This window comes from Ammospiza nelsoni, chromosome 15 (assembly GCF_027579445.1).
Source record: "Ammospiza nelsoni isolate bAmmNel1 chromosome 15, bAmmNel1.pri, whole genome shotgun sequence".
NCBI lineage: Eukaryota > Metazoa > Chordata > Aves > Passeriformes > Passerellidae > Ammospiza > Ammospiza nelsoni.
In genome coordinates this window covers 5,264-60,302 of record NC_080647.1, presented here as the reverse complement: position 1 = coordinate 60,302, position 55,039 = coordinate 5,264, and the positions used below count along the sequence as shown (strand labels likewise).

At 47.3% G+C, this 55,039-nt stretch overlaps 3 long non-coding RNA genes across 6 annotated transcripts; all 3 read left to right on the top strand.

Annotated features, from left to right (window-relative positions):
* The first annotated feature begins 3,340 nt into the window (after positions 1–3,340).
* Positions 3,341–7,261, top strand: LOC132080176 (uncharacterized). 2 transcript variants are annotated; one of them, XR_009419511.1, is made up of 5 exons: positions 3,341–3,886; positions 4,511–4,574; positions 5,272–5,347; positions 6,116–6,233; positions 6,828–7,261. It is a non-coding gene; the product is annotated as an uncharacterized LOC132080176 (long non-coding RNA). The 2 variants fall into 2 exon arrangements; XR_009419510.1 differs by having other exon boundaries at positions 3,353–3,886; positions 5,466–6,233.
* Positions 7,262–24,930: 17,669 nt separating this feature from the next.
* Positions 24,931–28,493, top strand: LOC132080166 (uncharacterized). 2 transcript variants are annotated; one of them, XR_009419508.1, is made up of 5 exons: positions 24,931–25,118; positions 25,743–25,806; positions 26,504–26,579; positions 27,348–27,465; positions 28,060–28,493. It is a non-coding gene; the product is annotated as an uncharacterized LOC132080166 (long non-coding RNA). The 2 variants fall into 2 exon arrangements; XR_009419507.1 differs by having other exon boundaries at positions 26,698–27,465.
* A 13,505-nt stretch (positions 28,494–41,998) lies between these two features.
* LOC132080111 (uncharacterized) lies at positions 41,999–42,988 on the top strand. Of its 2 annotated transcripts, none has more exons than XR_009419497.1 (2): positions 41,999–42,104; positions 42,701–42,988. It is a non-coding gene; the product is annotated as an uncharacterized LOC132080111 (long non-coding RNA). The 2 variants fall into 2 exon arrangements; XR_009419496.1 differs by lacking the exon at positions 41,999–42,104 and adding an exon at positions 42,267–42,503.
* The last annotated feature ends 12,051 nt before the right edge of the window (positions 42,989–55,039 follow it).

Here is a 55,039-nt window from a genome sequence, read left to right as displayed (position 1 = left end):
TAGGCTGCTGAGAGGTGGGTCTGACAGCTGCTCCTTGTGTGCATAAAGACACAGAAAGCACACAGTCCTGAGGAAGGGAAAGTTGGATGTTAATTGGCTCCGAGTGACTTCTGGTGCCAGGAATGCTCAGTATGGGATGATGCTGGGGATGTAAATGGCAGGAGAGAATTAATTGCATATTGTGAGTGAGGAAGGACTATGGTGCTCAGAAATGAGTTTAGCTTGTTTTGTTGGTTTTCTGGTAATTTTTCTAATTTGGGTTAATTTTGTGGTAGTGATTATGCCTAAATATTGTTCTAAGTCTGAAATTAGTACTGTGGTTATCTGTTGAAAAAGTTCTTAGTCTCTTATCAGGTTTTTTTTGTATATATATATTTGTATATATTTATTTAATTTAAATAAATATAAGTAAAAAAATATGATACAGAAAATATATATCTATTATTATATTAGAAGGTATTCTCTCTAATATATATAATATCTATGAATAAAATAAATAAAAATATCCATATAAATATCATTAAATTTTGAAAAATAAATTTACTTTCTAAATTTTAAATCTGGTTCAAATAAAGGGGTGTCCTTGGTTTTTATTTGGTTAGAGGCAGGAGTTTTATTTTAAATAATATAAGTAATATAGAAATGTGGATCTTAAGATAGAAATATATAATAAATATATAAAGAGAAATTGCTAAAGTATGAATATAAATTTATATATAAATATATGTAAGTAATAGGAAGAGTTGTAGTATAGAATATAAATAACATTATATGGGAATATAAATATAAAAATATGTAAATATAGTTTAAAAGAAAGGGAATGTTTTGGCTTTTATTTAAGTAGAGGCAGGGGTTTTATTTTGAATATTATAAGTGTTAGAGAAGTAAAAATCTTGACGCAGAAATATTTAATCAATGCATAAAAATATGTATAAAAATATATAAATATCTACTCGCATCAGATGTAAAATAGAATATAAATTTATTTATAACTTGACATTGGTAAAGATAAATGTATAAGTAAGCAATAGACATTAATATACATTATAAATACAAATATGAATATAAAAATCAGACATAAGGATAAAACATATTTAAATATTTTTTAAAAGAAAGGGTTGGGGTCTTTTTTATTATTGGGTTAGAGGCAGGGTTTTTATTTTAAATAATATGAATGTAGATATTATTGTTATATATTTCTAAATATTGAGATATAAAATCAAGATATAAATATATATATATAAACACAAAATTTAAGTAAATATAAATAATAGGAAGAGATGTAATGGAGAATACAAATAAGAGTATACATTAGTATACATTTTAAATGTAAAAGTGAATATGAACCTGAAAAACAGAATTTTAAAAAATATTTAAATACAGTTGAGAAGACTGAGGTTCTTTTTGCTTTAATGTGGGTAGAGGCAGGGGTTTTATTTTAAATAATGTAAGTGTTACAGATGTAAAAATCCTAACACAGAAAGATATAATAAATATATAAAGATATGAATAAAAGTATATAAAAATATAAGTAATAGGAACACATGTAACATAGAATATAAATTTATAAATAAATCGCTAAATATAAATGCAAAATTGATCATACATCAGTAAACATTTTAAATATAAATTTGAAAAATGTTTTTTTAAAAAAATTAAATACAGTTGAGATGAAAGGGGGTTTTATTTGCCATGTATGGGGTAGAGGCAGGGGTTTTATTTTGAGTACTGTGAGTGTTACAGAAGTAAAAATCCTAACAGAAATATATACTTACTATGTAAAAATATGTATAAACATATAAAAATAAATTGAAGTTTTAGGGATATATGCAATATGGAATAGAAATGTATTCATAAAAACAAATGTATAAATGGACAGTGTACATCAATATACATTGTAAATAGAAATGTGAATATTAATATGAAAAAAATATTTTTTTAAATATTTAATTTTTTTTTTAAAGAAATTGTTGAGGTTTTGTTTTGTTTTGTTCTATTAGATTAGAGGCAGAAGTTTTTTTTTTCCTCTTCCCGGTTGTTTTGGGGCATTTATTTCAGAGCAGTTTTCAGCGGGGGTCGCCCCTGTTCTTTTTTGCCGTCTTCGCTGCCCGCAGCCCCGAGGCGCGCTGCGCCCCCGGCTGGGGCGGGCGGCAGTGCTGCCGCCTTGTGGGCAGAGCGCGGTACTGCAGCCCTGCGCCGAGAGGCCGCCACCTTGGGAGTGGCGCGTCGCGGATGTCGCGGACTTTTGGTTGACCTTCTCAACAGGGCGGCGAAAAGGGCGGGGAAGTGGAGGACCGGGGTGGGTGACAGTGGACTGCCTGCATGGAATACCGACCCCGGCGCGGCCCCGGTGGTATTTTCTGTGACGTTTCAAGTGTACCCGACACATGCTGTGGTCTCAGCGGCGCCGCGGGCGGGCGTATTTCGGCGGGTTTGTGACAGGCATGTGGGGAAACGCCTCGCTGTGCCGGGGTCCTCTGACAGCCGCTTTCCCGCCCTGAGGGAGCCGAGCCGGGCCGAATTGTTCCGAAGAGCCGAAGAGCCGAGTGTGGGCGAAAACAGCCGAGTTTCCCCGAAGAGCCGAGTGTAGCCGAAAACAGCCGAGTTTCACCGAAGAGCCGAGTGTGACCGAAAATAGCCGAGTTTCACCGAAGAGCCGAGTGTGGCCGAACACAGCCGACTTGAGACGAAGAGCCGAGTGTGGCCGAACACAGCCGACTTGAGACGAAGAGCCGAGTGTAGCCGAACACAGCCGACTTGAGACGAAGAGCCGATGATAGCCGAGTGTAACCGATAGCCGACTGTAGCCGACATTGGCCGCATTTAGACAAAGAGCCGAATATGACCGACTTTAGCCCAACCGGGCCGAGTTCAGCCGAAGAGCCGGAAAAGCCGAATTTAGACGAAAAGCCGAACCGAAACGATTTTAGACCTAAGCCGAACCAAGCCTAATTTAGCCGAGTTTATTTAAACAGAACCGAACGACGCCGCAGCACTCTGCCTGCAGAGCGCCGGTGCAGACGGCAGGGGGCGGTGTATAAAGCGAGTATAAAATATCAACTGTATATAAGAAGGAATAAAAAGCTCTGTGTCATGTGCAGCAGTAGAAAATTTCAGGCTCCCAGGGAATAAATAGTTTTCTTTCAATCATTATAGTTTTGGGGTTTTTTTTACTCCCAGGTAGCCTGAAAGTTACTACTGCTGCTTTTTGATTCTAAAGCTAGGAAGGAAAACCAAGATTACAAATACAAGAAAAAGAAAGGGAAAGGGAAGGGGAAAAAAAGGAAAGGAAAGGAAAGAAAGCAGGAGAGCAGAAGGGAAGGGAAGGGAAGGGAAGGGAAAGGGGTGAAAAACAGCGTTAAAAAAAGAAAAAGAGTTGGAGGGGAAAAGAGAGGGCATTCGGGAGGAGCGGTCCTGCCTCAGGTCCTTCCCCGCCCTGGGGCGAAGGACCCGTTTGATGCCCGGGAGGGACTGCAGCTCCCGGTGGCGGGGGACGGAGCCGTGGCTGTCAGCCCGAGACTACAACTCCCGGCAGGCCCTGCTGCCGGCGCGGCGTGTGACGCAACGGCTATCGCGGCACATGAGTGGCTACCAGCCCGAGACTCCAACTCCCGGCAGGCCCTGCTGCCGGCGCGACGTGTGCCGCAACGGCCGACGCTGCCCGGGATTTTTCTCTAAATCGGCAGTAAATACAGCTGAGTAAAATTAGCTTGGTTTTCTTCCTTCTTTTTTAACTGAATTGTTTTTATTAAAAATACTATTTGAATATGTAGAAAAAGTGGGGATGTCCTGTAATATATCCTAGCTTTTCTTGTTTATAGGGTGCTCAGAAAACATGCGTCCCTTAGAGTCCCTCAGAAAGGTTCTCAGTGCGATCTCTACCAAGGTATGTATTTACTAATAAGTGATCCCTTTAGATATTTGCCTGTGTACCTTTTCCTGTAATTCAGAGCTTGCGTTCTGTGGGTTTTATGATAAACCTGTAAAATATGTAAGAATGCTTTTGCAAGTCTGAATCGTTGAAGGCAGCAGTAAGTGGATTTAGAGCCTGTTCTTGACCAGACAACGGGAAAAAGTGTGACTTTGATGCTGAACTTGTTTTTTTCATTTTTCATTTGACTTGTCTGGAATGATTTAGGAATAGAGAGAGCTAGAAAAAGAGAGAAATAGAATTGATTATGGAGCACTCCTCAAATGCTCACCACGATTCAGTGTAGAGCCGAAGTGAAGGGTGATGGAACAGAGCTCTGTGCTTTAGAAGGAAATAAATTTAAACCTGACCTCCGCACAGAGTCTCACTAACTTCTTTTGTTTTAAAATACAAAATATTATTAGGAAGTGTTGGAAGTTAGTGTTTTGGGAAAGAAACGGCAGTTCCACAGAACATTCCATTTAACAGAGGCTCTGGGAAGGATTCATGTTGTAACTGCTGTCACTGCAATCAGTTGGTGGTTCAGCCTTGAAATGTGCACTTGCCCTTCTATAAAGCACTGTTTTGTTTGCCTTTCAGTGCTATGAGTCTTGATAAATTGGAGAAGAGCCCAAGAGAAATTTTTCATCCCTTGATATAAAAGGTAGGAAGTGACTTTTTTTGGTTTGGTTCTTTTTCTTTATTATTTCCTGGAAATAAAAGTAATTAAGTATAGGTACTACTGGTTTGTTTCTTCCAGTAGCAGATGATAACAATAGCAGTAGTAATAGTAAAAATAATAATAGAAATAATAATAATAGCAATGTAATACTACTTAAACTGTCTTTATCCATTGAACTGGCCATTTCAAATCAAAACTTCTAAACACAAATCAAACCATCATCCTCGTAGAATCTTTCACAGCAGTGGGCTATAGATCCTGGTTTTGTTGACAGGATTTATTGGTTCTGGAATAGCAAGAGGGAAGTACAAGCCTAACTACTTCTAGCTCACAGACCCATCCAGTGAATACTGCTTTGTGTTTTGGTGGGCTTGTGATGACTTTGAAATCAATTGCTCATTCCAGTAAAAAAAATTAATGTTTTTTTGAACCTGACAGCAGAAATAACTTTAGGCACCAACTTAATAATAACAGATCACCAATTTAAGTTCATAATTTTATGCTGTACTATCAAAGTTTAAAGGTAAATTTTTACTTATTAGGAGATGGTATAAAGTGTATGTTCCAATGTGTTGGATGTATGCAAAGGTACATACGTACCCGAAAGTCCTTAGAGGAAACAAATTTTTACGTCTGCTGTTTGATTGTTTATCATACAATATTTGGTTTTATTTCCCAGGGATCGGTGAATTTTAACTTTGGAGTCCTCTGTGCTAAGGATGCTCAGCCTACAGATGATGAAATGTTCAGTAATGGTGAGTTTTTCACCTTCTCTTTAATTGCTATGCTGATCTGAATAAGAAAAAAAACAAAAGCAAGAGAAAAAAAAAGGATGGTTTATTATTTTTTACGCTGTTATGTTTGTTTCCTCAGTATTTGCTGCAGCTCTGCGAACCCAAGCTTTGGGTTCCTTCTGTCCCACTGGGAGTTGCCCAGTTTGGTTGCATCTGGTGAAATTCACCCTGAGACCTTACAGAGCTAGCTCAAACTACGTGAGAGCCATTTGCAGTTCTCTCCAGACACCTGGAGAATGGGTGATGTTTCTGAGGGTCTGGCAAGTATACTTCTATCAAAACTCAGTCTGTGAAATTTCTGGGGAAAACCCTTCTGTGTCCTGAAGGGTTCAAACTCTGGTGAGGATCCAGTTATCAGGTGCTCACCTGGATGGTTCCAGCTCTTAAAGTGAACACTTGTACTCTTACCCTGTAGTTTACATCTATTGTATTTTTGTTATTTTGCAAGATTTTACGGCTTTGCAAAATATTGTGCATTTCACTCTTTGGAACCTCTCAGATCGTTCTTTGGTGCAGCACCACCTCATGGGACACTTGGCTGCCGTCCTGAAGGGGTTGGTCGCTAGAATTGTAAATCCTGGAGAGTTTGTAAGTCTTCTGTCCCCAGGGAGGTACCATGCTTTGTTTACTTTTGTTCTGTTTGTTAGGCGCTGCTTCTCATTGGAAGTATGAATTTCAAACTACCCTGTTCTTATTTTAACTGTTTTCCTGGTTCTCTCCCTACGGCAGGGAAAGACTCTCGTATCCTTGTCGTCGGGCTCGGTGCTGTCCAAGAAGATGCAGAGACTAAAAAAATCATAAGAAGCAAAATATGACTGCAGGGAAAACAAGCTGGAGAGAACAAAAGGTGATATTGTTATCCTTACCCTGTATTAGAAACATCCGCTGTGCTTTGATGCTGGCAGCTGCCAGGGGCTTGTTAGCTCTTTGTAGGCAGGTGTAGGTGTTCACTTGTAGGTTTTTTCTCTGGACAAGTCAATTCAAACTTTGCTAAGCTTATATTTGCAAATTACTCTCTAGCACAGTCCAGCATGACATTTTTGAATGTTGTAAAAATACCATGTTACTTGGAAATTGCTAATGATGAGAAGCTTTAGGGAAAAATAAGATGTCAGGGTTGGGAGATGTGAGAAGAATTTTGAGGGGATGTTAGACTGAAATAAAGCACACTTGAAGCTGGACTGGCACGCTGGCAGATCCCCTATTAAACAGTAGCGCTGAGATTAGCCTGGGGGTTGCCCATTGTTTCTGTAGAAATAAATGTTTTCTGGTCTTCAGAGGTAAGCTGCTTTGAAAAGCTGGAAGGCACAGCATAGTGACAATCCGTGTGCTTCGCATTAAAAATAGATTTCAGAAGGGTCCTAGGCTTTTGTCTTTTCCTAGAAGTCGATGTAATCCTATTGAGGAGTTTTTAATTCTGTGCTGCCATGTCATCGATCAGGGCCCTGTCGTACTAATCATCATACAGATGCAAAACAAAAAATCAGACCCTGTCCCGACCACTTAGAGCCCAGAACACGATTTCCTCAGGCTGCCATTTGTGTGCCATCGGTACTCACCATGGAAGCGAGCTGGGGATTGTTGCACCCGTTGGGAACAAACCGCTTCTCGTCACACAGAAATGGAATTGGGACGACGCCTCAGCCAGCCTCTCTCTCCTGAATCTGCAGCAGAGCAGTTCCAGTCCATGCGGGCAATCCAGTTCCTGACGATCTGAGCGCACGGAGCAGCGCTCAGCTGCTGTGGGGGGCTCAGGGAGGGCAGAGTGTGCATTGTCATCTTCCTGAACCTACAGACGCGAATCAAAGTGAGAAGCCACAGGGTGGAAATCAGTCGCATATATGCTAAATAAAACTTGCAGGTTTTTTTTAAGAATTGTTTTTGCTTGTTCTTTGTTGTGCTTCTGTGCTTAGAAAACCTCCCTTTACAATCAGTTCAATTCATCAATTGAACCTTTGTTTGCAGACTCTCACTGAGCAGAATTTGTTGCAGACTCAGTGCACGCTGTGCAGGCCTCCCGGGAGTGTGAGGAGCTCACGTGTGCTACTTTTTGCTTTAGGACGCTCTGAGGTATTTATTCCTTTTGGGATACATGATGAGAATTCCCAAGAGAGGTAGTTATAAGGTATGACATCGGGAAAAAGCCTGTGTGGTTGGAATGTTGTTGCTGTCAAAAGTTAATTTTTTCTTAGCCAGTAGTTAGCTTTTTGCTTTATTTTTGTGGTATCAATATTTTATTGTTTAAAAAATTCCTTCAAAATAACTTCAGTGGTCGCCCACCAGTACCTTGTTCAGATTTGCCTATTTGCTTGTAGCTGAAATGTTCACATCTTGTTTATCATTCTATTTAAGAAACTGCTGCCCAGCCAACTAATAACTGAATATCCATCTGTCTAGGACACGGGGAGAGGATTTAGGTAATGTCTTTATTTCCAGAAAAAAGTTCCAGTGTAGTTTCTAAATAGAGGAGAAGGGGGTGAAGACTCGGGGCTCTGATGCCGTTGGGGCACCCCAAGGTCCCCAGGAGAGGGGGCCCCACTGCGGTGCAGGAGCAGGTGTGTTCTCATGTAATATTGAACAAATTATAAATATAAATATGAAAATTATAAACATGAAAATATTTTTAAAATACTTAAATAAAGCGGGTTTTCTTTATTGGTCAATAGGCAGGGTTTTGATTGTAAAAATTATAAATGCAAATAATATAAAGGTAGAAATCTAAGTTTAGAAATATATAATAAATACATACAGATAAATATAAAAATTTAAAATATCAGAAAAAATTAGTTGTAGCAGTAGATATTATACATAATTTAAATAATAATTTAAATCTATTTTAAAATTTTATATATATAATATATCATTATTAATGTAATACATCCAAAGAAACGATAAATTAAAATATGAATGTATAATTATACAAAGTATAAATAAAAAATATTTCAGTATCCTTTAAAAGAAGGGGTTTTTTATTTATTTGGTTAGAGACGGGGTTTTTATTTGGAATAATGGAAGTATTATAGAAGTATAAAATTAAATATAGAAATATACAGTCAATATAGAAAGATATTTGTAAAAACACGAGCGAACGACGCCTCCTTCGGCCGAACCAAGGCGAGACCGGCGGAACCTGACGGCCTCGAGCGAACCGAGGCCAGGCTTGCGAGGCTGCCTGAACGGAGCCGAGCTCAGCCGAACCGAGCCCGCTGCTCTCGTGCGCGCTAATTAGCGCGAGTGCGGTCACTGCCCAATGAGCTCCTGTGCCACGCCGCGCTCCCGATCGTGTCCGTGCGATGGCCGGGCGGCCCGCGGGACGCGGCAGCAGGAGAGCCCCGAGCCGGGCGAGTTTAACGTGAGGCGGCGCCGCTTGCCCGCCGTCAGGGAGCCGAGCCGAGGCGAGCTCAGCCGAACGCGGAGAGAGCGGCTCCGAGTTGGGCCGAAGCGAGCCGAGCCGCGCCGAGGGCAGAGAGCGGCTCCGAGTTCGGCCGAAGAGCGCCGAGGCGCGCCGAGCGCACTGATCGGCTCCGAGTTCGGCCGAGGCGAGCCGGGCCGCGCAGAGAGTGGCTCCGAGTTCGACCGAAGCGAGCCGAGGCGCGCCGAGCGCAGAGAGCGGCTCCGAGTTCGGCCGAAGCGAGCCGAGCCGCGCAGGGCGCACAGAGAGGCTCCGAGTTCGGCCGAAGCGAGCCGAGCCGCGCCGGGCGCACTGATCGGCTCCGAGTTCGGCCGAAGCGAGCCGAGCCGCGCCGAGCGCAGAGAGCGGCTCCGAGTTCGGCCGAAGCGAGCCGAGGCGCGCCGGGCGCACAGAGCGGCTCCGAGTTCGGCCGAAGAGCGCCGAGGCGCGCCGAGCGCAGAGAGCGGCTCCGAGTTCGGCCGAAGCGAGCCGAGGCGCGCCGAGCGCAGAGAGCGGCTCCGAGTTCGGCCGAAGCGAGCCGAGGCGCGCCGGGCGCACAGAGCGGCTCCGAGTTCGGCCGAAGAGCGCCGAGGCGCGCCGAGCGCAGAGAGCGGCTCCGAGTTCGGCCGAAGCGAGCCGAGCCGCGCCGGGCGCAGAGAGCGGCTCCGAGTTCGGCCGAAGCGAGCCGAGCCGCGCCGGGCGCAGAGAGCGGCTCCGAGTTCGGCCGAAGCGAGCCGAGCCGCGCCGGGCGCACTGATCGGCTCCGAGTTCGGCCGAAGCGAGCCGAGGCGCGCCGAGCGCAGAGAGCGGCTCCGAGTTCGGCCGAAGCGAGCCGAGCCGCGCCGGGCGCAGAGAGCGGCTCCGAGTTCGGCCGAAGCGAGCCGAGCCGCGCCGGGCGCACTGATCGGCTCCGAGTTCGGCCGAAGCGAGCCGAGGCGCGCCGAGCGCAGAGAGCGGCTCCGAGTTCGGCCGAAGCGAGCCGAGCCGCGCCGGGCGCACTGATCGGCTCCGAGTTCGGCCGAAGCGAGCCGAGCCGCGCCGGGCGCACTGATCGGCTCCGAGTTCGGCCGAAGCGAGCCGAGCCGCGCCGAGCGCACTGATCGGCTCCGAGTTCGGCCGAAGCGAGCCGAGGCGCGCCGAGCGCAGAGAGCGGCTCCGAGTTCGGCCGAAGCGAGCCGAGGCGCGCCGAGCGCAGAGAGCGGCTCCGAGTTCGGCCGAAGCGAGCCGAGCCGCGCCGGGCGCAGAGAGCGGCTCCGAGTTCGGCCGAAGAGAGCCGAGCCGCGCCGAGCGCAGAGAGAGGCTCCGAGTTCGGCCGAAGCGAGCCGAGGCGCGCCGGGCGCACAGAGCGGCTCCGAGTTCGGCCGAAGAGCGCCGAGGCGCACAGAGCGCAGAGAGCGGCTCCGAGTTCGGCCGAAGCGAGCCGAGCCGAGCCGGGCGCACTGATCGGCTCCGAGTTCGGCCGAAGCGAGCCGAGGCGCGCCGGGCGCAGAGAGCGGCTCCGAGTTCGGCCGAAGCGAGCCGAGGCGCGCCGAGCGCAGAGAGCGGCTCCGAGTTCGGCCGAAGCGAGGCGATCCGTGCCGAAGGGTCGAGTCCAGCCGAATGCAGATGACAATGGCCGAGTTTAGCCGATTAGAGCCGAGTTTAGCCGAGCAGCTGTGAGCCTTGCACGCTTGAGGTGAGCGTGCATCGTTGCCGGCCTGGGATTGAGTGAAATGCACTAAGGAAACCAGCTCTGGGGAGGGAGGCAGGGAAATCCTCTCTTAACGTTTACCAATTCGTCCGTCAAACTCATCACGGCAGGACAGAGTGAAGACTGAAAGTGTAAGAAGATGTGGAGGGAAACAGAGAATCTGGCAGGAGCATCGAACGCACAAGTGCACGAATTTTGCTTTTTGCTTGGATGTAAACTCAGAAGTTGTAAGGAATTTGGGAAGGAGAAGGGACATTTCAGAAGGAGAAGAAGTTGTTGTTGGAGTCCTGGCAAAAGCTTTAAAAAAAAAAAAAAAAAAAGTGGTTTCTTTTTTCTTCACTATTATATTCTTTGGTGGTATATGGTGTGCTGTTTTATTTCTTGGTGTTATTAGCTCTGTGTAAATTGTCTATTGAGTCAAGCTAACTTTGCTTGGGTTGTTTTGTATTTGAGGTAGGATCAATTTCAAGAGGTTTCTTTCACAGACTTCTGATAGGTATTACTGGGATTTTGGTTTTGTTTACTGTATGCATAAACATAGAGATTTGGTAGGGCCAGCTGGGCTGCTGGAGTTTTGGGTGTGAATTTATTAGATGGCTTTTGTTAAACACAGAATAATTATGTAAGGTAACAGCAAATTACCCAATTACCCAATTGATCTAGCTATGTAACCTTACCACAAAGTTTTATATCTTGCCAGTTTTCTGTTCTTCTGCTCCAAGTAGTTGTTGCAAAAAAAGAAAGCACTGTTACTTTTCTGAAAAGTTTTCTTCTATAACAAGCCCTTTACTGCCCTTGAATGTGAGTCAGAGGAGCCAAACAGCTGCAGCTGCTCTGAGGGCTTGGTGGGATTCGCCCCCTCCCTTTTCCTGGGTGGCATGGGAACGAGAGGCGGGCACAATCAGGGGTATATTAACCCCAGCCGTGGCTGAGGGGCTTCATTCCCTCTCTGGGATGTGCTGGGTTAAGAGCTCTCCTCATTTCAGTGAAGAGGCTTTTTCAGCCCGTCTCAGCATCTTTTCAGCAGGTGTTTCTGGGCATCTAAAGCACAGAGGCTTGGAAGATTCTGTGAAGAAAACAGCATGGAATACAGGGAGTATTTAGGTTTGTGATTTTGGGTTTTGTGTTTAGGAGTGGTAAGGTGCTTTTGTAATTTTTAGTTTTGCTCTGGTTGTTTTTTTGGTTGGATTTCTTTTGGTGGAATTTTTGGGTTTTTTTGGTTTTCATTTTGGGGTTTTTAGTTGGTTTTTGTGGGGGTTTTGGATTTTTTGATGTTTTCTGTGGTTTTTTTGTTTCTGTGGGGAGTTAGGTGTTTTGGGATTTATTGTTTGTGTGGGTTTTGTTTGTTTGGTTTTTTTTCTTTGCTTGTTTTTGGGATTGGTTTTGTTGGGTTTTTTTTTTGTTTTGTTTTTTTTTAATTGAGGAGTGCAACTCCCTGAAATTCCAAGCTGTGTCAAGCACAACATTTTATTCAGCAGATTGATCATGTCACAAGAGGGATCCGCCCAAGGTCCAAGATGATGTTTGAGATTGAGGCTTCAGGTGAGTTGAGGATTGTGATTGGGAGAGGGAGGGTGAGCAGTTAGGAGTTCTTGGGAGGGAGTTTGCAGGCAGCAGGGTGAGAAAGGGTCTTTATTTGTTTATTTGAGGCCTCCCCCACACAAGGCTTCTCAGAAGCCTAGCAGAGGCATTGCCATGTCTTACAGCACACAAGGTCATCCACTGCACTCAGGGGAATGCCATTTAACTTTGCCTTTCTCTAACCCAGGTGCCACTCCTAATGAAGGCCTTGGAATCATGATGAAGCTGGAGCCTGAAGGAGCCAGGCACACTCAGGAGAGGGCAAGTAGCTGCCTTGGTGGGATTTGGCCCACATAACTCTGGACTCATACTTTGGTTTTGGTTTTCTTTATTGTAGCTCACCGAGAGGCTCACAGGCCATCACGAGGCCCTCCGAGGCAGACTCATTTCAGGTGCAGCGTGGATTCCCATCACCGATCATCCAAAAGATAAGTCGAGGGCCTTAGCCTGGAGATGAGAGAATAGTGGGTTGGGAGTTCTTGGGGCAGATTTGAAAATTGGCAGCCGGAAAAGCAATCTTCTCCAAGGGCCTCTTAGGACAGCTAAAGGGAGAGGCTCTACTTTTGATGGCAGCTTTCAGGCGGGCAGTGCAGAACAGCTCCGGTCTGTGTTGTGTTGTCCAGTGTTCTGTGTTCCCTAGTGTGTCTTTGGGGTCCCTTTTGCCTTCTCCCCTCGAGACCCTCACCACAAGCATGATGTGTCGTGTTTCATGTCCCCCCTGTTTGCCACTTTCTGTGTCACGGGTGTGTGCACGCATTTGTGCCGGAGCTGTTCTGCCCTGCCGCATGGCCTGCTGCAGTAGGAGAAACCGTGGGGCGTTGGAATTTGTAATGCTGGCTGTACTTGGGCTCTAGCTGCTATTCCTAGATTGACATAAGGTGTTTGCACCTTTTGAGTTATCCTGGTGGTGTTTGGCATATGTTGTAACTTTCTTTCAGGTGCAGACGCATTCCATGTGTGGCAGGGGGTCAGAGTTAGGAGGTGTCGGGCCTTCTTAGGAGTGCGGTGAGTAGCTGAGTGGTGGGGTTTTGGCCGATGCGGTGCCAAGATCAGGGACTGATGTTTGGTTCTCTTTAATCTAGCTGTCTGAGAGACACCAGCCTGGTGCCAGCAGGACCTTCCCAGCTGACGAGGTGGCCTTTCTTTGCACCTGACAGGGACCAGCATCCCCAGATGTCTGAGAGATAAGTAGAGGGCTGTGACCCACAGAGGGGATGAAAGCAGGGTGCTGGTTTGGGAATTCCTGGGAGGGGGTTTTGAGTCCAGTTTTGGGGGGGGGGGTGTGGTGTGTTCATGAAGTGGCCCCTTAGGCCCAATAAAAGCCAAGTCTCACTTTTGATTGCAGTGCTGAGGTGTGCAGCAGGGCAGAGCAGTCCCGGTGTGTCTCGTGTCACTTCTCTATTGTGCATTATGTGTTGTTTGCGTATGCCATATCTTTCACTTAGGGGGGCCTTTGAGAAACCCTGGCATCATTGTTAGCCTCTGTGATCTCTGCACTCCTTGGCCTGGCGCCCAGGCCACAGAACTTTTGACTAGGGAGCTCAGACAAGCATCAGACTCTCTTCTCTCTTTGGAAGCATCCAGTCAGACGTCTTTTCAGGTCTTGTTCTGAGCTGTATGGACAGGTGTGCCCCACCTGGATCCATTATGGTGGATTAGGACTTGTAATATTACGAGGTTAGGTAGAGGATTTTGACTGTAGGATTCCTAGGCATCAGTCTTTGCTGTTCTTGGAATAAATCATTCAGTAATCATCTTCTTCCTCCAGGGTTCTCTGAGCCTCATCAGCTCACCATCGGTCTCAGCTCACTCATCTCCTTTTGCATTCTCTCAGTCCTTGCAGCCGTTTTCCTTGCCAAGAGATTTCTGTTCCTGTTGTGTCCCCGTTGTCTGTCCTATCCTGTGTCATGGCTCTCAGCACACATTTGTGCCCGAGCTGCTCTGCCCTGCTGCACAGCCTGGTGCGATAGGAGAAGTCCCAGGGACTTGGAGTTTGTAATGTGGGGTGTAGTTGGACTCTAGATGGGATTTGTAGATGGGCACATCATATCTGGAGCTCATCAGTTATCCTGCCACAGTGTGACTCTTGTCCTAACTTTTTTTTCAGATTCAGATGGATTAAATGTGTGCCAGAGGGCCCCATGCCAGGTGTGGGGATTCTCCTGAGTAGGTGAGGCCCCATTTGCCTCTGCAGCAGACTCTGTTACACCTCTCAACTGACTCTGTTACACTGCTGTTCTTTGTCTTTCTTTTAGGAAGTAAATCTGGATGCCAGCAGTCAACGTGAGCAGTGGAGAGAATTGGTTGTTATTGCTCAGCTCTCAAGCACAACAATTTCGCAGCAGATTCATCGTGTCACAAGAGGGATCTGCCCAGTGTCAAGGATGATGTTTGAGATTGAGGCTTCAGGTGAGTTGAGGATGGTTACTGGGAGAGGGAGGGTGAGCAGGCATCCAGTTAGGAGTTCTTGAGAGGGGGTTTGCAGGCAGCAGGGTGAGAAAGGGTCTTTATTTGTTTATTTGAGAGCCCCTCCCAAGGTGTCTCAGAAGCCTAGCAGAGGCATTCCCATGGCTTACAGCATACAAGGTGATCCACTGCACTCAGAGGAATGCCATTTAACTTTGTCTTTCTGTAACCCAGGTGCCACTGCTAATAAAGGCCACAGCCTTGGAATCAGGATGAAGCTGGAGCCTGAAGGAGCCAGGCACACTCAGGAGAGGGCAAGTAGCTGACTTGCAGGGATTTGGCCCACATAACTCTGGACTCACTCTTTGATTTTGGTTTTCTTTATTGCAGCTGACCGAGAGGCTCACAGGCCATCACAGAGCCCTCCAAGGCGGACTCATTTCAGGTGCAGCGTGGATTCCATTCACCGATCATCCAAAAGATAAGTCGGGGGCCACAGCCTGGAGATGGTGGAGTAGCAGGTTGGGAGTTTTTGGGACAGATTCAAAAATGAGCAGAGAGGAAAGCAATCTTCTCCAAAGGCCTTTTAGGACAGCTAAAGGGAGAGGCTCTACTTTTGATGGCAGCTTTCAGGCGGGCAGTGCAGAACAGCTCCGGTCTGTCGTGTTTTCCGGTGTGCTGTGTTCCCTAGTGTGTCTTTGGGGTCCCTTTTGCCTTTTCCCCTCGAGGCCCTCACCACAAGCATGGTGTGTCGTGTTTCATGTCCCCCCTGTTTGTCACTTTCTGTGTCACGGGTGTGTGCACACATTTTTTGCCAGAGCTGTTCTGCCCTGCTGCATGGCCTCCTGCAGTAGGACGAATCATAGGGCTGTACTTGGGCTCTAGATGTTGTTCCTAGATTGACATAAGATGTTTGCAGCTTGTGAGTTACCCTGGTGGTGTTTGACATATGTTCTAACTTTCTTTCAGGTGCAGATGCATTCCACGTGTGGCAGAGGGTCAGGGTTAGGAGGTGCCGGGCCTTCTTAGGAGCGCGGTGAGTAGCAGAGTGGTGGGGTTTTGGCCAATGCGGTGCCAAGATCAGGCCCTGATGTTTGGTTCTCTTTAATCTAGCTGTCTGAGAGACACCAGCCCGGTGCCAGCAGGACCTTCCCAGCTGACGAGGTGGCCTTTCTTTGCACCTGACACAGACTGGCATCCCCAGATGTCTGAGAGATAAGTAGAGGGCTGTGACCCACAGTGGGGATGAAGGCATGGTGCTTGTTTGGGAATTCCTGGGAGGGGTTTTTGAGTCCAGTTTGGAGCGGGGGGTGTTCATTAAACGGCTCGTTAGGCCCCATGAAAGCCAAGTCTCACTTTTGATCACAGTGCTGAGGTGTGCAGGGCAGAGCAGTCCCCGTGTGCATCGTGTCACTTGTCTGTTGTGCATTGTGTGTTGTTTTGTGTATCTCCTGTCTTCTACCTTAGGCCTTTGAGGGCCCTGTCAGTACCCCTGGCATCATTGTTAGCATCTGTGATCTCTGCATTCCCTGGTCTGGCACCCGGGCCACAGAGCTTTTGACTCGCGAGCTCAGACAGGCATCAGACTCTCTTCTCTCTTTGGAAGCATCCAGTCAGACGTCTTTTCAGGTCTTGTTCTCAGCTGTATGGACAGCTGTGCCCCACCTGGATCCATTATGGTGGATTAGGACTTGTAATATTACGAGGTTAGGTAGAGGATTTTGACTGTAGGATTCCTAGGCATCCGTCTTTGCTGTTCTTGGAATTAATCATTCAGTTATCATCTTCTTCCTTCAGAGTTCTCTGAGCCTCATCAGCTCACCATCGGTCTCAGCTCGGTCATCTCCTTTTGCATTCTCTCAGTCCTTGCAGCCATTTTCCTTGCCAAGAGATTTCTGTCTGTGTCTTGTGCCTATTGTTTGTCACGTCCTGTCCTGTGTCACGGGTGTCTGCACACTTTTGGGATGGGGCTGCTCTGCCGTGCTGCACAGCCTGGTGCGATAGGAGAAGTCTTGGAGACTTGGAGTTTGTAATGTGGGGTGTAGTTGGACTCTAGATGGGATTTGTAGATGGACACAGGACATCTGGAGCTCATCAGTTATCCTGCCACAGTGTGACTCTTGTCCTAACTTTTTTTTCAGATTCAGATGGATTAAATGTGTGCCAGAGGGCCCCATCCCGGGTGAGGGGATTGCCCCGAGCCGGTGAGGCCCCATTTGTCTCTGCAGCAGAAGTGTGTATGGTGAGTGTGTTACAGCTCTGTTCTTTGTCTTTCTTTTCAGGATGTCAATCTGGATGCCAGCAGTCAAGGTGAGCAGTGGAGAGAATTGGCTGTTATTGCTCAGCTCTCAAGCACAACAATTTTTCAGCAGATTCGTCGTGTCACAAGAGGGATCTGCCCAGTGTCAAGGATGATGTTTGAGATTGAGGCTTCAGGTGAGTTGAGGATGGTGCCTGGGAGAGGGAGGGTGATCAGGTATCCAGTTTAGGAGTTCTTAGGAGGGGGTTTGCAAGCAGCAGGTTGAGAAAGGGTGTTTATTTGAGGGCACCCCACACAAGGCTGAGAAGCCTAGCAGAGGCATTGCCATGTCTCAGCACACAAGGTGATCCACTGCACTCAGAGGAATGCCATTTAACTTTGTCTTTCTGTAACCCAGGTGCCACTCCTAATAAAGGCCACAGCCTTGGAATCAGGATGAAGCTGGAGCCTGAAGGAGCCAGGCACACTCAGGAGAGGGCAAGTAGCTGACTTGCAGGGATTTGGCCCACATAACTCTGGACTCATACTTTGGTTTTGGTTTTCTTGATTGCAGCTGACCGAGAGGCTCACAGGCCATCACAGAGCCCTCCAAGGCAGACTCATTTCAGGTGCAGCGTGGATTCCCATCACCGATCATCTAAAAGATAAGTCGGGGGCCGCGGTCTGGAGATGAGACGATGAGAGAGTATCAGGTTGGCAGTTCTTTGGCCAGATTTAAAAATTGGCGGTGGGGAAAGCAATCTTCTCCAAAGGCCTCTTAGGACAGCTAAAGGGAGAGGCTCTACTTTTGATGGCAGCTTTCAGGCGGGCAGTGCAGAACAGCTCCGGTCTGTATCCTGTTGTCCGGTGTGCTGTGTTCCCTAGTGTGTCTTTGGGGTCCCTTTTGCCTTCTCCCCTCGAGACCCTCACCACAAGCATGATGTGTCGTGTTTCATGTCCCCCTGTTTGTCACTTTCTGTGTCACGGGTGTGTGCACAGATTTGTGCCGGAGCTGTTCTTCCCTGCCGCATGGCCTGCTGCAATAAGACGAACCATAGGGAGGGGGAATTTGTAATGTTGGCTGTACTTGGGCTCTAGATGCTATTCCTAGATTGACATAAGGTGTTTGCAGCTTGTGAGTAACCCTGGTGGTGTTTGACATATGTTCTAACTTTCTTTCAGGTGCAGATGCATTCCACGTGTGGCAGAGGGTCAGGGTTAGGAGGTGCCGGGCCTTCTTAGGAGCGCGGTGAGTAGCAGAGCGCTGGGGTTTTGGCCAATGCGGTGCCAAGATCAGGCACTGATGTTTGGTTCTCTTTACTCTAGCTGTCTCAGAGACACCAGCCCGGTGCCAGCAGGACCTTCCCGTTTGACAAGGTGGCCTTTCTTTGCACCCGAGACCCGCATCCCCAGCTGTATGAGAGATAAGTAGAGGGCTACGACCCACAGTGGGGATGAAGTCATGGTGCTGTTTCGGGAAATACTGGGTGGAGTTTTTGATTCAGCTTTGGAGGTGGGGGATGTTCATGAGGTGGCCCCTTAGGCCTCATAAAAGCAAAGTCTCACTTTTGATCACAGTGTTGAGGTGTGCAGGGCAGAGCAGTCCCGGTTTGTCTCGTGTCACTTGTCTGTTGTGCATTATGTGTTGTTTGTGTATCCAATATCTTTTACCTTTGGAGGGCCCTGTCAGTACCCCTGGCATCATTGTTAGCATCTCTGATCTCTGCATTCCCTGGCCCGGCACCCAGGCCATATATGAGTTTCTGATACCTGTCTGAGCTCCCCAGTCAAAAGTTACCTCTTTGGAAGCATCCAGTCAGATTTCTTGTCAGGTCTAGTTCTGAGCTGTATGGACAGCTATGCCCCACCTGGATCCATTGTGGTGGATTAGGACTTGTAATAATATGAGGTTAGGTACAGCATTCTGACCGTAGGATTCCTAGGCATCCATCTTTGCTGTTCTTGGAATTAATCATTCAGTTATCATCTTCGTCCCCCAGGGTTTTCTGAGCCTCATCAGCTCACCATCGGTCTCAGCTCGGTCATCTCCTTTTGCATTCTCTCAGTCCTTGCAGCCATTTTCCTTGCCAAGAGATTTCTTTTCCTGTTGTGTCTCCTGTTGTTGTCTGTCCTGTCTGTCCTGTGTCACGGGTGTCTGCACACTTTTGGGATGGGGCTGCTCTGCCGTGCTGCACAGCCTGGTGCGATAGGAGAAGTCTTGGAGACTTGGAATGTGTAATGTGGGGTGTAGTTGGACACTAGATGGGATCTGTGGATGGACACAGGGCATCTGGAGCTCATCAGTTACCCTGCAACAGTGTGACTCTTGTCCTAACTTTTTTTTCAGATTCAGATGGATTAAATGTGTGCCAGAGGGCCCCATCCCGGGTGAGGGGATTGCCCCGAGCCGGTGAGGCCCCATTTGTCTCTGCAGCAGAAGTGTGTATGGTGAGTGTGTTACAGCTCTGTTCTTTGTCTTTCTTTTCAGGAAGTCAATCTGGATGCCAGCAGTCAAGGTGAGCAGTGGAGAGAATTGGCTGTTATTGCTCAGCTCTCAAGCACAACAATTTTTCAGCAGATTCGTCGTGTCACAAGAGGGATCTGCCCAGTGTCAAGGATGATGTTTGAGATTGAGGCTTCAGGTGAGTTGAGGATGGTGCCTGGGAGAGGGAGGGTGATCAGGTATCCAGTTTAGGATTTCTTGGGAGCGGGTTTGCAAGCAGCAGGGTGAGAAAGGGTGTTTATTTGAGGGCCCCCCCACACAAGGCTGTTCAGAAGCCTAGCAGAGGCATTCCCATGGCTTACAGCATACAAGGTGATCCACTGCACTCAGAGGAATGCCATTTAACTTTGTCTTTCTGTAACCCAGGTGCCACTCCTAATGAAGGCCACAGCCTTGGAATCAGGATGAAGCTGGAGCCTGAAGGAGCCAGGCACACTCAGGAGAGGGCAAGTAGCTGACTTGCAGGGATTTGGCCCACATAACTCTGGACTCATACTTTGGTTTTGGTTTTCTTTATTGCAGCTGACCGAGAGGCTCACAGGCCATCACAGAGCCCTCCAAGGCAGACTCATTTCAGGTGCAGCGTGGATTCCCATCACCGATCATCCAAAAGATAAGTCGGGGGCCACGGTCTGGAGATGGCGGAGTAGCAGATTGGGAGTTCTTGGGACAGATTCAAAAATGAGCAGAGGGGAAAGCAATCTTCTCCAAGGGCCTCTTAGGTCAGCTAAAGGGAGAGGCTCTACTTTTGATGGCAGCTTTCAGGCGGGCAGTGCAGAACAGCTCCGATCTGTGTCCTGTTGTCCGGTGTGCCGTGCTCCCTGGTGTGTCTTTGGGGTCCCTTTTGCCTTTTCCCCTCGAGGCCCTTACCACAAGCATGATGTGTCGTGTTTCATGTCCCCCCTGTTTGTCACTTTCTGTGTCACGGGTGTGTGCACACATTTTTTGCCGGAGCTGTTCTGCCCTGCCGCATGGCCTGCTGCAATAGGACGAGCCTTGGGGAGTTGAAATTTGTAATGTGGGCTGTACTTGGGCTCTAGATGTTGTTCCTAGATTGACATATGGTGTTTGCAGCTTGTGAGTTATCCTGGTGATGTTTGACATGTGTTCTAACTTTCTTTCAGGTGCAGACGCATTCCACGTGTGGCAGAGGGTCAGGGTCAGGAGGTGCCGGGCCTTCTTAGGAGCGCGGTGAGTAGCAGAGTGGTGGGGTTTTGGCCGATGCGGTGCCAAGATCAGGCACTGATGTTTGGTTCTCTTTAATCTAGCTGTCTGAGAGACACCAGCCCGGTGCCAGCAGGACCTTCCCATCTGATGAGGTGGCCTTTCTTTGCACCTGACAGGGACCAGCATCCCCAGCTGTATGAGAGATAAGTAGAGGGCCGTGACCCACAGAGGGGCTGAAAGCACGGTGCTGGTTTGGGGATTACAGGGAGGGGGTTTTGAGTCCAGTTTGGAGGTGGGGGGGTGTTAATGAAGTGGCCCCTTAGGCCCCATAGAAGCCAAGTCTCACTTTTGATCACAGTGCTGAGGTGTGCAGCAGGGCAGAGCAGTCCCGGTGTGTCTCGTGTCACTTGTCTGTTGTGAATTGTGTGTTGTTTGTGTATCCCATGTCTTTTACCTTAGGGGTGCCTGTCATTAATCTTGGCATTATTGTTAGCATCTGTGATCTCTGCATTCCCTGGCCTGGCACCCAGGCCACAGAACTTTTGACTGGGGAGCTCAGACAGGCGTCAGACTCTCTTCTGTCTTTGGAAGCATCGCATCTGATGTCTTGTCAGGTCTTGGTCTGGGCTGTATGGACAGCTATGCCCCCACCTGGATCCATTTTGGTGGATTAGGATTTGGCGTAATATGAGGTTAGGTAGAGGATTCTGACCGTAGGATTCCTAGGCATCCATCTTTGCAGTTCTTAGAAGAAATCATTCAGTTATCATCTTCTTCCTTCGGGGTTCTCTGAGCCTCATCAGCTCACCATCAGTTTGAACTCGGTCATCTCCTTTTGCATTCTCTCAGTCCTTGCAGCCATTTTCCTTGCCTAGAATTTTCTGTCTGTGTTGTGTCCCCGTTGTCTGTCCTGTCCTGTCCATCCTGTGTCACGGCTGTCAGCACACATTTGTGCCCGAGCTGCTCTGCCCTGCCGCATAGCCTGGTGCAATAGGAGAGGGCCCGGGGATTTGTAATGTGCAGTGTGGGGTGTAGTTGGACTCTAGATGGGATTTGTAGATGGACACAGGATATCTGGAGCTCTTCAGTTCTCATTGAACCGTCTGACTGTTGTCCTAATTTTTTTTTCAGATGCACCTCCTCAGATGACTGCAGTAGTTGTGTAGGTTCCTTCTTCTGAAAGGGAATAGGGCGCAAGAATTCATCTTCCAGAGAATTTTTGCAAGTCCTGGCTTGTATTGTATCTGCCTATGGTGGCTTATGTTCTATGTACCTATACATCTGTCTTCTATTGGATTTTGGGTAGAAAATTTATCAGTCCAGAGAGGAGACAAGTCCTAGCTGTCAGATAGCCACTCGTTGACCCTTCCTGTCGTCTCACAGGTCCCCGAGGCTGCTGATTTCCCCAGGATCTGCCATTTTACCTCAAGGAGCGGCAGCCAGAAGATGTGTCACAGCACGTTCTTCAGCATCTCGAGTAAGGGCCGCAGTGAGCATTTAAGTGGAAAGATTGTGTGAGAGCACGTGACTGTGTCTGTCTGTGTCTGCTCGTTTCTGCGTGTGTGAGTGCATGCTGACTGGATTTAACCTTGTGTGTGTGACTTTTGCTTTCCAGGTTTTGCGACTCCTTGTTAAATTTAGAATAAAAAATCCCCAGCCGGGTTGTATTGCATGAACTGACATGATATGTACCGATTTTGGCTTAAAACCCAGAAAACCAGACGAAGATGAGCAGGAAAAAACCAGAAAAAAACCACATGATGGACAAGAAAAAAACCCAGAAAAAGCCCAGGATGGGCAAGAAAGCAACGAGAAAAAAACCCCAGAAAATAATCCCAGATGGGCAAGAAAAAAACCCAGAAAAAAACCCAAAAAAAAAACTGAGATGGGCAAGAAGAAAACCAGAAAAAAGTCTGAAGATGGGCAAGAAAAAACCCAGAAAAAACCCCCAAGATGGACAAGAAATAACCCAGAAAAAAATTCGAAGAAGGGCAAGAAAAGACCCATAAAACACCCAGAAAAAAATCGCAACCCAAGTATAAATATAGAAATGTTTGTCAAGTATATGCAAATATATAAAGAAATGTTAAATTATTTGAAATATAAAATAACATAAATATAACATTTATACAGTATTACTTGTGTTATGGATCATATTGATTTTTATTTATTTCCTATAATACACTACAATATTTATATCAATTTTACATCTGTCATATCTATCATTTGTTATATGTTATACCAGATTGATATACTCTAGGTTTTTTTAAGTAGTTTAAAATAAAGGGGATTTTTTTTTTTATTTGGCAAAAGCAGGTGTTTTAGTATAAACATTATAAATACAAATAATATAAAGGTAGAAATCTAAGAATAGAAATAGATCATAAATAGCTGAAGGTTAATATAAAAATTAAAAATGTAAGAAAAAATAAGTTGTAGCAGTAGATATGGTACATAATTAGGAAAATAATTTATCTCTTATTTGAATAGGATACATGTTATACATAATGATTAATATAATACTTAAGTATTAACTGCAAATATAAATGTGAATATAGTCATGAGCGCTATAAATATAAAAATATTTCAATGTAGTTTAAAAGAATAGAGCTTTTTTGTATTTATTTAGTTAGGATGGGATTTGTATTTTAAATAGTGAAAGCATGATAGAAATGTAATTTTAGACATAGAAATATGCAATCAATGTGGAAAGATATTTATAAAAGCACAAAATATAAGTAAATATAAATAATAGAAATAGAATAATGTTATATAAATTACATGCTACATCAATGTCCACTATAGCTATGCATGTGAATATAAATACGAAAAATGGAAATAAAAAATTTATTTAAACATGGCTTTAAAGCAAGGGGCCTTGTTTGATTCTGGTGGGGTAAGAGGCAGGTTTTTGGCATTTATTTCAGAGCAGTTTTTGGCGGGGGTCGCCCCTGTTCTTTTTTGCCACCTTGCCTGCCCGCAGCCCCGAGGCGCGCTGCGCCCCCGGCTGGGGCGGGCGGCAGTGCTGCCGCCTTGTGGGCAGAGCGCGGTACTGCAGCCCTGCGCCGAGAGGCCGCCACCTTGGGAGTGGCGCGTCGCGGATGTCGCGGACTTTTGGTTGACCTTCTCAACAGGGCGGCGAAAAGGGCGGGGAAGTGGAGGACCGGGGTGGGTGACAGTGGACTGCCTGCATGGAATACCGACCCCGGCGCGGCCCCGGTGGTATTTTCTGTGACGTTTCAAGTGTACCCGACACATGCTGTGGTCTCAGCGGCGCCGCGGGCGGGCGTATTTCGGCGGGTTTGTGACAGGCATGTGGGGAAACGCCTCGCTGTGCCGGGGTCCTCTGACAGCCGCTTTCCCGCCCTGAGGGAGCCGAGCCGGGCCGAATTGTTCCGAAGAGCCGAAGAGCCGAGTGTGGGCGAAAACAGCCGAGTTTCCCCGAAGAGCCGAGTGTAGCCGAAAACAGCCGAGTTTCACCGAAGAGCCGAGTGTGACCGAAAATAGCCGAGTTTCACCGAAGAGCCGAGTGTGGCCGAACACAGCCGACTTGAGACGAAGAGCCGAGTGTGGCCGAACACAGCCGACTTGAGACGAAGAGCCGAGTGTAGCCGAACACAGCCGACTTGAGACGAAGAGCCGATGATAGCCGAGTGTAACCGATAGCCGACTGTAGCCGACATTGGCCGCATTTAGACAAAGAGCCGAATATGACCGACTTTAGCCCAACCGGGCCGAGTTCAGCCGAAGAGCCGGAAAAGCCGAATTTAGACGAAAAGCCGAACCGAAACGATTTTAGACCTAAGCCGAACCAAGCCTAATTTAGCCGAGTTTATTTAAACAGAACCGAACGACGCCGCAGCACTCTGCCTGCAGAGCGCCGGTGCAGACGGCAGGGGGCGGTGTATAAAGCGAGTATAAAATATCAACTGTATATAAGAAGGAATAAAAAGCTCTGTGTCATGTGCAGCAGTAGAAAATTTCAGGCTCCCAGGGAATAAATAGTTTTCTTTCAATCATTATAGTTTTGGGGTTTTTTTTACTCCCAGGTAGCCTGAAAGTTACTACTGCTGCTTTTTGATTCTAAAGCTAGGAAGGAAAACCAAGATTACAAATACAAGAAAAAGAAAGGGAAAGGGAAGGGGAAAAAAAGGAAAGGAAAGGAAAGAAAGCAGGAGAGCAGAAGGGAAGGGAAGGGAAGGGAAGGGAAAGGGGTGAAAAACAGCGTTAAAAAAAGAAAAAGAGTTGGAGGGGAAAAGAGAGGGCATTCGGGAGGAGCGGTCCTGCCTCAGGTCCTTCCCCGCCCTGGGGCGAAGGACCCGTTTGATGCCCGGGAGGGACTGCAGCTCCCGGTGGCGGGGGACGGAGCCGTGGCTGTCAGCCCGAGACTACAACTCCCGGCAGGCCCTGCTGCCGGCGCGGCGTGTGACGCAACGGCTATCGCGGCACATGAGTGGCTACCAGCCCGAGACTCCAACTCCCGGCAGGCCCTGCTGCCGGCGCGACGTGTGCCGCAACGGCCGACGCTGCCCGGGATTTTTCTCTAAATCGGCAGTAAATACAGCTGAGTAAAATTAGCTTGGTTTTCTTCCTTCTTTTTTAACTGAATTGTTTTTATTAAAAATACTATTTGAATATGTAGAAAAAGTGGGGATGTCCTGTAATATATCCTAGCTTTTCTTGTTTATAGGGTGCTCAGAAAACATGCGTCCCTTAGAGTCCCTCAGAAAGGTTCTCAGTGCGATCTCTACCAAGGTATGTATTTACTAATAAGTGATCCCTTTAGATATTTGCCTGTGTACCTTTTCCTGTAATTCAGAGCTTGCGTTCTGTGGGTTTTATGATAAACCTGTAAAATATGTAAGAATGCTTTTGCAAGTCTGAATCGTTGAAGGCAGCAGTAAGTGGATTTAGAGCCTGTTCTTGACCAGACAACGGGAAAAAGTGTGACTTTGATGCTGAACTTGTTTTTTTCATTTTTCATTTGACTTGTCTGGAATGATTTAGGAATAGAGAGAGCTAGAAAAAGAGAGAAATAGAATTGATTATGGAGCACTCCTCAAATGCTCACCACGATTCAGTGTAGAGCCGAAGTGAAGGGTGATGGAACAGAGCTCTGTGCTTTAGAAGGAAATAAATTTAAACCTGACCTCCGCACAGAGTCTCACTAACTTCTTTTGTTTTAAAATACAAAATATTATTAGGAAGTGTTGGAAGTTAGTGTTTTGGGAAAGAAACGGCAGTTCCACAGAACATTCCATTTAACAGAGGCTCTGGGAAGGATTCATGTTGTAACTGCTGTCACTGCAATCAGTTGGTGGTTCAGCCTTGAAATGTGCACTTGCCCTTCTATAAAGCACTGTTTTGTTTGCCTTTCAGTGCTATGAGTCTTGATAAATTGGAGAAGAGCCCAAGAGAAATTTTTCATCCCTTGATATAAAAGGTAGGAAGTGACTTTTTTTGGTTTGGTTCTTTTTCTTTATTATTTCCTGGAAATAAAAGTAATTAAGTATAGGTACTACTGGTTTGTTTCTTCCAGTAGCAGATGATAACAATAGCAGTAGTAATAGTAAAAATAATAATAGAAATAATAATAATAGCAATGTAATACTACTTAAACTGTCTTTATCCATTGAACTGGCCATTTCAAATCAAAACTTCTAAACACAAATCAAACCATCATCCTCGTAGAATCTTTCACAGCAGTGGGCTATAGATCCTGGTTTTGTTGACAGGATTTATTGGTTCTGGAATAGCAAGAGGGAAGTACAAGCCTAACTACTTCTAGCTCACAGACCCATCCAGTGAATACTGCTTTGTGTTTTGGTGGGCTTGTGATGACTTTGAAATCAATTGCTCATTCCAGTAAAAAAAATTAATGTTTTTTTGAACCTGACAGCAGAAATAACTTTAGGCACCAACTTAATAATAACAGATCACCAATTTAAGTTCATAATTTTATGCTGTACTATCAAAGTTTAAAGGTAAATTTTTACTTATTAGGAGATGGTATAAAGTGTATGTTCCAATGTGTTGGATGTATGCAAAGGTACATACGTACCCGAAAGTCCTTAGAGGAAACAAATTTTTACGTCTGCTGTTTGATTGTTTATCATACAATATTTGGTTTTATTTCCCAGGGATCGGTGAATTTTAACTTTGGAGTCCTCTGTGCTAAGGATGCTCAGCCTACAGATGATGAAATGTTCAGTAATGGTGAGTTTTTCACCTTCTCTTTAATTGCTATGCTGATCTGAATAAGAAAAAAAACAAAAGCAAGAGAAAAAAAAAGGATGGTTTATTATTTTTTACGCTGTTATGTTTGTTTCCTCAGTATTTGCTGCAGCTCTGCGAACCCAAGCTTTGGGTTCCTTCTGTCCCACTGGGAGTTGCCCAGTTTGGTTGCATCTGGTGAAATTCACCCTGAGACCTTACAGAGCTAGCTCAAACTACGTGAGAGCCATTTGCAGTTCTCTCCAGACACCTGGAGAATGGGTGATGTTTCTGAGGGTCTGGCAAGTATACTTCTATCAAAACTCAGTCTGTGAAATTTCTGGGGAAAACCCTTCTGTGTCCTGAAGGGTTCAAACTCTGGTGAGGATCCAGTTATCAGGTGCTCACCTGGATGGTTCCAGCTCTTAAAGTGAACACTTGTACTCTTACCCTGTAGTTTACATCTATTGTATTTTTGTTATTTTGCAAGATTTTACGGCTTTGCAAAATATTGTGCATTTCACTCTTTGGAACCTCTCAGATCGTTCTTTGGTGCAGCACCACCTCATGGGACACTTGGCTGCCGTCCTGAAGGGGTTGGTCGCTAGAATTGTAAATCCTGGAGAGTTTGTAAGTCTTCTGTCCCCAGGGAGGTACCATGCTTTGTTTACTTTTGTTCTGTTTGTTAGGCGCTGCTTCTCATTGGAAGTATGAATTTCAAACTACCCTGTTCTTATTTTAACTGTTTTCCTGGTTCTCTCCCTACGGCAGGGAAAGACTCTCGTATCCTTGTCGTCGGGCTCGGTGCTGTCCAAGAAGATGCAGAGACTAAAAAAATCATAAGAAGCAAAATATGACTGCAGGGAAAACAAGCTGGAGAGAACAAAAGGTGATATTGTTATCCTTACCCTGTATTAGAAACATCCGCTGTGCTTTGATGCTGGCAGCTGCCAGGGGCTTGTTAGCTCTTTGTAGGCAGGTGTAGGTGTTCACTTGTAGGTTTTTTCTCTGGACAAGTCAATTCAAACTTTGCTAAGCTTATATTTGCAAATTACTCTCTAGCACAGTCCAGCATGACATTTTTGAATGTTGTAAAAATACCATGTTACTTGGAAATTGCTAATGATGAGAAGCTTTAGGGAAAAATAAGATGTCAGGGTTGGGAGATGTGAGAAGAATTTTGAGGGGATGTTAGACTGAAATAAAGCACACTTGAAGCTGGACTGGCACGCTGGCAGATCCCCTATTAAACAGTAGCGCTGAGATTAGCCTGGGGGTTGCCCATTGTTTCTGTAGAAATAAATGTTTTCTGGTCTTCAGAGGTAAGCTGCTTTGAAAAGCTGGAAGGCACAGCATAGTGACAATCCGTGTGCTTCGCATTAAAAATAGATTTCAGAAGGGTCCTAGGCTTTTGTCTTTTCCTAGAAGTCGATGTAATCCTATTGAGGAGTTTTTAATTCTGTGCTGCCATGTCATCGATCAGGGCCCTGTCGTACTAATCATCATACAGATGCAAAACAAAAAATCAGACCCTGTCCCGACCACTTAGAGCCCAGAACACGATTTCCTCAGGCTGCCATTTGTGTGCCATCGGTACTCACCATGGAAGCGAGCTGGGGATTGTTGCACCCGTTGGGAACAAACCGCTTCTCGTCACACAGAAATGGAATTGGGACGACGCCTCAGCCAGCCTCTCTCTCCTGAATCTGCAGCAGAGCAGTTCCAGTCCATGCGGGCAATCCAGTTCCTGACGATCTGAGCGCACGGAGCAGCGCTCAGCTGCTGTGGGGGGCTCAGGGAGGGCAGAGTGTGCATTGTCATCTTCCTGAACCTACAGACGCGAATCAAAGTGAGAAGCCACAGGGTGGAAATCAGTCGCATATATGCTAAATAAAACTTGCAGGTTTTTTTTAAGAATTGTTTTTGCTTGTTCTTTGTTGTGCTTCTGTGCTTAGAAAACCTCCCTTTACAATCAGTTCAATTCATCAATTGAACCTTTGTTTGCAGACTCTCACTGAGCAGAATTTGTTGCAGACTCAGTGCACGCTGTGCAGGCCTCCCGGGAGTGTGAGGAGCTCACGTGTGCTACTTTTTGCTTTAGGACGCTCTGAGGTATTTATTCCTTTTGGGATACATGATGAGAATTCCCAAGAGAGGTAGTTATAAGGTATGACATCGGGAAAAAGCCTGTGTGGTTGGAATGTTGTTGCTGTCAAAAGTTAATTTTTTCTTAGCCAGTAGTTAGCTTTTTGCTTTATTTTTGTGGTATCAATATTTTATTGTTTAAAAAATTCCTTCAAAATAACTTCAGTGGTCGCCCACCAGTACCTTGTTCAGATTTGCCTATTTGCTTGTAGCTGAAATGTTCACATCTTGTTTATCATTCTATTTAAGAAACTGCTGCCCAGCCAACTAATAACTGAATATCCATCTGTCTAGGACACGGGGAGAGGATTTAGGTAATGTCTTTATTTCCAGAAAAAAGTTCCAGTGTAGTTTCTAAATAGAGGAGAAGGGGGTGAAGACTCGGGGCTCTGATGCCGTTGGGGCACCCCAAGGTCCCCAGGAGAGGGGGCCCCACTGCGGTGCAGGAGCAGGTGTGTTCTCATGTAATATTGAACAAATTATAAATATAAATATGAAAATTATAAACATGAAAATATTTTTAAAATACTTAAATAAAGCGGGTTTTCTTTATTGGTCAATAGGCAGGGTTTTGATTGTAAAAATTATAAATGCAAATAATATAAAGGTAGAAATCTAAGTTTAGAAATATATAATAAATACATACAGATAAATATAAAAATTTAAAATATCAGAAAAAATTAGTTGTAGCAGTAGATATTATACATAATTTAAATAATAATTTAAATCTATTTTAAAATTTTATATATATAATATATCATTATTAATGTAATACATCCAAAGAAACGATAAATTAAAATATGAATGTATAATTATACAAAGTATAAATAAAAAATATTTCAGTATCCTTTAAAAGAAGGGTTTTTTTATTTATTTGGTTAGAGACGGGGTTTTTATTTGGAATAATGGAAGTATTATAGAAGTATAAAATTAAATATAGAAATATACAGTCAATATAGAAAGATATTTGTAAAAACACGAGCGAACGACGCCTCCTTCGGCCGAACCAAGGCGAGACCGGCGGAACCTGACGGCCTCGAGCGAACCGAGGCCAGGCTTGCGAGGCTGCCTGAACGGAGCCGAGCTCAGCCGAACCGAGCCCGCTGCTCTCGTGCGCGCTAATTAGCGCGAGTGCGGTCACTGCCCAATGAGCTCCTGTGCCACGCCGCGCTCCCGATCGTGTCCGTGCGATGGCCGGGCCGCCCGCGGGACGCGGCAGCAGGAGAGCCCCGAGCCGGGCGAGTTTAACGTGAGGCGGCGCCGCTTGCCCGCCGTCAGGGAGCCGAGCCGAGGCGAGCTCAGCCGAACGCGGAGAGAGCGGCTCCGAGTTGGGCCGAAGCGAGCCGAGCCGCGCCGAGGGCAGAGAGCGGCTCCGAGTTCGGCCGAAGAGAGCCGAGGCGCGCCGAGCGCAGAGAGCGGCTCCGAGTTCGGCCGAGGCGAGCCGGGCCGCGCAGAGAGTGGCTCCGAGTTCGGCCGAAGCGAGCCGAGCCGCGCCGAGCGCAGAGAGCGGCTCCGAGTTCGGCCGAAGCGAGCCGAGCCGCGCCGGGCGCACTGATCGGCTCCGAGTTCGGCCGAAGCGAGCCGAGGCGCGCCGAGCGCAGAGAGCGGCTCCGAGTTCGGCCGAAGCGAGCCGAGCCGCGCCGGGCGCACTGATCGGCTCCGAGTTCGGCCGAAGCGAGCCGAGCCGCGCCGGGCGCACTGATCGGCTCCGAGTTCGGCCGAAGCGAGCCGAGCCGCGCCGGGCGCAGAGAGCGGCTCCGAGTTGGGCCGAAGCGAGCCGAGCCGCGCCGGGCGCACAGAGAGCGGCTCCGAGTTCGGCCGAAGCGAGCCGAGCCGCGCCGAGCGCAGAGAGCGGCTCCGAGTTCGGCCGAAGAGAGCCGAGGCGCGCCGAGCGCAGAGAGCGGCTCCGAGTTCGGCCGAAGAGAGCCGAGGCGCGCCGAGCGCAGAGAGCGGCTCCGAGTTCGGCCGAAGCGAGCCGAGCCGCGCCGGGCGCACTGATCGGCTCCGAGTTCGGCCGAAGCGAGCCGAGCCGCGCCGGGCGCACAGAGAGGCTCCGAGTTCGGCCGAAGCGAGCCGAGGCGCGCCGAGCGCAGAGAGCGGCTCCGAGTTCGGCCGAAGCGAGGCGATCCGTGCCGAAGGGTCGAGTCCAGCCGAATGCAGATGACAATGGCCGAGTTTAGCCGATTAGAGCCGAGTTTAGCCGAGCAGCTGTGAGCCTTGCACGCTTGAGGTGAGCGTGCATCGTTTCCGGCCTGGGATTGAGTGAAATGCACTAAGGAAACCAGCTCTGGGGAGGGAGGCAGGGAAATCCTCTCTTAACGTTTACCAATTCGTCCGTCAAACTCATCACGGCAGGACAGAGTGAAGACTGAAAGTGTAAGAAGATGTGGAGGGAAACAGAGAATCTGGCAGGAGCATCGAACGCACAAGTGCACGAATTTTGCTTTTTGCTTGGATGTAAACTCAGAAGTTGTAAGGAATTTGGGAAGGAGAAGGGACATTTCAGAAGGAGAAGAAGTTGTTGTTGGAGTCCTGGCAAAAGCTTTAAAAAAAAAAAAAAAAAGTGGTTTCTTTTTTCTTCACTATTATATTCTTTGGTGGTATATGGTGTGCTGTTTTATTTCTTGGTGTTATTAGCTCTGTGTAAATTGTTTATTGAGTCAAGCTAACTTTGCATGGGTTGTTTTGTATTTGAGGTAGGATCAATTTCAAGAGGTTTCTTTCACAGACTTCTGATAGGTATTACTGGGATTTTGGTTTTGTTTACTGTATGCATAAACATAGAGATTTGGTAGGGCCAGCTGGGCTGCTGGAGTTTTGGGTGTGAATTTATTAGATGGCTTTTGTTAAACACAGAATAATTATGTAAGGTAACAGCAAATTACCCAATTACCCAATTGATCTAGCTATGTAACCTTACCACAAAGTTTTATATCTTGCCAGTTTTCTGTTCTTCTGCTCCAAGTAGTTGTTGCAAAAAAAGAAAGCACTGTTACTTTTCTGAAAAGTTTTCTTCTATAACAAGCCCTTTACTGCCCTTGAATGTGAGTCAGAGGAGCCAAACAGCTGCAGCTGCTCTGAGGGCTTGGTGGGATTCGCCCCCTCCCTTTTCCTGGGTGGCATGGGAACGAGAGGCGGGCACAATCAGGGGTATATTAACCCCAGCCGTGGCTGAGGGGCTTCATTCCCTCTCTGGGATGTGCTGGGTTAAGAGCTCTCCTCATTTCAGTGAAGAGGCTTTTTCAGCCCGTCTCAGCATCTTTTCAGCAGGTGTTTCTGGGCATCTAAAGCACAGAGGCTTGGAAGATTCTGTGAAGAAAACAGCATGGAATACAGGGAGTATTTAGGTTTGTGATTTTGGGTTTTGTGTTTAGGAGTGGTAAGGTGCTTTTGTAATTTTTAGTTTTGCTCTGGTTGTTTTTTTGGTTGGATTTCTTTTGGTGGAATTTTTGGGTTTTTTTGGTTTTCATTTTGGGGTTTTTAGTTGGTTTTTGTGGGGGTTTTGGATTTTTTGATGTTTTCTGTGGTTTTTTTGTTTCTGTGGGGAGTTAGGTGTTTTGGGATTTATTGTTTGTGTGGGTTTTGTTTGTTTGGTTTTTTTCTTTGTTTGTTTTTGGGATTGGTTTTGTTGGTTTTTTTTTGTTTTGTTTTGTTTTTTTTTAATTGAGGAGTGCAACTCCCTGAAATTCCAAGCTGTGTCAAGCACAACATTTTATTCAGCAGATTGATCATGTCACAAGAGGGATCCGCCCAAGGTCCAAGATGATGTTTGAGATTGAGGCTTCAGGTGAGTTGAGGATTGTGATTGGGAGAGGGAGGGTGAGCAGTTAGGAGTTCTTGGGAGGGAGTTTGCAGGCAGCAGGGTGAGAAAGGGTCTTTATTTGTTTATTTGAGGCCTCCCCCACACAAGGCTTCTCAGAAGCCTAGCAGAGGCATTCCCATGTCTTACAGCACACAAGGTTATCTACTGCACTCAGCGGAATGCCATTTAACTTTGCCTTTCTCTAACCCAGGTGCCACTCCTAATGAAGGCCTTGGAATCATGATGAAGCTGGAGCCTGAAGGAGCCAGGCACACTCAGGAGAGGGCAAGTAGCTGCCTTGGTGGGATTTGGCCCACATAACTCTGGACTCATACTTTGGTTTTGGTTTTCTTTATTGTAGCTCACCGAGAGGCTCACAGGCCATCACGAGGCCCTCCGAGGCAGACTCATTTCAGGTGCAGCGTGGATTCCCATCACCGATCATCCAAAAGATAAGTCGAGGGCCTTGGCCTGGAGATGAGAGAATAGTGGGTTGGGAGTTCTTGGGGCAGATTTGAAAATTGGCAGCCGGAAAAGCAATCTTCTCCAAGGGCCTCTTAGGACAGCTAAAGGGAGAGGCTCTCCTTTTGATGGCAGCTTTCAGGCGGGCAGTGCAGAACAGCTCCGGTCTGTGTTGTGTTGTCCAGTGTTCTGTGTTCCCTAGTGTGTCTTTGGGGTCCCTTTTGCCTTCTCCCCTCGAGACCCTCACCACAAGCATGATGTGTCGTGTTTCATGTCCCCCCTGTTTGCCACGTTCTGTGTCACGGGTGTGTGCACACATTTTTTGCCGGAGCTGTTCTGCCCTGCCGCATGGCCTGCTGCAGTAGGAGAAACCGTTGGGCGTTGGAATTTGTAATGCTGGCTGTACTTGGGCTCTAGATGCTATTCCTAGATTGACATAAGGTGTTTGCAGCTTGTGAGTTATCCTGGTGGTGTTTGGCATATGTTGTAACTTTCTTTCAGGTGCAGACGCATTCCATGTGTGGCAGGGGGTCAGAGTTAGGAGGTGTCGGGCCTTCTTAGGAGTGCGGTGAGTAGCTGAGTGGTGGGGTTTTGGCCGATGCGGTGCCAAGATCAGGGACTGATGTTTGGTTCTCTTTACTCTAGCTGTCTCAGAGACACCAGCCCAGTGCCAGCAGGACCTTCCCAGCTGATGAGGTGGCCTTTCTTTGCACCTGACAGGGACTAGCATCCCCAGATGTCTGAGAGATAAGTAGAGGGCTGTGACCCACAGAGGGGATGAAAGCAGGGTGCTGGTTTGGGAATTCCTGGGAGGGGGTTTTGAGTCCAGTTTTGGGGGGGGGGGGTGTGGTGTGTTCATGAAGTGGCCCCTTAGGCCCCATAAAAGCCAAGTCTCACTTTTGATTGCAGTGCTGAGGTGTGCAGCAGGGCAGAGCAGTCCCGGTGTGCATCGTGTCACTTGTCTATTGTGCATTATGTGTTGTTTGTGTATGCCATATCTTTCACTTAGGGGGGCCTGTGAGAAACCCTGGCATCATTGTTAGCCTCTGTGATCTCTGCACTCCTTGGCCTGCCGCCCAGGCCACAGAACTTTTGACTAGGGAGCTCAGACAAGCATCAGACTCTCTTCTCTCTTTGGAAGCATCCAGTCAGATGTCTTTTCAGGTCTTGTTCTGAGCTGTATGGACAGGTGTGCCCCACCTGGATCCATTATGGTGGATTAGGACTTGTAATATTACGAGGTTAGGTAGAGGATTTTGACTGTAGGATTCCTAGGCATCAGTCTTTGCTGTTCTTGGAATAAATCATTCAGTAATCATCTTCTTCCTCCAGGGTTCTCTGAGCCTCATCAGCTCACCATCGGTCTCAGCTCACTCATCTCCTTTTGCATTCTCTCAGTCCTTGCAGCCGTTTTCCTTGCCAAGAGATTTCTGTTCCTGTTGTGTCCCCGTTGTCTGTCCTATCCTGTGTCATGGCTCTCAGCACACATTTGTGCCCGAGCTGCTCTGCCTGCTGCACAGCCTGGTGCGATAGGAGAAGTCCCAGGGACTTGGAGTTTGTAATGTGGGGTGTAGTTGGACTCTAGATGGGATTTGTAGATGGGCACATCATATCTGGAGCTCATCAGTTATCCTGCCACAGTGTGACTCTTGTCCTAACTTTTTTTTCAGGTTCAGATGGATTAAATGTGTGCCAGAGGGCCCCATGCCAGGTGTGGGGATTCTCCTGAGTAGGTGAGGCCCCATTTGCCTCTCCAGCAGACTCTGTTACACCTCTCAACTGACTCTGTTACACTGCTGTTCTTTGTCTTTCTTTTAGGAAGTAAATCTGGATGCCAGCAGTCAACGTGAGCAGTGGAGAGAATTGGTTGTTATTGCTCAGCTCTCAAGCACAACAATTTCGCAGCAGATTCATCGTGTCACAAGAGGGATCTGCCCAGTGTCAAGGATGATGTTTGAGATTGAGGCTTCAGGTGAGTTGAGGATGGTTACTGGGAGAGGGAGGGTGAGCAGGCATCCAGTTAGGAGTTCTTGAGAGGGGGTTTGCAGGCAGCAGGGTGAGAAAGGGTCTTTATTTGTTTATTAGAGAGCCCCTCCCAAGGTGTCTCAGAAGCCTAGCAGAGGCATTCCCATGGCTTACAGCATACAAGGTGATCCACTGCACTCAGAGGAATGCCATTTAACTTTGTCTTTCTGTAACCCAGGTGCCACTCCTAATGAAGGCCAAAGCCTTGGAATCAGGATGAAGCTGGAGCCTGAAGGAGCCAGGCACACTCAGGAGAGGGCAAGTAGCTGACTTGCAGGGATTTGGCCCACATAACTCTGGACTCACTCTTTGATTTTGGTTTTCTTTATTGCAGCTGACCGAGAGGCTCACAGGCCATCACAGAGCCCTCCAAGGCAGACTCATTTCAGGTGCAGCGTGGATTCCATTCACCGATCATCCAAAAGATAAGTCGGGGGCCACAGCCTGGAGATGGTGGAGTAGCAGGTTGGGAGTTTTTGGGACAGATTCAAAAATGAGCAGAGAGGAAAGCAATCTTCTCCAAAGGCCTTTTAGGACAGCTAAAGGGAGAGGCTCTACTTTTGATGGCAGCTTTCAGGCGGGCAGTGCAGAACAGCTCCGGTCTGTCGTGTTTTCCGGTGTGCTGTGTTCCCTAGTGTGTCTTTGGGGTCCCTTTTGCCTTTTCCCCTCGAGGCCCTCACCACAAGCATGGTGTGTCGTGTTTCATGTCCCCCCTGTTTGTCACTTTCTGTGTCACGGGTGTGTGCACACATTTTTTGCCAGAGCTGTTCTGCCCTGCCGCATGGCCTCCTGCAGTAGGACGAACCATAGGGAGGGGGAATTTGTAATGTGGGCTGTACTTGGGCTCTAGATGTTGTTCCTAGATTGACATAAGATGTTTGCAGCTTGTGAGTTACCCTGGTGGTGTTTGACATATGTTCTAACTTTCTTTCAGGTGCAGATGCATTCCACGTGTGGCAGAGGGTCAGGGTTAGGAGGTGCCGGGCCTTCTTAGGAGCGCGGTGAGTAGCAGAGTGGTGGGGTTTTGGCCCATGCGGTGCCAAGATCAGGCCCTGATGTTTGGTTCTCTTTAATCTAGCTGTCTGAGAGACACCAGCCCGGTGCCAGCAGGACCTTCCCAGCTGACGAGGTGGCCTTTCTTTGCACCTGACACAGACTGGCATCCCCAGATGTCTGAGAGATAAGTAGAGGGCTGCGACCCACAGTGGGGATGAAGGCATGGTGCTGGTTTGGGGATTACAGGGAGGGGGTTTTGAGTCCAGTTTGGAGGTGGGGGGGTGTTAATGAAGTGGCCCCTTAGGCCCCATAGAAGCCAAGTCTCACTTTTGATCACAGTGCTGAGGTGTGCAGCAGGGCAGAGCAGTCCCCGTGTGCATCGTGTCACTTGTCTGTTGTGCATTGTGTGTTGTTTTGTGTATCTCCTGTCTTCTACCTTAGGCCTTTGAGGGCCCTGTCAGTACCCCTGGCATCATTGTTAGCATCTGTAATCTCTGCATTCCCTGGTCTGGCACCCGGGCCACAAAGCTTTTGACTCGCGAGCTCAGACAGGCATCAGACTCTCTTCTCTCTTTGGAAGCATCCAGTCAGACGTCTTTTCAGGTCTTGTTCTGAGCTGTATGGACAGCTGTGCCCCACCTGGATCCATTATGGTGGATTAGGACTGGTAATATTACGAGGTTAGGTAGAGGATTTTGACTGTAGGATTCCTAGGCATCCGTCTTTGCTGTTCTTGGAATTAATCATTCAGTTATCATCTTCTTCCTTCAGAGTTCTCTGAGCCTCGTCAGCTCACCATCGGTCTCAGCTCGCTCATCTCCTTTTGCATTCTCTCAGTCCTTGCAGCCATTTTCCTTGCCAAGAAATTTCTGTCTGTGTCTTGTGCCTATTGTTTGTCACGTCCTGTCCTGTGTCACGGGTGTCTGCACACTTTTGGGATGGGGCTGCTCTGCCGTGCTGCACAGCCTGGTGCGATAGGAGAAGTCTTGGAGACTTGGCATGTGTAATGTGGGGTGTAGTTGGACACTAGATGGGATCTGTGGATGGGCACAGGGCATCTGGAGCTCATCAGTTATCCTACAAGAGTGTGACTCTTGTCCTAACTTTTTTTTCAGATTCAGATGGATTAAATGTGTGCCAGAGGGCCCCATCCCGGGCGAGGGGATTGCCCCGAGCCGGTGAGGCCCCATTTGTCTCTGCAGCAGAAGTGTGTATGGTGAGTGTGTTACAGCTCTGTTCTTTGTCTTTCTTTTCAGGAAGTCAATCAGGATGCCAGCAGTCAAGGTGAGCAGTGGAGAGAATGGGCTGTTATTGCTCAGCTCTCAAGCACAACAATTTTTCAGCAGATTCGTCGTGTCACAAGAGGGATTTGCCCAGTGTCAAGGATGATGTTTGAGATTGAGGCTTCAGGTGAGTTGAGGATGGTGCCTGGGAGAGGGAGGGTGATCAGGTATCCAGTTTAGGATTTCTTGGGAGCGTGTTTGCAAGCAGCAGGGTGAGAAAGGGTGTTTATTTGAGGGCCCCCCCACACAAGGCTGGTTCAGAAGCCTAGCAGAGGCATTGCCATGGCTTACAGCATACAAGGTGATCCACTGCACTCAGAGGAATGCCATTTAACTTTGTCTTTCTGTAACCCAGGTGCCACTCCTAATAAAGGCCACAGCCTTGGAATCAGGATGAAGCTGGAGCCTGAAGGAGCCAGGCACACTCAGGAGAGGGCAAGTAGCTGACTTGCAGGGATTTGGCCCACATAACTCTGGACTCATACTTTGGTTTTGGTTTTCTTTATTGCAGCTGACCGAGAGGCTCACAGGCCGTCACAGAGCCCTCCAAGGCAGACTCATTTCAGGTGCAGCGTGGATTCCCCTCACCGATCATCCAAAAGATAAGTCGGGGGCCACGGTCTGGAGATGGCGGAGTAGCAGATTGGGAGTTCTTGGGACAGATTCAAAAATGAGCAGAGGGGAAAGCAATCTTCTCCAAGGGCCTCTTAGGACAGCTAAAGGGAGAGGCTCTACTTTTGATGGCAGCTTTCAGGCGGGCAGTGCAGAACAGCTCCGATCTGTGTCGTGTTGTCCGGTGTGCCGTGCTCCCTGGTGTGTCTTTGGGGTCCCTTTTGCCTTTTCCCCTCGAGGCCCTCACCACAAGCATGATGTGTCGTGTTTCATGTCCCCCCTGTTTGTCACTTTCTGTGTCACGGGTGTGTGCACACATTTTTTGCCGGAGCTGTTCTGCCCTGCCGCATGGCCTGCTGCAATAGGACGAGCCTTGGGGAGTTGAAATTTGTAATGTGGGCTGTACTTGGGCTCTAGATGTTGTTCCTAGATTGACATATGGTGTTTGCAGCTTGTGAGTTATCCTGGTGATGTTTGACATGTGTTCTAACTTTCTTTCAGGTGCAGACGCATTCCACGTGTGGCAGAGGGTCAGGGTCAGGAGGTGCCGGGCCTTCTTAGGAGCGCGGTGAGTAGCAGAGTGGTGGGGTTTTGGCCGATGCGGTGCCAAGATCAGGCACTGATGTTTGGTTCTCTTTAATCTAGCTGTCTGAGAGACACCAGCCCGGTGCCAGCAGGACCTTCCCATCTGATGAGGTGGCCTTTCTTTGCACCTGACAGGGACCAGCATCCCCAGCTGTATGAGAGATAAGTAGAGGGCCGTGACCCACAGAGGGGCTGAAAGCACGGTGCTGGTTTGGGGATTACAGGGAGGGGGTTTTGAGTCCAGTTTGGAGGTGGGGGGGTGTTAATGAAGTGGCCCCTTAGGCCCCATAGAAGCCAAGTCTCACTTTTGATCACAGTGCTGAGGTGTGCAGCAGGGCAGAGCAGTCCCGGTGTGTCTCGTGTCACTTGTCTGTTGTGAATTGTGTGTTGTTTGTGTATCCCATGTCTTTTACCTTAGGGGTGCCTGTCATTAATCTTGGCATCATTGTTAGCATCTGTGATCTCTGCATTCCCTGTCCTGGCACCCAGGCCACAGAACTTTTGACTGGGGAGCTCAGACAGGCGTCAGACTCTCTTCTGTCTTTGGAAGCATCGCATCTGATGTCTTGTCAGGTCTTGGTCTGGGCTGTATGGACAGCTATGCCCCCACCTGGATCCATTTTGGTGGATTAGGACTTGGCGTAATATGAGGTTAGGTAGAGGATTCTGACCGTAGGATTCCTAGGCATCCATCTTTGCAGTTCTTAGAAGAAATCATTCAGTTATCATCTTCTTCCTTCGGGGTTCTCTGAGCCTCATCAGCTCACCATCAGTTTGAACTCGGTCATCTCCTTTTGCATTCTCTCAGTCCTTGCAGCCATTTTCCTTGCCTAGAATTTTCTGTCTGTGTTGTGTCCCCGTTGTCTGTCCTGTCCTGTCCATCCTGTGTCACGGCTGTCAGCACACATTTGTGCCCGAGCTGCTCTGCCCTGCCGCATAGCCTGGTGCAATAGGAGAGGGCCCGGGGATTTGTAATGTGCAGTGTGGGGTGTAGTTGGACTCTAGATGGGATTTGTAGATGGACACAGGATATCTGGAGCTCTTCAGTTCTCATTGAACCGTCTGACTGTTGTCCTAACTTTTTTTTCAGATGCACCTCCTCAGATGACTGCAGTAGTTGTGTAGGTTCCTTCTTCTGAAAGGGAATAGGGCGCAAGAATTCATCTTCCAGAGAATTTTTGCAAGTCCTGGCTTGTATTGTATCTGCCTATGGTGGCTTATGTTCTATGTACCTATACATCTGTCTTCTATTGGATTTTGGGTAGAAAATTTATCAGTCCAGCGAGGAGACAAGTCCTAGCTGTCAGATAGCCACTCGTTGACCCTTCCTGTCGTCTCACAGGTCCCCGAGGCTGCTGATTTCCCCAGGATCTGCCATTTTACCTCAAGGAGCGGCAGCCAGAAGATGTGTCACAGCACGTTCTTCAGCATCTCGAGTAAGGGCCGCAGTGAGCATTTAAGTGGAAAGATTGTGTGAGCGTGTGTGAGAGCACGTGGCTGTGTCTGTCTGTGTCTGCTCGTCTCTGCGTGTGTGAGTGCATGCTGACTGGATTTAACCTTGTGTGTGTGACTTTTGCTTTCCAGGTTTTGCGACTCCTTGTTAAATTTAGAATAAAAAATCCCCAGCCGGGTTGTATTGCATGAACTGACATGATATGTACCGATTTTGGCTTAAAACCCAGAAAACCAGACGAAGATGAGCAGGAAAAAACCAGGAAAAAACCACATGATGGACAAGAAAAAAACCCAGAAAAAGCCCAGGATGGGCAAGAAAGCAACGAGAAAAAAAACCCAGAAAATAATCCCAGATGGGCAAGAAAAAAACATAGAAAAACCCCAGAAAATCACCCAAGATGGGCAAGAAAAAAACCCAGAAAAAACCCCCCAAAAAAAACTCTGAGATGGGCAAGAAAAAAACCAGAAAAAAGTCTGAAGATGGGCAAGAAAAAACCCAGAAAAAACCCCCAAGATGGACAAGAAATAACCCAGAAAAAAATTCGAAGAAGGGCAAGAAAAGACCCAGAAAACACCCAGAAAAAAATCGCAACCCAAGTATAAATATAGAAATGTTTGTCAAGTATATGCAAATATATAAAGAAATGTTAAATTATTTGAAATATAAAATAACATAAATATAACATTTATACAGTATTACTTGTGTTATGGATCATATTGATTTTTATTTATTTCCTATAATACACTACAATATTTATATCAATTTTACATCTATCATATCTATCATTTGTTATATGTTATACCAGATTGATATACTCTAGGTTTTTTTAAGTAGTTTAAAATAAAGGGGATTTTTTTTTATTTGGCAAAAGCAGGTGTTTTAGTATAAACATTATAAATACAAATAATATAAAGGTAGAAATCTAAGAATAGAAATAGATCATAAATAGCTGAAGGTTAATATAAAAATTAAAAATGTAAGGAAAAATAAGTTGTAGCAGTAGATATGGTACATAATTAGGAAAATAATTTATCTCTTATTTGAATAGGATACATGTTATACATAATGATTAATATAATACTTAAGTATAAACTACAAATATAAATGTGAGTGTAGTCATGAGCGCTATAAATATAAAAATATTTCAATGTAGTTTAAAAGAATAGAGCTTTTTTGTATTTATTTAGTTAGGATGGGATTTGTATTTTAAATAGTGAAAGCATGATAGAAATGTAATTTTAGACATAGAAATATACAATCAATGTGGAAAGATATTTATAAAAGCACAAAATATAAGTAAATATAAATAATAGAAATAGAATAATGTTATATAAATTACATGCTACATCAATGTCCACTATAGCTATGCATGTGAATATAAATACGAAAAATGGAAATAAAAAATTTATTTAAACATGGCTTTAAAGCAAGGGGCCTTGTTTGATTCTGGTGGGGTAAGAGGCAGGTTTTTGGCATTTATTTCAGAGCAGTTTTTGGCGGGGGTCGCCCCTGTTCTTTTTTGCCACCTTGCCTGCCCGCAGCCCCGAGGCGCGCTGCGCCCCCGGCTGGGGCGGGCGGCAGTGCTGCCGCCTTGTGGGCAGAGCGCGGTACTGCAGCTCTTTCGCTACCGGCAGCCGCGAGGCCGCCATCTTGGGAGTGGCGAGTCGCGGATGTCACGGACTTTTCCTTGACCTTCCTAACATGGCAGCGAGAAGGGCGGGGAAGTCGAGGGCCAGCGTCGGTCTAATCGGCTGCCTGCATGAAACACCGACGCCACGGCGGCCCCGATGGATTTTTATGTGGCATTTTAAGTGTATAAGACACGGCCTATGTGGTCAGCGGCGCCGTGGGCGAACATATTTAGGCGGGTTGCTGAGAGGCATCTGGGTAAAACCCTATTTCTTCCGAGGGTCCTCCTCGGCCGCCATTTTGGGAGGGGCGCGTCGCAAATGTCGCGGGCGTTCTTTGACCTTCTCAAGATGGCGGCGAAATGGGCGGGGAAATCGCTCGCCCCCATAAATCTCCTCCCCCTGTGGCCACAGAGCGGGATCGCACCCCCCCGAGCCAGCGCCCTGCCCCTCGCCGCTGAGTGCCGGGGGCGGGGCAAGGACGCGGCTGCCGAGCGAGGGAAGGGCGCTGGAGCCAGCGGCGGTCGGCCCAAGGTCTGTAAATGGCGGGGGCGGGTGAAGGACATTCGGTCATGCAAAGGGATGCGATGGCCGAGGAGAACGGCCGCGGCGGGGGCGGCCGGGCGGGGCCGGTTTCGGCGGGCGGCGGAGGTGCGGTCGCAGCGCTCCGCGGGCCGGGGCAGCGGGCGGGGGCGGGCGAGCGGCGTCGGAACAGGGCGGCAGCTCCCGAGCCCGCGCCCGCCCCGCTCCAGGCGCTGGGAGCGACCGCGGGCCGGACAATCCCGGCGGGGCGGCCCCGGGGCGGCGGGCAGGCGGCGGAGCGGGGCCGTGGCGCTCCCCGCCTTCGCTGCCGCCAGCTTTGGAAGGTCGGGCCGGGCGCCCGCCCCGTCCCGCTGCCTCCCGGTCTCTGTAAACTCCTCTCTGGCTTCATAGGTCCGTGCTGGAGAGAGGGACAAAGGGCCCCGCTGGTTGCCGTGTCCTCGGGGGGCAGAGAGTTCTGACCTTGGCCGCATGGGCTGCCGAGTGTTGGAACAATGGGGATGCGCTTTTATGTATTTAGTGACATTTATGTATTTTTGTGTACATTTTATGTATTTAGTGACATTTAGAGATTTATTCCCCTGCTTCAGGTGAGCGTGCATCATTGCCGGTTTGGGATTGAGTGAAATGGCTGAGGAAACCAGCTCTGGGGGGGAGGCAGGGAAATCCTCTCTTTACCCATTCTTCCGACAAACTCATCACGGCAGGACAGCCTGAAGACTGAAAGTGTAAGAAGATGTGGAGGGAAACAGAGAATCTGGCAGGAGCATCGAACGCACAAGTGCACGAATTTTGCTTTTGGCTTGGATTTAAACTCAGAAGTTGTGAGGAATTTGGGAGTGAGAAGGGATATTTCAGAAGGAGAAGAAGAAAAAGAAGTTGTTGTTACAGTCTTGGCAAAAGCTTCTGTTCTAGCTAATAAAATAAGTTAGTTTAAATAAAAAAAAAAAAAAAAAAAGTGGAGTATTTTTTTTCCTACACTATTATATTCATTGGTGGTATATGGTGTGTTGTTTTATTTCTTGGTATTATTAACTCTGTGTAAGTTGTTTTTTGGGTGAAGCTGACTTTCTGGATGGGTTGGTTTGTATTTGAGCTAGGATTAATTTCAAGAGGTTTCTTTCATAGACTTCTGATAGGTATTACTGGCATTTTGGTTTTGTTTAATTTATGTATAAACATACAGGTTTGGTAGGGCCAGCTGGGCTGCTGGAGTTTTGGGTGTGAATTTATTAGATGGCTTTTGTTAAATGCAGTTTTTCATTTTTGAAATGTTTTTCAATGTAGTGGTTTTAAGGTGGTTTTTAAGAATTCACTGTATTGTTTTATGTTGTTTGTAGTTGGTGTATGATAAGGGATGTGGTGTGACTTCTTGAACGCTATGGTTTTAGTGTTCCTAAGTTCCGATTTCTTTCTGGTTCGTTAGGTGTTTTTAGTTTTATTGTTGGGGAGAGGGGCATTTATATGGTGGGTTTTTATAGGCAATATTTTTTAAATTTAGTTAGTGATATTTTGTAGTATTTTAATAGTTTAGATTTTTTTTTATTTTTATGCTTTTAGGTAATTTGTAAAATTTTTTCAAATAACTTTTCCAGATTATCGGTTATTATTTGTGCATAAACGTAGAGCTTTTTTTTCTTAGTACTGTTTTGGGTCAGTTGTACAGTTTTGAGTCTAGTGAGTTGGTTAGATTTAATTTTTAATGGGTGTTTGTTTTTATTAGTAGTTGTGTCATTTTCAAGGTGTATTTGAGTTTGTGGGTGTTTGAGATATTGGTTTAGGAGGAAGTTTATGATGAGAATGTGTGGAGGCTTTGGGCTGCTTATAGTGGGATTTAAAATTTATTTACAGTTAGGTTTATTTGAGTTTTTATTAGGGTTCAATGTTGTGGGATGTTTGTTCCTTTAGTAATAGAAATAGGTTTTGTTTTGATGTGCTGCAATGGGATGAGCGCGGGCTGCGTACAGGTGCTGACAAAGGTACGGTATTGTTGTGGTTCTGATGTGTCGGGTTAATGAACTTACATGGTCTAACATACACATGAAAATAGAAATAAATATAAATTTAAAAATAAATATGAAATTAGAGTGGTAGACATAGATAACAGATACATACATAAAAGTATAATATATGGTATATAATTGTAACATTATATATAGAGTGGAGTATAATGTATATATATTAAGAAAGATATATAAACATAGAATGTAAATATAAAAAGGTTAAAATAAATTGGAGATTTTTTTCGGTTTTTTTAGGTTGTAGGCTGTTTTTTTAAAGAAATAATATAAATAGAAATAATATAAAAGTAGAAATCCAGATATACAAATATATAATTTATATACCAATATCTATAAATATCTAATATGAATAAATATAAGTAAAAGAAATACATAATATAAAAATAATACATCTATTATTATAATAAAAGGTATTCTCTCTAATATATATCTATAAATATAATAAATAAAAATTTTAAAGGTAGATGTGAATAGAATTTTAACTATTGTTTAAATCAAGGGATGTCCTCTGTTTTTATAGAGGCAAGAGTTTTATTTTAAATACTATAAGTCTTATAAAATGTGAATCGTAAGTTAGAAATATATAATAATTATATAAAGAGAAATTGCTAAACTATGAATATAAATTTAAATATAAACATAAGTAAGTAAAATGCAGATTTGTAATATAGAATATAAATAACATTATAGGGCACTATAAATTATAAATAGGAATAAAAATATAAAGCTATGTAAATATATTCCAAAGGAAAGGAATTTTTTTGGCTTTTATTTAAGTAGAGGCAGATGTTATTTAAAATAAAACATAAGTGTTACAGAAGTAAAAATCTTGACAGGGGAATATATAATCAATATGTAAAAATAGGTATAAAATAGATAAATAAGTGCTTGGAGTAGATATAGAATAAAAATTTATTTATAAATTGACATTGATAAAGATAAATGTATAAGTAAGCAATATACATTTATATTTATAATGCATATTGTGAATGTAAATATGAAAACATAAGGATATATATATTTGAATATTTTTTAGAAGAAAGGGTTGGGGTTTTTTTTGGTTCTTACTGGGTTAGAGGATGCCTCCCAGACCCAAGCTGCCACCTCAGCCGACTCAAGCAATCTGCAACAAGGAATCTGGGGGGCTGAGTTTTGCTTACCTGGGGAAAGCGTCAGCACTAGTGTTCAGGAGCCTCTGGCCAAGAGGGGCCGGCCATCTGCCTGCTGAAATTCTGCATTGCGCAGGATGCCTCCCAGACCCAAGCTGCCAGCCCCGCAGAGTCAGGCTGGTTTGAGGGTCCCCAAATGTGTCCAGCAATCTCCCATCAGGAACCTGGGGTGCTGAGTTTTCTTCTTCTGGGAAAGGGCTGGCATTGGTGTTCAGGAGGCCTCGCCTGGAGTGGCTGGCTGCCTGCTGATATTTCTGCATTGCCAAATGTGCCTCCCAGACCCAAGCTGGCACCAGTGAAAACTCCAGCTGCTTTTGCCTCGGCACGTGTCTCCTGCCATCTGCCATCAGGAACCTCAGCTGCTGAGTTACACTTCCCTCTGTAATGGGCAGCACTGGTGTCCAGGGCCCAGGGGCCCTTACTGGCCAGCCGCCTGCTCAAATTCTGCATTGCGCAGGATGCCTCCCCGACCCAAGCTGCCACCACCGCAGTGTCTGGCTGGGTCCCAAATGGCCCCAGCAATCTTCCATCACGAACCTGAGCTGGTGAGTTACACTTACCTGTGTCAAGGGCAGCATTTCTGTTCAGAGCCCAGGGGCCCTTCGTGGCCGGCCGCCTGCTGAAATTCTCCATTGCGCATGATGCCTCCCGAATCCAAGCTGGCACCTCAGCCGAGCTGAGCTCGTTTGAGAGTCCCACGCGACTCGAGCAATATGCCACCAGGAACTTGGGCAGCTGAGTTTTGCTTACCTGGGAAAAGGGACAGCACTAGTGTTTAGGAGCCTCTGGGCAAGAGGGGCTGGCTGTCTGCCATCTGAAATTCTGCACTGTGCAGGATGCCTCCCAGAACCAAGCTGCCACCTCAGCTGAGTTGAGCAATCTGCAGCAAGGAATCTGGGTGGCTGAGTTTTGCTTACCTGGTAAAAGGGTCAGCACTAGTGTTCAGGAGCTTGGGGCCAGCTGTCTGCTGAAATTTAACATTGCGCAGGATGCCTCCCAGACTCAAGCTGCCACCACCGTAAAGTCAGGCTGGTTTGAGAGTCTCAAGTGGCTGTAGCACTCTGCTCTCAGGAAACTGAGCTGGTGAGTTATACTTACCTGTGTAAAGGGCAGCATTGGTGTCCAGGGCCCTTAGTGGCCCGTAGTGGCCTGCTGTCTGCTGAAATTCTGCATTGCTCATGATCCCTCCCAGCCCCAAGCTGCGACCTGTGCCTAGTTGATCTTGTTTGAGACTGCCAAGCACCTCCAGCAATCTGAAACTAGGAACCTGGGCTGCTGAGTTTTGCTTACCTGGGAAAAGGGACGGCACCAGTGTTTAGGAGCCTCTGGTCCAGAGGGGCCGACTGTCTGCCACCTGAAATTCGGCATTGCACAGGATGCCTCCCGGACCCCAGCTGCCACCACCGCCAAGTCAGGCAGGTTTGAGGGTCTCAAATGGCTCCAGCAATCTCCCATCAGGAGCCTGGGGTGCTGAGTTTTCTTCTTCTGGGAAAGGGCTGGCATTGGTGTTCAGGAGGCCTCGCCTGGACTGGCTGGCTGCCTGGTGATATTTCTGCATTGCCAAATGTGCCTCCCAGACCCAAGCTGGCACCAGTTCCAACTCCAGCTGCTTTTGCCTCGCCACGTGTCTCCTGCTACCTGCCATCAGGAACCAGGGTGTCCAAGGTACGCTTTCTTGAGAAAAGGGCTGGCCTTCATGTTCAGGGGCAAGGGGCTCTTAGTGGACGGCTAGGTCCTGAAATTCCCCATTGCGCCGGATGCCTCCCACATCCAAGTTGCCACCTGTGCCGAGTTGAGCTGGTTTCAGACTCCCAAGCGCCTCCAGCAATTTGAAATCAGGAACCGGTGTTGCTGAGTTTTCTTTACCTGGGAAAAGGGTCAGCACTAGCGTTCAGGGGCCTGTGGCCCGGAGCGGCCAGTTGTTTGCCTTCTGAAATTCTGCATTTCCCAATCTGTCTCCCAGACCCAGTTGGCACCTATCCCAACTCCAGCTGCTTTGGCCTCGGCACGTGTCTCCTGCTATCTCCCATCAGGAACCTGGGCTGCTGAGTCAGGCTTACCTTAGAAAAGGGCTGGTGTTCACGTTCAGGGCCCCGGGGGCCCTTCGTGGCCATCAGCCTGCTAAAATTCTGCATTGCGCAGGATGCCTCGCTGACCCAAGCTGCCACCACCGTAAAGTCCGTCTGGTTTTAGGGTCCCAAATGGCTCCAGAAATCGCAGCAAGGAACATGGGGGGCTGAGTGTTGCTTACCTGGTCCGCCCCCTCCTATGGGAGATTCTTTTAATGGAAATAGACCAATTCCTTTATCCCATTCTTTTTTGATTTTTATCCTCTATAGCTTTCTTCCTGTACTTTTAGGAAGAAGCAGGAGAGGGCTTTCTTTTAACTGAACTTGTAGTGTTTCGAGAAGGTGATTCCTTTAGAAAGTTCCCCTGAGCAGCCGGAGCTGTGGTTACCAAGGGAACGGAGCTCAGGGCGGGACGGGGGAGCTGGGCACAGCTCAGGTTTCGGTCCTCCAGAGGCGGGATCTGCAGCCGGGATCGGCGGAGGGGCCGTTCCGGTGCAGACCGAGCTGGAGCGTGCATGGCTCCCGCGTGGCTCACGGCGGCTGATCCGGCAGAGACAAAGCCGGGACTGACGCCGGCTGCAGCGGAGGGAGCCGAGCAGAGTGAGAACAGACGGGACCCCGCTCCGTGCGGTGACCACGGTGCGCACGGCAGGACCCCCCCCCTCCGTCCCCCGGCACGGCCAGCGGAGCGGCCGCGGTCCAGGCGGTCAGACCGAGACAGCCCTAACCTCAGCCTAACCAGCCCCCCTAAAAACAGCCTTTTCCCCCAAGAGCAGCAGCACAACACAGCAACCCTAACAGCGAGACCAGTCAGCAGCCTTCACACACCAGGTCAATGACAGAACCCTCAGAGACCAACAGACCCACTGCAAAAAGGTAGGGGTGACGTCTGTGGGCTAGACAGCAAGAGGTGGAATTCGGAGACGAGCACGTCTTTTTGAGTTTTTTTGTCTAGGACTTTTAAAGGTATTTAGAAGATTTTGGAAGGGACTTTTCAGGGTATTGTTGGGGCTTTTTCCAACCCATTCTATGATTCTTTAGCATATTTTCAAGATTATGGTCAGGGTCAGAGGAAACACCCTCTGAAAAGGCAGAGTTTTAGGACTGCAGTGGAATGCTTTAGAAAGGGGCCAGCGGTGGCACAGTGGGTCGGGTCCCACCCTGCCAGTCCAAAGGTTGTAAGTTTTAGACCCAGTTAAGTTGTTGTGGTTAGGGTTAGATGGTCTCAGGTTTGGTCCGGGAGAATTTCTGCACAGAAAAACTCACCCCCTGAGTTTCCTGATGCCAGTTTGCACTAGGAGGTGCTTGCCACTGCCAGGGCAGCCCGAGTTCTCGGTGGAGGCATCTTTGCTCCTGGAGAAATCCTGTGCCGGCGTCTTCCCTGTAAAACCAAACTCACACCTGCTGCGTGTCCACGTCAGAGGCACGTGGCACTGCAAGGGCAGCGAGAATTCTTGGTGTCGGCAGCTGCGGGCTGTGAGAAATTGTTCTCTGCAGTTTTGGAGGCCGAATCGCAGTTTCAGCCATGGGCACGCAGAGAGGAAAGGCTGTTAATTTCCTTCGAAAGGAAAGTCTGGCACCCCATGGTTTAAGGGGCAGAAGAAGGGCTGTGTAGGGGAAGGAGCTCCTCGCAGGACCTTTCTTCACCTCCACCCCCAGTCCAAGGTCTAGCAGCGCCCCGTGTGACCAGCTGCTTTCAGAGGGTTACCCGGGCACAGGTGCACAGGGAGCTGCTCGGCCAGAGGGGCTAACAGGGGTATCCCAAGTGTCCCTCCATGAACTATGGTCAGAGCATCCAGCACGGACTAGGGAGCAGCCGGACCCACCCGGGCACAGAGCATCACTTTGGGAAAACGCCAAGGGAAGAGCCCTTTTGCCAAGGGGCAGCATCTGAGCAGACCAGGCAGCATGTGGGGTTCCACGAGAGGGCTTGCAACTGTCCCCTTTTACTGTGTCAGTCCCTCTCCAAAGCCCCAGACCCTCCAGAGCACTCCCAGAAAGGAGAAGGGTTATTAGGAGAAAAAGGGTTTAGGGAAAAGGGGAAAAGCTTCCTTTTCCATTACTTTTTGTGTTCAAACTGGTAGGGACTTGGATTCCCCTGCAATTGTAATGGTCTCAGTTGAAAGAATCCCTGCCTTTTCTATGCTGTTAGGGGCGTTAATTGACAGCGAGTCCCCATTCTCTATTATTTGGCAGTTTAAAAAAAAGGGGAAAATCTTGACAATGTTTCTTATGGGTTTGAAGTAAGGGTAGCCACCCCCTTTTTGTTGTCCTGAGGCCCAAATTGAGGGAGAAGCCCAGCTATCCCTCCATCCTAAGGGTTTGAACTGAGGGAAAAATCCTTCTGTTTTCATCACTGGAGAGATTTTAAAGTGTGGAAAGCCCCTCTTTTCCCAATACTTAAGGAGAGCAAATTAAATAGCAGAAACTAGGTATTTGTTATTGCATTACCTTCAGTAGAGATAACTGCCCCATTTCCTCTTTTTAAGGAGGTCACTTGAAGGAAGCTCTGCCTTTTTCAGCATTTTAAGGGTTTAAAACTACATTTCAGGGCACTTCTTTCTGTGCTGTAGGACCAAGTATCTCAGAGAAGGATGAGCCTGGCATGCACTTAACCCTAACACTGCCTGGGAGGCTTTTATCTTTCTTATTTTTACTTATAAGGTAGATGGCCAAAATTGGAGGTCCCAAGGAGACTTAGACTATTCATATCATTAGTATTCTTCTCCACCCAGTTTAATCACATGGGAAGTACTACTTAGTAGCCACTAGTTACGTAGTTACTAAGGAATAGTTACATAAGTTAACAGCCAATTACCCAATTTATCTAGTTATGCTGCCTAAACAGAAAGTTTTATTTTTACCAGTTTTCCTCACTTGTGCTCCAAGTAGTTGTTGTAAAAAAGAAAGCGCTGTTATTTTTCTGAAGAGTTTTTTTCTATAACAAGCCCTTCACTCCCCTTCAATTCAAGTCTGAGGGGCGAAACAGCGGCAGCTGCTCTGAGGGCTTTTATACCTGGTGGGAGTCGCCCCCTCCCTTTTCCCAGGTGCCATGGGAACGAGAGGCGGGCACAATCAGGGGTATATTAACCCCAGCCTTGGCTGAGGGGCTTCATTCCCTCTCTGGGATGTGCTGGGGTAAGAGCTCTCCTCTCATTTCAGTGAAGAGGCTCTTTCAGCTTATCTCAGCTTCTTTTCAGCGGGTGTTTCTGGGCATCTAAAGAACTGAAGCTTTGAAGATTGTGTGAAGTAAACAGCGTGGAATAGAAGGCGCATTTAGGTTCACGATTTTGGGTTTTGTGTTTAGGGGTGGTAAAGTGCATTTGTAATTTCTGGTTTAGGTATTGTTTTGTTTTGTATTTTTTTTTAGAAGGAGTGCAGCTTCCAGAGATTCCCGGTTGTGTCAAGTACCATGCTTTTTTCAGCAGATTCGTCATGTCACAAGAGGGATCTGCCCAGTGTCAAGGATGATGTTTGAGACAGAGGCTTCAGGTGAGTTGAGGATTGTGATTAGGAGAGGGAGGGTGAGCAGGTTAGGAATTATTGTGGGTGGGGGGAGTTTGAAGGTAGCAGGGTGGAAAAGGATGTTTATTTGAGGACCCCCCCTAAGGCTTCTCAGAAGCCTAGCAGAGGTATTCCCATGTCCTACAGCACACAAGGTTATCTACTGCACTCATAGGAATGCTATTCAATTTTGCCTTTCTCTAACCCAGGTGCCACTCCTAATAAAGGCCACAGCCTTGTAATCAGGGTGAAGCTGGAGCCTGAAGGCGCCAGGCACACTCAGGAGAGGGCAAGTAGCTGCCTTGGTGGGATTTGGCCCACATAACTCTGGACTCATACTTTGGTTTTGGTTTTTTTCATTGTAGCTGACCCAGAAGCTAACAGGCCACCACGAGGCCCGTCCAAGGCAGACTCATTTCAGGTGCAATGTGGATCCACATCACCAATCAAACAAAAGATATGTTGGGGGCTATAGCTTGGAGATGGGATGATGAGAGAGTAGCAGGTTGGGAGTTCTTAGGCCAGATTTAAAAATTACCAGATGGAAAAGCAATCTTCTGCAAGGGCCTCTTAGGATAGCTAAAGGGAGAGGCTTTACTTTTGATGGCAGCTTTTAGGCGGGCAGTGCAGAACAGCTCCGGTCTGTGTCACGTTGTCCGGTGTGCTGTGTTCCCTAGTGTGTCTTTGGGGTCCCTTTTCCCTTCCCCCCTCAATCCCCTCACCACAAGCATGATGTGTCGTGTTTCATGTCCCCCTGTTTGTCACGTTCTGTGTCACAGGTGTCTGCACATATTTGTGCTGGAGCTGTTCTGCCCTGCCGCGTGGCATGCTGCAGTAGGACAAGCCTGGGAAGTTGGAATTTGTAATGTGGGGTGTACTTGGGCTGTAGATGCTATTCCTAGGTTGGCATAAGGTGTTTGCAGCTTGCGAGTTATCCTGGAGGTGTTTGACATATGTTCTAACTTTCTTTCAGGTGCAGATGCCTTGCATCCCTGGCCAAGGGTCAGGGTTAGGAGTAGGAGGTGCCGGGCCTTCTTAGGAGCACTGTGAGTAGCACACTGGTGGGGTTTTGGGTGATGTGGTGCCAAGATCAGGCACTGATGTTTAGTTTTCTCTATAATACAGCTGTCTGAGAGACACCAGTGCGGTCACAGCAGGACCTTCCCAGCTGACGAGGTGGCCTTTCTTTGCACCTGAGACCAGCATCCCCTGATGTCTGAGAGATAAGTAGAGGGCCATGACCCACAGGGGGGATGAAAGCAGAGTGCTGGTTTGGGAATTACCGGGAGGGGTTTTGGAGTCCCCTTGGAGCTGGGGGTGTCCATGAAGTGGCCCCTTAGGCCCCGTAAAAGCCAAGTCTCACTTTTGATCACAGTGCTGAGGTGTGCAGCAGGGCAGAGCAGTCCCGGTGTGTATCGTGTCACTTGTCTATTGTGCATTATGTGTTGCTTGTGTATCTCATGTCTTTTTCCTTAGCCCTTTGAGGGTCCTGTCAGAAACCCTGGCATCATTGGTAGCATCTGTCATCTCTGCATTCCTTGGCCTGGCACCCAGGCCATAGATGCAATTCTGATACCTGTCTGAGCTCCCCAGTCAAAAGTTCTCTGTTTGGAAGCATCCAGTCAGTTGTCTTTTCAGGTCTTGTTCTCAGCTGTATGGACAGCTATGCCCCACCAGGATCCATTATGGTGGATTAGGACTTTGTAATAATACGAAGTTAGGTAGAGGCTTCTGATTGTAGGATTCCTAGGCATCCATCTTTGCAGTTCTTGCAAGAAAGAATTCAGTTTAGCATCCTCTTCCTCCAGGGTTCTCTGAGCCTCATCAGCTCACCATCGGTTTCAGCTCCATCATCTTGTTTTGCATTCTCTCAGTCCTTGCAGCTGTTTTCCTTGCTAAGAGATTTCTGTCTGTGTCTTGTGTCCTTTGTTTGTCACGTCTGGTCTGTCCTGTGTCACGGGTGTCTGCACACTTTTGGGATGGGGCTGCTCTGCCCTGCCGCATAGCCTGGTACGATAGTAGAAGTCTTGGAGACTTGGTATGTGTAATGTGGGGTGTACCTGGACTCTAGATGGGATTTGTAGATGGACATAGGATCTCTGGAGCTCTTCAGTTATCATGCAACTTTTTGACTCTTGTCCTAATTTTTTTTTTTCAGGTTCAGATGGCTTAAATCTGTGCCAGAGGGCCCCATCCCAGGTGAGGGGATTCCCCCAAGGAGGTAAGGCCCCATTTGTCTCTGCAGCAGAAGTGTGTATGGTGACTCTGTTACAGCTCTGTGTTTGGTCTTTCTTTTTAGGAAGTCAATCTGGATACCAGCAGCCAAGGTGAGCAGCGGAGAGAAGTAGTTGGTAGTGCTCAGCTCTTAGGTATAATGATTTTTCAGGAGATTCATCGTGTCACAAGAGGGATCTGCCCAGTGTCAAGGATGATGTTGGAGATTGAGGCTTCAGGTGAGTTGAGGATTGTGACTGGGAGAGGGAGAGAGAGCAGGTATCCAGTTTAGGAGTTCTTGGGAGGGGGTTTGCAGGCAGCAGGGTGAGAAAGGGTGTTTATTTGAGGGCCCCCCCCACACAAGGCTTCTCAGAAGCCTAACATAGGCGTTCCCATGTCTTACAGCATACAAGGTCCTCCACTGCACTCACAGGAATGCCGTTTAACTTTGCCTTTCTCTAAGCCAGGTGCCACCACTAATGAAGGCCACCGCCTGGGAATTGGGATGAAGCTGGAGCCTGAAGGAGCCAGGCACACTCAGGAGAGGGCAAGTAGCTGCCTGGCAGGTATCTGGCCCACATAATTCTTCGCCCATGCGGTGCTAAGATCAGGCACTGATGTTTGGTTCTCTTAATTATAGGTGTCTGAGAGACACCAGTGCGGTGCCAGCAGGACCTTCCCCGCTGACGAGGTGGCCTTTCTTTGCACGTGACAGGGACCAGCATCCCCTGATGTCTGAGAGATAAGTAGAGGGCTGCGACCTGGGGAGGGGATGACAGTGGGGTGCTGGTTTGGGAATTACCGGGAGGGGTTTTTGAGTCCAGTTTGGAGGTGTGGGGCGTTCATTAAACGGCTTCTTTGGCCCCATGAAAGCCAAGTCTCACATTTGGTCACAGTGCCGAAGTGCGCAGGGCAGAGCAGTCTCGGTGCGTCTCGGGTCACTTGTCTGTTGTGCATTATGTGTTGTTTTTGTATGCCATGTCTTTTACTTTAGGCAGGCCTGTCGGAAGCCTTGGCATCATTGGTAGCGTCTGTGATTTGTGCATTCCTTGGGCTGGCACGCAGGCCATAGAACTTCTGACTGGGGAGCTCAGACCGGCATCAGACTCTCTTCTCTCTTTGGAAGCATTCCATGTGGTCTCTTTTTAGGTCTTGTTCTGAGCTGTATGGACAGCTATGCCCCACCTGGATCCATTGTGGTGGATTAGGACTTGTAATAATATGAGGTTAGGTAGAGGATTCTGACCATAAGATTTCTAGGCATCCCTCTTTGCTGTTCTTGCAATAAATCATTGAGTTAGCTGCTTCTTCTTCCAGGGTTCTCTGAGTATCAGCAGCTGACCTTCAGTTTCAAGTCAGTCATCTCCTTTTGCATTTTCTCAGTCCTTGCAGCCATTTTCCTTGCCAAGAGATTTTTGTCTGTGGGTTGTGCCCTTTGTTTGTCACGTCCTGTCTGTCCTGTGTCACGGGTGTCAGCACACATTTGGGCCGGAGCTGCTCTGCCCTGTTGCATAGCCTGGTGCGATAGGACAAGTCCTGAGGGCTTGGGATGTGTAATGTGGGGTGTAGTTTGATCCTAGATGGGATTTGTAGATGGACACAGGATGTCTGGAGCTCATCAGTTATCCTGCAGCAGTTTGACTCTTGTCCTAACTTTTTTCAGATTCAGATGGATTAAATCAGTGCCTGAGGGCCCCATCCCGGGTGAGGGGATTCCCACAAGCAGGTGAGGCATCATTTGTCTCTGCTGCGGAAGTGTTTCCGATGACTCTGTTACAGCTCTGTTCTTTGTTTTTCTTTTTAGGAAGTCAATCTGGATACCAGCAGTCAAGGTGAGCAGTAGAGAGAAGTAGTTGTTATTGTTCAGCTCTCAATTGTTGATGCAGTTCTAAGTTTCCATTCTCATTGGTGTGCTTTAGGCAATCTACTCGGAGCATGCCAAGCCCCTGTCG